General features: G+C 45.2%; 6 protein-coding genes and 1 pseudogene across 6 annotated transcripts; all 7 read right to left on the bottom strand.

Moving 5' to 3' along the window:
• Positions 1-5,733: 5,733 nt before the first annotated feature.
• LOC130022254 (olfactory receptor 7A10-like) lies at positions 5,734-6,672 on the bottom strand. The gene has a single exon (XM_056113005.1). It carries the CDS (start codon positions 6,670-6,672, stop codon positions 5,734-5,736), a length of 939 nt encoding a protein of 312 aa, XP_055968980.1.
• A 6,605-nt stretch (positions 6,673-13,277) lies between these two features.
• LOC130022253 (olfactory receptor 7A10-like) lies at positions 13,278-14,224 on the bottom strand (annotated as a pseudogene).
• A 6,405-nt stretch (positions 14,225-20,629) lies between these two features.
• Positions 20,630-21,571, bottom strand: LOC130022252 (olfactory receptor 7A10-like). Its single transcript, XM_056113004.1, has one exon. It carries the CDS (start codon positions 21,569-21,571, stop codon positions 20,630-20,632), a length of 942 nt encoding a protein of 313 aa, XP_055968979.1.
• Positions 21,572-32,292: 10,721 nt separating this feature from the next.
• LOC130022251 (olfactory receptor-like protein OLF4) lies at positions 32,293-33,246 on the bottom strand. Its single transcript, XM_056113003.1, has one exon. It carries the CDS (start codon positions 33,244-33,246, stop codon positions 32,293-32,295), a length of 954 nt encoding a protein of 317 aa, XP_055968978.1.
• Positions 33,247-41,308: 8,062 nt separating this feature from the next.
• LOC130022250 (olfactory receptor 7A10-like) lies at positions 41,309-42,268 on the bottom strand. The gene has a single exon (XM_056113001.1). It carries the CDS (start codon positions 42,260-42,262, stop codon positions 41,309-41,311), a length of 954 nt encoding a protein of 317 aa, XP_055968976.1. The 5' UTR covers positions 42,263-42,268.
• A 10,139-nt stretch (positions 42,269-52,407) lies between these two features.
• LOC130022249 (olfactory receptor-like protein OLF4) lies at positions 52,408-53,367 on the bottom strand. Its single transcript, XM_056113000.1, has one exon. The coding sequence runs from the start codon at positions 53,359-53,361 to the stop codon at positions 52,408-52,410; it is 954 nt and encodes a 317-aa protein (XP_055968975.1). The 5' UTR covers positions 53,362-53,367.
• Positions 53,368-64,963: 11,596 nt separating this feature from the next.
• LOC130022248 (olfactory receptor 7A10-like) lies at positions 64,964-65,917 on the bottom strand. Its single transcript, XM_056112999.1, has one exon. The coding sequence runs from the start codon at positions 65,915-65,917 to the stop codon at positions 64,964-64,966; it is 954 nt and encodes a 317-aa protein (XP_055968974.1).
• Between the last annotated feature and the right edge of the window lie 5,517 nt (positions 65,918-71,434).

Genomic DNA, 71,434 nt, shown 5'->3' with positions numbered 1-71,434 from the left:
CATTACTGCCAGTCTTTCATTAAGACCTAAAATAAGGAGTAAATGAACGATATCCTATATGAGGTGCCTCGGATAGAACCTGGATCCCGTGCATAAAAGGCAAATGTTCTCATCGCTGTACTATCATTCTGAACACCTGTTCAATAATTAGTGGACAATAATGGAAAATAATATAAGGCAAGAAGAATCCTATTAAGATGTATTCAGAAAGGGACTAGAGACATAGTTCCACGGGTAAGGCACTTGCATTATATACTCCTGATACGGAGTATATAATGTTCCACAGCTATTCATATGGTTCCCAGCACACCGCCAGGAGAATTTCTATGTGCAGAGCCAGGAGTAACTCCTGAGCATCTCTGAGTGTGGCCCTAAAACAGACCAAAAAACAAAAACAAAAGATGATTGTGGAAAGTAATCCATCACCCCTAGATTGCCCTGCTGTGTGTGCATATGGCTTTAGCAATGCCTCTGGAACATCAAGGTGATGTTTTGTCCAAGGATAAAGATGATAACCGGGACTGGGGTGATAGTACAGCATGTAGGGTGTTTGCCTTGCACGCGAACAACCCAGGTTCAATTCCCAGCATCCCATATGGTCCCCCAAGCACCACCAGGAGTAATTCTTGAGTGCAGAGCCAGGAGTAACCCCTGCGCCAGATGTGACCAAAAAAGAAAAAAAAAAAAGAGATGAAAACCTCAAGAGACTCATCCTTCACACCCTACCGAGGTCAGGAGTTGCCCCCCATGAGTGGCTCTCCAGCACGGCCCTGGCTCCAGAGGCAAAAGGACTTAATCCAGAGCCCGGCAGCTTGCGGCAGAAAAGTGAATGGACTATGCATTAAACTACGGCTCCATGCCTCCCCCGGAGGGAAAGGGTGTTGCTCCCTTCCGCCTTTCTCCCCCCCCCCCTCCCTCCCCAGCAGCAAGGTGGCCACCACCTCAGAGCTATAGGAAAGCCAGGTATGAGCCGGTGGTGACAGGGCAACTGCAGTCTCATAGGAAAGGGGCCAGTACCAGCTCGTCTTTCACGCCCTACCGAGGTCATGAGTTGCCCCCCACAAGTGGCTCTCCGGCACAGCCATAACACTAGACGCACAGAAAACAATCTCGTAATTATCTGACTCTTTGCAGAAATCCAAGATCATTATATGATTCTCATAACCAGCGATAGAAAACAAAGCATTTCACAATGCCTTTTTAGCAATTCTGGTTGTTGGGGGGGGGGGATTCTAAACAACAATGGTGCATCTTTTGTCAAAATAATGAATCTAATCAATGTAGAGAAGAGTTCAGTAGAAATCATCTGCCTCACAGGCATTAGGAGGGGTGGGACAGGGGTATATTGGGGTTCTTGGTGGTGAAAAATGAGTACTGATGAAGGTGTTTGATCATTGTATGACCAAGACTTAAGCCTCAAAGCTTAGTAACTTTTCCCACAATGATTCAATAAATAAATATTAGAAGAATAAAATAAATAAATAAATAAATGAAATTATGAAAAAAAAGTAAGGTAGAGTTCGTGCCCAATTCAATCAGCTAATCAGTGGCTGAATAAATAGCAGTACTCCTACATAAAAAAAAACTCAAGATAGACAATGTTGTGACTCATGCAACTTTAAGCAATAAACTAATCACAAACACTGCCAAGAAACCACCAACAACTTGAAGATATGGAAACGTGTCAGGGGGAAAACGTCTGAAGATTGATATGTGCTCCATCAGCTTCTGCCAGTCCTCTTAATTATTTTTTTTCACAGAAATACAGATCAAAATGAAGGGGCCAGAGAGAGAGAACAATGGGGAAGGTCTTTGTCTTGCATAATGCTGACCGGAGTTCAATCCCTGAAACCTCCTATGGTTCTACAGCCCACCAACAAGAGTGATCCCCCGATCATGCTAAGCGAAATGAGTAAGAATGACAGAGACAGACACAGACTGCATTCATTTGTGAATGCACTGGAGCACTGGGGCATTGTCATCCCACGGTTCATCCATTTGCTCGAGCGGGCACCAGTAATTTCTCCATTGTGAGACTTGTTACTGTTTTTGGCATATCATATATGACACGGGTAGCTTGCCAGGCTTTGCTGTGCAGGCGGGATACTCTCAGTAGCTTGCTGGGCTCTCCAAAAGGGGCAGAGGAATCGAACCTGGGTCTTTCCGGGTCGGCCACATGCAAGGCAAATGCCCTAACTGCTGTGCTATCGCTCCAGCCCTGTGGAATATCAAATAACATAATACGAGACTGACACCTAAGACCAGTAGACACAAGGGCCAGGAATATCACCCCATAGTTGGAAGCCTGTCTCATGAACTGGGGGAGAAGGCAACTGGAATAGAGAAGGGATCGCCAAGAAGTAATGGTTGGAGGAATCGTTCGGGATGGGAGATGTGTGCTGAAAGCAGATAAAGGACCAAACGTGATAACTTCTCACTATCTGTATTACAAACCAGAATGCCCAAAAATAGAGAGAGAGCATGGGGGAAATTGTCTGCCATGGAGGCAGGGGGAGGGTTAAGATTGGGGTGGGGGAGACATTAGTGGTGGAGAATGTGCACTGGTGGAGGGATGAGTGTTTTATCGTTGTATGATTGAAACTCAAACATGAAAGCTTGTAAGTGTGTCCCACAGTGATTCAATAATAAAAAAAAAAATAAATTAAAAATAAAAAATAAGTTAAAAAAAAAAAGGAAACTCAAACATGAAAGCGATTCCCCGAATATGGATGCTTAGACAGGACTAAGCACTGAGCACCACAGCATGTCCCTGACACACACACACACACACACACACACACCAGGAAAAAAAGAGGAAACAAAGAAATACAGAGTGCAAAAAAAAAAACACTGAGATCTCAAGAATGGTGGAGATAAAATGATGCTGGCCGTTAACACCCATGGTTGAGAGTATTGCTGTCAATATGGAAAGTGAATCAAGTAAGTATTATTGTCCAAAACAATTCTTCACTCACACGTCAACGTCCATCCCAGGAGTAACCCCTGAGCCTCACTAGATGTGACCCAAAAAGCAAAAAATAATAAAATAAGAACACAGCTCCAAATGCCCACCATGAAGAAAAATCACATGGCCAAAACACCTTTCTCCAATTTCTATATGAAGATGAATTACCAGGAATTTAGACATCAATGTCCAGTCCAGTTTCCTGGTCCTGATGGGAAGGCCCTTTCCCACAAGCTTCTCCTGGGGTTTTCACTCTACATCCTGGTCTGCAGAACAGCCATGGAGACCAGATGGTGCCATGTGGCAGCAGTGAAGTGGCAAAGTGGGGACTGGAGAGAGAGAACAGCGGGTGAAGTATTTGCCTTGCACCAAGCTGACCTGGGTTCAATCCCCTGCTACATATATCCCGATGGTCTCCCACAATCCCCAGCAGAAGGAATTCCTGAGAGTGAGCAGGAGGAAGGCCTGAGCACCCCCAGCTGTGACACAAAAATAAAAACAAAGGGGCTGGAGTGATAGTACAGCAGGTAGGGCATTTGCCTTCAAGCGGGGGACCAGTTCAATCCCTGGCATCCCATATGGTTCTCCAGGCACTGCCAGAAGTAATTCCTGACTACCAGGAGCACCAGGAGTAACCCCTGAGCATCACGGAGTGTCACCCAAAAGGAGCAAAAACAATAATCACTATATCACTGTCATCCCGTTGTTCTTCGATTTGTTCGAGCGGGCACCAGTAATGTCTCCATTCATCCCTGTTGCGTGCTAGTGTAGCCTGATGGCATATTGGGGGCTCTTTTAGGGTCAAGGGAATGAGAACCGCCATTGTTACTGTTTTTGGTATATCGAGTACACCACGGGTTGCTTGCCAGACTCTGCCGTGCAAATAATAATAATAATAATACTGTCAAACACTGTCCAAACACTGTCCTCCCATTGAACATCGATTTGCTTGAGCGGGCCCAGTAACGTCTCCATTTTGAGACTTGTTGTTACTGTGTTTGGTATATTGAATACGTCACGAATAGCTTGCCAGGCTTTGCCATGCAGGCAAGATGATAATAATAATAATAAAATTTTTAAAATAAATAAAAACAAAGAACAAAATGGTATCAGCCGTATTTGACCAGCCACAGAAATCACTAAAAGTCATCACACAGAAACATGAAATAAAAGCAGCTCATGAAATAAAAATAGCTAAACACAGCATCAGCCTTTAGAACCACACGTAGAGAGATGAACATATGAGGCTTCTTTAATTTCACATTAGAACATGGGAAGAACAGTTGGGTGACATACAAAGAAAGAAAGGACACAAAAATGACAATGACGTCCAATTTTCCTCTGATCTCAACATACAAATATTCTTGTACCCAAAGCCAGCATGTTTCCATATTAGTAGTGAATTCATGAGAGGTTTTAGAGTATGGGCCAAAGAGATAGCACGTTACATAGGGTGCTTACACTGGCACGACTCACTCACATTCTATCCCCGGTATCCCATGAACCCGGGGCCAGGAGGGATCCTTCAGTACAAAGCCAGGAGTAGCTCCAGAGCTAATTCTGTTCACCCCTCAATAAAAACCGATAACCTGCTCTCACATACCATTCAACTGAATTCATTCTTGCCTTTTTTTTGTCGGTCACACCCAGCGATGCACAGAGGTTACTTCTGGCTCATGCACTCAGGAATTATTCCTGGTGGTGATCGGGGGACCATATGGGATGCTGGGAATCGAACCCGGGTTGGCAGCGTACAAGGCAAACGCCCTACCTGCTATGCTACCACTCCAGCCCCTGAGTTCACTCTTAAGAAATGTTGCAGTTGATGCACAGTGAGATAGTACAGCAGGTAAGACACTTGCTTTGCAGGCAGCCAACTGGGCTTCAATTCCCAGCACCCCATATGATTCCATAAAATTCACCAGGATGACCCCTGAATTAGAAGCCAGTAGTAAGCCCTGAGCACTGCTCAAAAACAAAAATGAAAGCGTAGTCACTGAGAATGCCAAATGGAAAATGCAGAACGCGGAATTGAGAATGGCAATCTTTTCTGATCCCAGATTAAGAATACATTTATCGGGACCTGGAGCAATAGCACAGTGAGCAGGGCGTTTGCCTTTGATTCTCAGCATCTCATATGGTCCCCCGAGCACCGCCAAGAGTAATTCCTGAGTGCATGAACCAGGAGTAAATCCTGTGTATCGCTAGTGTGACTCAAAAAGCAAAAAAAAAAAAAAAAAACACATTTATCAGGCCAGAGCGATACACCAGGGAGGGCATTTGCCTTGTAAGCAGCCAAATGGGTTCAATCTCTTGCATCCCATATGGTCCCCCAAGCACCACCAGGAGTAACTCCTAAGTGCAGAGCCTGGAGTAATCCCTGAGCATCGCTGGGTGGGACTCAAAAAGCTAAAAAAAAAAAAAAACACATTTATCAAAGGTGGAAAATGATGATAGAGGAAACTATTAGGTAGGGCACAAACATGATCAGTTTAAACTCATATACAAATTGAATATGAGGGGTTGGAGAGATAGGACAGGGGCCTTAATTCAATCCTAAGCATCCCATGTTGTCCCTTGAACCCCGCCAGACCCAAGAGTAAGTCCTGAGCACGACAGCTGTGGGCCAAAAAAAAAAAAAATAGTAGAAAAATAGGATTCACAGAAACCAAAAAAATCCTTATTCTTGACCTCACCCAAACTGAACATTTTATGTTCCACTGCTTTGACTCCTCCAAAATATCATTTCTATGGTACCAGGAAATTAATTAGTCCTTATCACTGGCTCTTCCAAAGATTTTATTCAGAGCCCCCTTTAAGTCTTTGTTCCTGAGACTATAGATGAAGGGGTTCAACATGGGGATGACCACTGTGTACATCACCGAAGGGGCGGCATTAGACTGTGAGCTGTGGGTCACAGCAGAGCCCAGATACACACCTAGGGCTGTGCCATAAAACAAGGAGACCATGGAGAGATGGGACGCACAGGTGGAAAAGGCTTTAAACTTCCCCTGAGCTGAAGAGATTCTGCGGATGGAGGAGACAATCTTATAGTAGGAATAAAGGATGCCAGCGAGGGGTCCGCACCCCAATAGTACGGATGAAATATATATTACCAGGTCATTCAGACGTGTGTCCGAACAGGCCAGCTGCACCATCAACTTGAGGTCACAGAAAAAGTAGGGGATTTCCAAGTTCATGGGGAAGGACAGATACAAGAGCAATAAGCTCTGCAACAAAGAATGCAAGGTACTGATGACCCAGCACACCAGGACCAGCAGCCCACACAGCCGGAAGTTCATGATGACCGTGTAATGCAGGGGGTGGCAGATAGCCACAAAGCGGTCATAGGCCATCACCGTCAGGATGAAATTGTCCAGGCCGACAAAGGCGATGAAAAAGTATATCTGGGTGAGGCAGCCTTCATAGCTGATGGCCTTGCTGTGTGTCTGGATGTTCACCAGCATCTTGGGGACGGTGGTGGAGGTGAAGCAGATGTCCACGAAGGACAGGTTGGCCAGGAAGAAGTACATGGGCGTGTGGAGGTGGGGGTCTGAGCTGACGGCCAGGATGATGAGCAGGTTCCCCAGCACGGTGATCAGGTACATGGACAGGAAGAGCCCAAAGATGTAGATCTGCAGTTCAGGGTCCTCTGACAGTCCCAAGAGGAAAATCTTGGGGTGTCGTGTAAGGTTCCGAGGATCCATATGTGAGACCAGCTGCGAGGGGAGAGAAAATACAGCGATGGTGGTTTCCAATCCACCCTCGGCTGTTCCCAGTTATGCTTCGTCACATTCACCTTTCATTAAGACATAAACTTAGGAGCTAACAATATCCATGGGATACACCGATTCAGTATTTCTTTATTTTTTCTTTTTTTTTATTAGCGAAACACCATGAGGTACAGTTATAGGCTTACAAATTTTGTGCTTGGGTTTCAGTTATACAATGATCAAGTGCCCATCCCTCCACCAGTTCCCGTCATCCATCACCACTGGTCCCAGCATCCACCCCCACCCCCCATCCCCCGCCCCGTCCCATCCTGCCTCTGTGGCAGGGTATTCCCCCTTGTTCTCTCTCTCTTCTTTTGGGTAATGTGTTTTGCAAGAGAGGCTTTGAGTGGCAATCATGTTTGGTCTATAGACTACTTTTAGCATGCTTCTCCCACCCTGGGAGGGTCCTCACAACACCCTTCATTTGGTGCTCTCTTCTCTATCTGAGCTTCTTTTCACCTAGAACGTGTGGCTGGCCTTCCATTCATGGAGCAAAATTCCTGGTACTAATCTCAGCCATTCCTGGGTGTTAATCTCCCTTTTTGTTGCTTTATGTTCCCCAGATGAATGCAATCTTTCTGTGTCTATCCCGCTCTTTCTGACTCATTTTGCTTAACATGATACTTTCCATGTAGTACCACTTTTATGTAAATTTCATAGCTTCTGCACCTCAAAAGAAACAGTGACCAAAATACAAAGACAGCCTACAGAATGGGAAAGGATATTCACCAAGTACACATCCGACAAGGGGTTGATATCAAGGATATACAAGGTACTGGTTAAACTCCACAAGAAGAAATCACCCAACCCCATCAAAAAATGGGGTAAGGAAATGAACAGAAACTTTCGCAAAGAAGAAATTCGAATGGCAAAAAGGCACATGAGAAAATGCTCTACATCACTAATCATCAGAGAGATGCAGATCAAAACCACAATGAGATATCATTTCACACCACAGAGACTGGCCCACATCCACAAGAACAAAAGCAACCGGTGCTGGCGCGGATGTGGCGAGAAAGGGACCCTCCTTCACTGCTGGTGGGAATGCCGGCTGGTCCAACCCTTTTGGAAAACAGTATGGACGACTCTCAAAAAATTAGAATTTGATCTGCCATTTGACCCAGCTATAGCACTCCTGGGAATATATCCCAGAGAGGCAAAAAGGTATAGTCCAAGTGACATCTGCAATTGTTTGTTCATTGCAGCACTCTTTACAATAGCCAGAATCTGGAAAAAACCTGAGTGCCCAAGAACAGATGACTGGTTAAAGAAACTTTGGTACATTTACACAATGGAGCACTATGTAGCTGTTAGTATTTCTTTATTTTTTTATTTCAGGCCACACCAGGCAGTGCATAGGACTTACTCCTGGCTCTGTGCTCAGGGATCATTCCTCGCCAACTCAAGACCATGTAAGAGATACAGAACAAACCCAGACCAACTGCATGCAAAATGAGCACCTACCCTTTGACTGCCAATTCAATATAAAATGTCAAACTGTGGGAAGTAACAGAAGGCAGGAAGAGCTCTAGTAAGATGTCTTTGGGTGTTGGAATGATAGTACAGCAGGTAGGGTGTTTGCCTTGCACAAAGCTGCTGCCCCTGGTTCGATTTCCGCATCCCATAGAGTTCCCTATGACCAGGAATAATTTCTGAGTTCAGAGCCACAAGCAACCCCTGAGCTTTGCTGGGTGTGACCCAAAAAAGCAAAAAACAAAACAAAAAGATGTCTTTGGAAGGGAACTGGAGAGATAGTACTGTAGGCAGGGAAGGCTCTTCCATTGCATGCTCCTGAACTTGGTGTAATCAGCCACTATTCATATGATCCCCAAAGCACAGCCAGGAGAAATTCTGAGTGCACAGCTAGGAGTAACTCCTAAGCATCACCAGGTCTGACCCCAACACACACACACACACACACACACACACACACACGTGTGTGTGTGTGTAGGTGGAAAGTTTCACACTCTCTACAGAAACATCACAGTGATACTTTGTCCAAGGAAAAAGATGATAACTTTGGGGTTGGAGCAATAGCACAGCAGGTAGGGTATTTGCCTTGCACACGGCCAACCCGGGTTTGAGCCCCAGCATCTCATATGGTCTCCCGAGCACCGCCAGGAGTAATTCCTGAGTGCATGAGCCAGGAGTAACCCCTGTACATCGCTGGTGTGACCCAAAAATCAAAAAAGAAAAAATTGATAACCTTGAGAGAATATATTGGCTGATGCAACTTTTAAAAATAAATCTGTTCACACACACTACAAAGAAACCACCCATAGCTGTAAGACATGGGAACATGTACAGGGCCTGTCTGAAGATTACCATGTGCTCTGTCTGCTTCTCTATCATTTTACTAATTTTGTACATAAGTGCACATGAAAATTGGAGGTCAAGAGGTACATCTGCCTTGGGGAGGGCATCTAACATGCATATGATTTCAATCCCTGAATCCCAACCAACATCCTTGGTTAGGAGCTTGCCATCATTACAAAAAATGAATCAAATATGTATCATTATCCTGCACAATTCTTCACTCACAAGTAAGAATCCATCTCTCCATATCAATTGTTTTTGTATTCCCAGCAGCCCGTGGGTAAATTTTCATTTAACAGCGACGACCACGTGGACATCTGGGCACAAAGTTGGGCTGTGCGGTTTGCACTGGCCCTACATAGTACAATATTTGTGCCTGGCTAAGTCCACTGGGCAGGAGGACTCACCTTGGGGCCCCTGCAAGAAAGGACTCAGTGTCAGAATCAGCCTGTTTCCAGGAAGCCTGGTGGGGGGCTGGGTCTCTGTCCCCACATGAGATGGCAGGCTGGATGCTTCATCAGACCTGGGGCCAGAGTCAGAACTCCAGAGCGGCGAGTGTGTTCCGGCACACATAAGGTTACACTGGCCGGTGGCCCAGAATAGTATTCGGGCTTCTTATGACTGCTCATTAGCTCAGGGCTCTCCTTCCCTGCACAGGATTTTCCCAGGAGGACGGATGTTGGGCTGGACAGAAATAATGGAAAATTACCCAACAGATGCCCTCCCAGAGGAAGGACACAGAGAAAAGGAAAGTCTGTGCTTTCCAGTTGGTGCCAATCCACTCTTCAGGGTGATGCTCAAAACACTTTCTCACACCTAGCATAACATTTCTCCAACCCGAATGCCCTGCCACAGAGGCAGGGTAGGATGGGGGGAGTGGGGGGTGGGAGGGATAATGGGATCAGTGGGTGTGGTAAATGGGCACTGATGGAGGGATGCGTATTTGATCATTGTATAATTGAAACCCCAAGCACAAAAATTTATATAAGTCTACAACTGTACCTCATGGCGTCTCACTAATAAAAATTAAATTAAAAATAAAGAGATAATAAAAACTCAGGGGGCGGGGAAAGTGTACAGCAGGTAGGGCATTTGCCTTGCTGTGGCACACCTGGGTTTGTTCCCCAGCATCCCATAGGGTCCCCGGAGCACTGCCAGGAGTGATTCCTGAGTATAGAGTCAGGAGTAACCCCTGAGCATTGCCAGCTGTGACTCAAAAAGCAAAAATTAATTAATTAATTAATTAATAAAAATAAATTAAATTAAAATTTATGAGAATACAGACACCACCTCTGCCCAAATCCCCATTAATGGTGCTTCCCTGGGCTGGAGCAATAACACAGTGAGTAGGGCATTTGCCTTACACGCAGCCAACCTGTGTTTGATTCCCAGCATCCTATATGGTCTCCCAAGCACTGCCAGGAGTAATTCCTGAGTGCACACCCAGGAGTAACCCCTGTACATCGCCGGGTGTGACCTAAAAAGCAAAAATAAATAAATAAATAAATAAATAAATAAATAAATAAAATAGAGGTGCTTCCTCCTCTCCTTAATGCTGGTTCATTGGGAAATCATTATTCACGGACACCCCTGAGGGTTGTGTGATTCAGTGTTCACACAACTCCATTCTCTGAGCTACAAATATTGTGAGCTCCGTTCTCCATTGAAGATATGTTTGCCATCGTTTAGGAATCCTGCACAAGATATTGTTGAGGGGGACCGGGAGAGTGTGGGGGCTCCATTGCTGTCAGTCCACACTCCTGCAACAGCGATCCTCGCAGTTGTGATTCCATGTGCCAGATAGTTAACGATGATGGCAGAGTTGTTATCGATACCTGCAGAGGTCCACGCTCAAAGGAAGAACATGGATGAAGTATCCACTGTGAGGAAAAATTACATGCCCCTAACACTCTTCTCCAACTCCAAGATGAAGATGAATCACCAGGAATTTAGGCATCAGGGTTCATTCTGGTTTTCCCGTACCTGACAGGAACTGCCTTTCCCAGAAGCTTCTCCCCGTGTTTCCACTCTACACCCTGGTCTGCAGAGCTGCCCTGGGACCAGGTAATGACATGTCGCCAGAAGTAAAGTAGCAAAGTGGGGAATTCATAGAGAATATAGTGGGAAAAGCATTTGTCTTGCACCAAGTAGACCAGATCCAATCCCCTACAATGAACATCCAAATGGTCCCCCCAAATCCCACCAGAAATAATTCCTGAGAGACAGCAGAAGGAAGCCCTGAGCATCCCCAGGGATGACAAGAGAAATAAAGACAAAGCATATTGGCATGGGCTGTATTTGATCAATCGCAGAAATGACTGAAAGTCATCACACAGACACAGAAATAAAATACAGAAATAAAATACATCAACATAGCAACATCCCTTAGAGATACACATCTGCAGAGGAAATGAAGCCATTTTCCTTTCACGTGATGACATTGGGAAGAGCATTTTAGTGACACACAAAGAAAGGGAGGACAGTGACTGGGGTTGGAGTGATAGCACAGCGGGTAGGGCATTTGCTTTGCACGTGGCCGACCTGGGTTCAATTCCCAGCATCCCATATGGTTCCCTGAGCACCATTAGGAGTAATCCCTGAGTGTAGAACCAGGAGTAACCCATGCAATGCTGGGTGTGACCCAAAAAGAAAAAAAAAAAGAATAATCTCCAATTTTCCTCTCATCTCAACATACAAATGTTACTTGTACCCAAACACAGTGTGTGTCCCGTTTAGTAGTAAATTCAAGAGAGCTTTTAGAGAATGAGTGACCAACACATCATAGCAGTAGGCACTTACCTTCTGCGCAACTGACCCAGGTTCTGTCGCCGTACCCCATAATATTTCGGAGCCTGGATGATCCTTGAGAGCAGAGCAAGGAATGTCCCCAGAGTTGAACAAGTGTGACTCCCCAACAAAAACTAATAACCTGCTCTCACATAAGCACTGTAGCACTGTCCTCCCATTGTTCATCGATATGCTTGAGTGGGCCCAGTTATGTCTCCGTTGTGAGACTTGCTGTTACTGTGTTTGGCATATCAAATACGTCACGGGTAGCTTGCCAGGATTTGCTGTGCGGGCGAGATACTCTCGGTAGCTTGCCAGGCTCTCCGAGAGGGGTGGAGGAATTGAATTCAGGTCGGTCAAGTTGGCCGTGTGCAAGGTAAACGCCTACCACTGTGCTAGCTTTCACATGTGATTCAAGTAAATCTTTTTTTGCTTTTTTTTTCTTTTTTTGCTTTTTTGGGTCACACCAGCAATACTCAGGGGTTATTCCTGGCTCTGCTCTCAGGAATAACTCCTGTGGTGCTTGGGGATCCATATGGGATGCCAGGAACTGAATCTGGATAGTCTCATGCAAGACCAATGACCTCCCCATAATACTATTGCTGCAGCCCCTCAAGTGAATTTATTTCTTTTTTTTCTTTCTTTCTTTTGGGGGGGCTTTTTGGGTCACACCCAGCATTGCACAGGAGTTACTCCTGACTTTACACTCAGAAATTACTCCTGGCAGTGCTCAGGGGGCCATATGGAATGCTGAGGATCAAACCCCAGTCGGCTGCATGCAAGGCAAAGCCTACCTACTGTGCTATCACTCCAGCCCTGAATTCTTTCTTAAGAAACATAAGAAGAGGGCTGGAGCAATGGCACAATGAGGAGGGTGTTTGCCTTGCAAGCGCCCAACCTGGGTTCAATCCCCAGCATCCCATCTGGTCCCCCCAAGCACCGCCAGGAGTAATCCCTAAGTACCGAGCTAGGAGTAACCCTTGAGCATCGCTGGGTGTGGCCCATAAAGCAAGAAAAAAAAAGAAAAGAAAAGAAGTTGATGGCCAGTGAGAGAGTACAGTGGGAAGGTGCTTGATTTGCATGCGGCCAACTTTCATTCCATTCCCAGCACCCCATACAAGAGCGTCACCAGAAGTAACCCCTGAGCTCAGAGCCAAGAGTCAGTCTGAGCACTGCGGAGAGTGGCACAAAAACAAAAACGAAGGTGCAGTCCTGCAGAATGCCAAATGGAAAAAGCAGAATGCAGAATTAAGAATGGCAACCTTTTCTGATCCCAGATTGAGAATACATTTATCAAGTAGAAATATGATGACAGAGGAAATTGGATCACAGGTAGCTCACTAAACATGGTCAGTCTCAACTCTATATAAAATTTGAATATGAGGGCCTAGACAGTGTGACCCACAACAAAGAAAAATTTCGTAGGAGAATCAAATTCACAGAAAACCAAAACCGCCGATTCCTCTCTCTCTCATCCAATCTGAACATATAGCGGCTTTCACTGCTTTGATCCGCGTCAGAGCATCACTTCGATGGTTCCAGAAAATTCGTTTATAACTGGCCCCTCCAAAGATTTTTTTCAGAGCCCCCTTTAAGTCTTTGTTCCTGAGGCTATAGATGAAGGGGTTCAGCATGGGGGTGACCACCGTGTACATCACCGAGAGGATTGCTTTACACTGTGTGTTCTCACTCACGTAGAGCTCAGGTACACACCAATGACTGTGCCATAAAACAAGGAGTCCACGGAGAGGTGAGATGTGCAGGTGGAAAAGGCTTTAAACTTGCCCTAAGCCGAGGAGATCCTACAGATGGAGGAGACGATCTTAGAGTAGGAATAAATGATGCCAGCCACGGGACCGCCCACAAATGGCAAAGCTAAAATATATATCACCAGGTCATTCAGGAGTGTGTCCGAACAGGCCAGCTGCAACAACTGCTTGAGTTCACAGCAAAAGTGGGGTATTTCCAAGTCCACAGGGAAGGACAGACTTAAGACTATTAAACTCTGAAATAAAGAATTCAGGTGGCAGAAGACCCAGCACACCAGGACCAACAGTCCACAGACCCTGGGATTCATGATGACCGTGTAATGCAGGGGGTGGCAGATGGCCACAAAGCGGTCATAGGCCATCACCGTCAGGATGAAATTGTCCAGGCCGACAAAGGCGATGAAAAAGTATATCTGGGTGAGGCAGCCTTCATAGCTGATGGCCTTGCTGTGTGTCTGGATGTTCACCAGCATCTTGGGGACGGTGGTGGAGGTGAAGCAGATGTCCACGAAGGACAGGTTGGCCAGGAAGAAGTACATGGGCGTGTGGAGGTGGGGGTCTGAGCTGACGGCCAGGATGATGAGCAGGTTCCCCAGCACGGTGATCAGGTACATGGACAGGAAGAGCCCAAAGATGTAGATCTGCAGTTCAGGGTCTTCTGACAGTCCCAAGAGGGAAATCTTGGGGTGTCATGTAAGGTTCTGAGGATCCATGTGCAAAACAGGCTGTGAGGGGAGAGAAAACACAGCGACAGTGGTTTCCAATCCTCCCTCTGCAGCTCTCAGTCAAGCTCTGTCACTACCAGCCTTTCATTAAGATAGAAAATAGGAGTAAATGAATGATATCAGTGTAGTAAACAAATTTAATACGTTTATGAAGCTACACCCAACAGTGCTCAGGGCTTTCTCCAATCTCTGTGCTCAAGGACCATTTGGCAGGAACAGGGAACAATCCGCGATTCCTAGAATCAAACCCAAGATGACTGCTTGCAAGGCAAGTGCCATACTGCTCGAACTATTATTCAGCCCCCATAACTCTCACCGTCATTTCAATATTCGGTGGGAAACAATTAGAAGTAAACTAAGCAAGATGAATCCTATTAAGATGGGTGGGCAGGGGATAGACAGAGAGTACAGTAAGGCAGGCGCTTGCAGTACTCACTCCTGACTGGGTTTGATCCCTGGCACCCATATGCTCTTTGCTCCCCTGGTATAACTAGGAGGTGAGTGCTCTGAGCGCAGAGCCAGGAGTAACTCCTGAGCATCACTCGGTGTGGCCCCAAATGATTAAAGATGAAAACCAGGGCCAGAGTGATAGTACAGCAGGTAGAGCATGCACCTGACCCAGGGTTCAATCCCCGGCATCCCATATGGTGCCCCGAGCACTGCTAGGAGTAATTCCTGAGTGCAGAGCCAGGAGTAACCCCTGAGCATCACTGGGTGTTACCCAAAAAGTAAAAAAAAAAAAAGGATGGAAAGAAGTTCAAATGTCATTTCCTCTTATGAGAAATGTATGGCTTTAGCGATGCCTCTCGAACATCAAGCTAATGTTTTGTCTGAGGATAAAGATCAGAACCTCAAAAGAATGTTGTGGCTAATGCAAATGTTAGCAATAAATCTAATCATGAATACCATAAAAAAAAAAACAACCAATGACGCGAAAGTAAATCAGAGCAAATGAATGAGGATTGCTATGTGCTCTCTCTGCATCACTCTGGTCTCATTTATTTTTTTCACAGAACTACAGACTGACTGATAAGCATAGAAAAGTCAGGGTGGCATTTGCCTCGCATACATCTGAGCCGGGTTTGTTCCCCGGGTCCAGGATTTACTGTGAGGTTCTTTCTCACTGGCCACAGTACAATGCTTGGGGCTGACTTGGCTTGACCAATCAGAGTGTTCACTGCGCTGTACTCACTTTCGTGTCTTTGCGAGGCACAACTTCGTGTCAGAGTCAGTCAGCTCCCCGGGATGCCTAATGAAGGGCTTGGTCTCAGTCCCTACACGAGACGGCAGGTTGGAGGCAGCATCAGTCCCGGGACCAGAGTCAGGACTCCAGAAGCAGCGAGTGTGCCCTGCCCCAAATGGTGCACTGCCTGGTGGCCCAGAGGAGGACAGGTGTTCAAGCCTCACAGCTGCTCATTAGCACAGACTCATCTCCCCACCCCCCATACCTCCCCCTCCACCCGGAATAGGATTCCCCTAGGGGAAGACGCTGGGCTGGGTGTAAATAACGGAAAATTACCAAAGCTTCCCTGGAGAACAGCTCAGAAGCAATGCAACGTCTGTGCTTTCCACTTTGTCCCCATCAATTCCCTGACTTTCAGAGATCAAAATGCAAAATACGTTCCCCCAACCAAGAATATGAGATTTCTCCAAACTCGGCACCAAGAGTCCTGGCTGGATTAGGTGCCAGGTGTTCTAAAAATAGTGAACTCGGGGCTGGAGAGAGAGTACAGTGTGGAGGGTGTTTGCCTGGCTGCAGTTGACCTGGATACGGACCCTGCATCCACTGAGCACCGCCAAAAGTTATTCCTGAGTGCAGAGCCAGAAGTATCCCCTAAGTATAACCAGGTTTGACCCCCCCTCAAAAAATTACTAAAATAGTGAACTCGACCCATATCCCACCACCACTGCCATGGAAACTCATCAAACGGCTTTCTTACGGAAACTTATAAATAAATCTCAAAAGAGATCAACTTGCTGGAAAAATTTCTCAGCTACCTAGTTTGGGCTTAAACTAAGAGCCATGTCGGGGAGGAATGGGACAAGTTCCTGCCCTGCCAAAATCTGGTAGCTGCACTCACACCCCAACAGCTGCTTCCGTGCCTCCAGTCAGTTGCCCAGCTAAATACTTCGGATTTTCTGGAATGATATCTCCAAACTCTCCATGACTGGGGCTGGAGCAATAGCACAGATGGTAGGATGTTTGCCTTGCACACAGATGACCCGGGTTCGATTCCCAGCATCCCATATGGTCCCCCGAGCACTGCCAGCAGTAATTCCTGAGTGCAGATCCAGGAGTAACAGCTGAACATCGCCTGGTGTGACCCCCCCCCAAAAAAAACTCTACATGACTGATATCCCAGTAGAAGCGCACTAGATTGGACAGGAATGTAATGTGGAAACCAACTCATCTTGACTAACGAAGATGTTAACACAGATGACTAAACTTGCAACAACAGCTCAGTAAATCCTCAGATAAGGACTTCATGTCCCCATGGAGAGATATAACAATTTCACAAGTTTTCTTTCACTGAAATGTTTTTGATCATTTCATTAGCCACTGATGTTTTAAATTTATTCATTTCTTGACTCATCAATAATTATTTATGTCTATCATTTTTTTGTTGTTACTGTGTTTAGCATATCAAATACATACTGGGCCCGCTCAAGCAAATCGATGAATAATGGGAGGACAGTGCTACAGTGCTATCATTTTATTGAATCACCATGAATTACAAAGCTACTTGGTATTCAGTTACAGGTGTACAACGTTCCAACAATAATCTCTACACCAGTGTCCACTTTCCTCCACTAATGTCCCAATCTTCCTCCCATCCCCAGCTTTCCTCTGTAGCAGCCTTTAGCCACTTATTGGTCACAAGAAATATAAAATAAATTCTTCTGAACCTGCAATGCAGGCAGACATGAAGGGTGTGGTTGGGAATATGGAAACAATGGTGGAGGAAGGTGACCGTGGTGGTGGAATTGGTGTTGGAATACTGAATGCCTGTAACAAGTCATCATGGAAAATTTTGTAAACCACTGGGTATAAATAAAGTGGGAAAAAATAAAGATACTCTTTTATTCAGGTGGGAATGCAAACTCCCATTATTCCCAGTAAGGGTGCTTCGGCTCTTCGTGATGCTGACCCATTGGGAAATCATTGTTCATGGACACCCCTGAGGGATGTCTGATTGGGCGTTCACACAACTCCATTCTCTGAGCTACAAGGATTGTGAGCTCTGTTTTCTATTGAAGATATCTCTGCATCCCTTAGTGATCCTGCCCAAGTTATTGGCTGAGTAATTAGGGGACAGCGATGGTGGCTCTATTCCATTGCTCACCCTTGCAAAGGTGGTTCTCACCAGGGGGTCTTGCCCGTGTAGGATATTCAACCATGATGGCTGAGGTGTTTAGAGATACCCACAGTAGAGCACCCTACACAAAGAGAACACAGGTCCTAATGTACACAGTGGGGAGAAATTATGTTTCCCAGTCACCCTTTTCCAACTTCAACAGGAACAGGATTCACCAGGAATTTAGAAGTCAACGTCCATTCTGGTTCCCTGAATCCTGATGGGAACTGCCTTTCAAAAAAGCTTCTCCTGGTCTTCCTACTCTACATCCTGGTCTGTGGCACAGTCTTTGGGTACCAGGCAGTGCCATGTGGGTAGAAGTTGGGGAGCAAATTGGGAATGAGAAAGAGTACAGTGGTGGGGCTGGAGCCATAGCACAGCAGGTAAGGCGTTTTCCTTGCATTCAGCCAACCCAGGTTCAATTCCCAGCATCCCATATGGTCCCCCGAGCACCACCAGGCATAATTCCACAGTGCAGAGCCAGGAGTAACCCCTGTGCACTGCCGGGTGTAATCCAAAAAGAAAAAAAAAAGAGTACAGCAGGCAGGGTGTTTGACTTGCAGAAAGACAATCCAGTTTCAGTCCCCTGCTGCTCAGATCCAGGTGGTAACCCCATCCCCACCAGGAGTAATTCCTTGAGATTAGAGCCAGGAGGAAACCCAGAGCATCCCCAGGTGTCACCCAAAAAAATGAAAACCAAGAACAAAATGGGATGGACTGTGTTGGACCATCCACAGAAATCACTGAAAGTCATCCCACAGAAACGCATGAAATAAAAATAGCTAAACACAGCATTAGCACTTAATAGCAACACACACAGAGATGGTCTTTGAGATAAACATGGGGCCTTTTTAATTCTATATAATAACAAATAACATTGGGCAAAACAGTCTTGGGATATACAAAGAAAGGAAGGACAGAAAAATGACAATGATCTCACTTTCCATGGTATTCAATATACAAATACTCCCTGTACCCAAAGTCAAAATGTTTCTCTATTAGTAATAAATTCGTGCTGCTTTTAATAAATGGCGCCAGAGCATTTAGGACACTTACCTTGTGTGTCATTGACCAGGTTCTGTCCCTAGGACGCCCTAGGGTCCCCCAGGTCAGGAGTTATCCTTCAGGGCAGACTCAGAATAGCCCCAGACTAATCCACTTGTGACCACCACCACCCCCCAAAAAAGAAAAAAATAAAAAGCAGAACCTGGTCTAATTGTCTAACTATCACTCAGAGAATTTATTCTTTTTTTTTTTTTTGCTTTTTTTTGGGGGGAGGGGGTCACACCTGGCGGTGCACAGGGGTTACTCCTGGCTCTGCACTCAGGAATTACTCCGGAAGGTACTCAAGAGACCATATAGGATGCTGGAAATCGTATCCGGGTTGGCCGTGTGCAAGGCAAACGCCCTACCTGCTGTGCTATTGCTCCAGCCCCCAGAGAATTTATTCTTAAGAAATGCATGCCACTCAGCACATGCTGGGGGAAAAGGCAGCTCAGATAGAGAAGGGAACACCAAGTAAAGAATGATTGGAGGACTCGCTCGGGATGTGAGTTGCATACTGAAAGTAGACTATAGACCGAACACAATGGCCATTCAATACCTCTATTGCAAACTACAACACACTGAAGGAAAGAGTGAGCAAAAGGGAATGCCCTGCCACAGAGGAAGGGCAGGGAGGGGGAGCAGGGAGAATGGGGTGTGGGGATGGGAGGGCTACTAGGATCATTGGTGGTGGAGAATGGACACTGGTGGAGGGATGAGTACTCCGTCATTGTATAACTGAAACCCAAGCACGAAAGTTTGTAAGTCTACAACTCTACCTCATGGTGTTTCACTAATAAAAAATTTAAAAAATTAAAACAAAAAAGGGGGCTGGAGCGATAGCGCAGTGGGTAGGGCATTTGCCTTGCACGAGTTCGATTCCCAGAATCCCATATGGTCCCCTGAGCACCTCCAGGAGTAATTCCTGAGTGCAGAGCCAGGAGTTACCCCTGTGCATAGCCGCGTGTGACTCAAAAAGCAAAAAAAAATTTAAAAAAAAAAGAAATGCATGCCACCAATGGCCAGTGAGACAGTACAGCAGGTACTTGTCTTGCATGCAACCAACTCAAGTTCAATCCCGGGCATCCCAAGCAGTGCTCTGTGCCCCACTAGGAGTGACCCTTGAGTTCAGAGCCAGGAGAAAGCCCTGAGTACTGCTGGGTGTGAGCAACCCTGGGTGTGACCCAAAAAAGCAAAAAAAAAATTTTATTCATTGTGAATGCCAAACTAAAACTTTAGAATACAGAATTGAGAATTTTTTGAATCCAGAACGGGAAACATCTATTGGGGTAAAAAACTGAGTGACAGGGGGAATTTTTTTTGGGGGGGGGTTAATTTTTTAGAAGAGTTTGTTTATTTTCTTTTTTGCTTTTTGGGTCTCACCCGGTGATGCACAGGGGTTACTCCTGGCTCTGCACTCAGGAATTACTCTTGGTGGTACTCGGGGACCATAAGGGATGCTGGGAATCAAGCCCAGGTTGGCCGCGTGCAAGGCAAATGTCCTACCTGCTATGTTATTGCTCCAACCTCAACAGAGGAAATTTTGAGAGCAGGTAGAGCCCCAAACATGCTCAATTCTATATAAGATTTGAATAGGAAGGCCTGAACAGATAGGACAGTGCAGAGGGAGCTTTGCTTGACCAAGCAACCCAGGTTCAATTTCTGACACCCCAGAGGGTTCCCCCCAAACACTGGCAGGAGTGATTCCTGAGTGCAAATCCAGGAGTATGCCCAGAGCACTGTCAGGAGTGGCCCCCAAACAAAAACTTAGTAGGAAATTAGAATTCACAGGAAAATGAAAAATCTCCCATTCCTTGATATCATCCAATCTGGACATTTCCGTTCCCACCACTTTGAACCCCCACGATCACGTCAGTTCTTCAATTCCAGGAGATTAATCCTTGTCGGCGGCTCGGCCAAAGACTCTTTTCACAGCTCCCTTTAAGTCTTGGTTCCTGAGACTGTAGATGAAGGGGTTCAGCATGGGGGTGACCACTGTGTACATCACCGAGGGGATGGCATTAGAGTGTGAGCTGTGGGCACCAGCAGAGCTTACATACACACCTAGGGCTGTGATATAGAACAAGGAGACCACAGAGAGGTGAGAGGCACAAGTGGAAAAGGCTTTAAACTTCCCCTGAGCCGAGGAGATTCTGCGGATGGAGGAGATGATCTTAGAGTAGGAGTAAAGGATGCCAACCATGGGCCCACCCCACAAGAGCGTAGCAAAAATATATATCAACATGTCATTCAGAAGCGTGTCCGAACAAGCCAGTTGTATCAGTATTTTAAGGTCACAGAAAAAGTGGGGGATTTCAACGACGTCCTTGCAGAAGGACAGACGCAAGAACATTAGACTCTGTAACAAAGAATGCAGGTGACTGATGACCCAGCACACCAGGACCAGTAGTCTACACAGCCGGGGGTTCAAGATGACTGTATAATGCAGGGGGTGGCAGATGGCCACAAAGCGGTCATAGGCCATCACCGTCAGGATGAAATCATCCAGGCCTATGAACAGCATGAAAAAGTACATCTGGGTGAGGCAGCCCTCATAGCTGATAGCTTTGTTCTGCATCTGGATGTTCAGCAGCATCTTGGGGACCGTGGTGGAGGTGAAGCAGATGTCCACAAGGGACAGGTTGGACAGGAAGAAGTACATGGGCGTGTGGAGGTGGGGTTCTGAGCTGACGGCCAGGATGATGAGCAGGTTCCCCAGCACAGTGATCAGGTACATGGACAGGAAGAGCCCAAAGACGTAGATCTGCAATTCGGGATCCTCTGATAGTCCCAAGAGGAAAAACTCAGACAGTCTTGTAAGGTTCCCTGGGTCCATGTGCTGGGCTCAACTACCAGGAGAGGGAAATAGACTGTGATTATGGTTTCCTTTTTTTTTTTTAATTGGTGAAACACCATGAGATACAGTTGTAGTCTTACAACTTCCATGCTTGGGTATCAGTTATACAATGATCGAGTACCCATCCCTCCACCAGCGCCCATTCTCCACCACCAATGAACCCAGTAGCCCTCCCACCGACCCCAACCCCCCACCCCCACCCCACCTCTGTGGCAGGGCATTCCCTTTTGCTCTCTCTTTCCTTTAGGGTGTTGTGGTTGGCAATAGAGGTATTGAGTGGCCATTGTGTTCGGTCTGTAGTCTACTTTCAGCACACATCTCGCATCCCAAGCTAATCCTCCAAACACCTTTTACTTGGTGGTCCCTTCTCCATCTGAGCTGCCCTTTCCCCCAGCATGTGCTGCTGGCTTCCAAGCCGTGGAGCAGACCTCCTGGTGTTTATGTGATTATGGTTTCTGAATTTTCCTGCTGCCAAAGCTCACGCCTGGCTTCACCTGACTCCCCCCCACCTCCGCGTCCTTCCCACAAGGCATTTGTCTCACCCTAGAAACAGAAGTGGAGGAGTCAGAGAGAAAAGGCATAAAAGGAGTGTCTGTGATCTCTCACTCCCTTTCAGATTTTCACCAATATCTTAAAATGGATTTTTGTTGTTGTTGCTGTGTTGTTTTTGTTTGGGGGCCTCACCTAGGCACTATTCAGGGGTTACCCCTGGTTCTGCACTCAGGAATCCCTCCTGGCAGTGCTCAGGGGACCCTAGGGGATGTGGAGGTTCGAACCTAGGTCTGCAGCATGGAAAACAGGCACCTTAACGGCAGGACTAGTGCTCTGACCCCCAAGCGTGGATTTTAAGATGAATGTTCAAAGACTGAGACACTCAGGCCCAACACTACAGGATGAAAACAATAGGAGGGGCAAGGACATAGGTGTGATTGGAGGGGCTGGAGGGATAGTCCCGAGAGCAGGGCATTGCCTTGCTTGCTGCTGACCTGGGTTCCAATCCCCAACATCCCTTAGAGCCCCTGAGCACTGCCAAGAGTCGTCCCTGAGTGCAGAGCTAGGAGTAAGCCCTGAGCTCTGGTGGGTGTGACCCAGAAACAAAACCAAAAATAAAACAAATTTAATTGAGGCTGGAGAAAAAGTCTGGGGTGCTCACTCGTATGAGCCTACCGCACGCCATTTACTTAATGAATACTGCGAAGAGTGATCTCTGAGCACAGAGCAAGGAGTCGGCTCTGAACAACACAGGTTGTGAGCCAAAAACAAACAACAACAACAATAAATGAGTTGGAGAAGCAGTAAGACAGCAGGGAAGGCGTTTGTCTTACACAAAGATGACTCCGTTTTGATCCCTGGCATCCTATCTGGTTCCCTGAGCACCGCCAGGAGTAATTCCTGAATGCAGAGCCAGAAGTCAGCCCTGAGCATCTCTGGGTGTGGACCCAAAACAATCAAAAAGTTAAAAGATGTTATTGGTCTTATCTCACTATGAACAGGGTCCCATAAGCACCGGTGGTTAGCAGTGACGCAGAGCCTCTAAAACCAAATCCCTTTTTCTTTTGTGACTTTTAAGTCCGATGCCTCTTGATTCAGACAAGTTGATCTTAATTCCCTGCCACAGGGGAAGGTGCGTCCACCAGAAAAGTGAAGACCCTGCAGAGATAATATCAGGCTGGCATTGTCCTGAGGATAAAGCCTCAAGGCCATGTTTAGACATTCACGCTAAGGTCACACAAACACACACACACACACACACACACACAGTCGCCAAAAGGAGCAATCCCAGACTGACACAGCATCAGAAATAAAATGTCATCACTGGCATTACAGATCACTCCTTTTCTGAAGAATTCCCCTGGTTGGATCTCAACCCTAAGAGTTCTAGGCTTCACCTATAAATTGCCCCTTTCTTTCCTCATCCCAGAGAAGCTTCCCTTGCTAGCATTCCTTGCTAGCATCCCTGATTTGGTTAAAGTCTGTCTTCAACCTTTCCTTTGTGTTGGATATTGCCTTCATCAGTTAATTGAATTCCTTTCTTCCTCTCAGAGAAGCTTAATATGATCTTGCTAGCATTCCTTATTTGGTTAAAATTTATCCTTAACCTTTCCTTGTATTTTACCTCTCTTTGTCACAGTTCCCCAAGACAGTCTTGATTGCTTATAAGCCAAAACTTTCTAGTAATTCTGAACTTGTCTTTGTACTGCTTTGTATTTGAAGTGCTGAATATTTGTACCTGATTTTCTATCTCCCCTATAACCTCTTTAGAGTTTACTATAGAGCAATGTCCTTTGGTTAAACACAGAAAGACCATTAATGCTATGCTCCTAATGTTTGGCAGTTGATTGACTCTGAGATATATCAGCTCCTGGGCATAATTACTTCGTCATAATTACTTGACTCAGGCTTCAGTTGCTGTCCTTCCTAACACCCCAAAAGGGAGGTCCTGCCGTGGGACTGGGATGGACCCGGGGTGAGTGGCAAAGCGACCCGGCATCAAAATGGCACATTCTATAAAGCACACACGCGTGGTCTTCTTACAAGCTGTGCAACCTAAGAGATAGGGCCGCAGTGGGAAAGGACAAGCTGAACTGGCCTGACGACTTAGTCTGGGATTTACGGTAAAAGCCTTGCTTGCTCTCAGAGCCCAGAGAACTAAGTGTTGGGATCTTTGTCTCTTGCTGTGTTCATCCAAACAATTGCAAGAATTGATAACTTATACAACTAGAGGGAAAGATAAAAGCAATATAGATGTCCCTGGGAGACAGAGTGTCTTCTTGAGTTGATCTCCTCAAGAAAATTTCCTCTGCCAAATGTTTATCTCTGTAAATGACCAATCACACCTATGTCCTTACCTCAACCCCCCTTCAGATGTTCTAGAAGTATGCTAGCAACTCTGCATTAAACGGACCATTTTTACCATCGACTGTGGTCCCCCATCTCCCCATGTCTCTATCTCTACTATTGGGGAGCCCTGGGGGGTGGGGAGTCAGGGAGGCAGCTCTGAGCCACTGAATGCACAAACATGTCGCAGCTGCAGCCCCCGTGATTTACTTTGTGAACTCACACACTTGGGTTTGGTAAAATGTCTGGTATCCACTAACAAATCCATACATACATGTCACAAATGAAGAAAGCATCTGCAAGGCAAAAGTCTGCCACCTGACCATTTGAATTTGTTCATTTGTTTGGTGTTTTGTTTTTGGAGGGAGGTACAATCCTTGGAGGTGTCTCCTGTCTATGCTTATCATGCGGTGCTGAGGAGTGGAATCCAGACCTCCCTCTATAATGCCGGCATTCATCCCATTGAGCAATTTTTCCCATCGTATTAGTTTTTCACAGAAATACAGCAGAGAGTGTGCTCGCCTTGCATGAGGCCAGACGGTGCCAACGAGCTCCTCTAGGAGGGATTCCAGAAGTGCAGAGCCAGGAGTAACCTCTGAGCATCTCCGGGTGCGGCCCAAAACCAGAAAGAAATATAGAGCCAAAGGAAACGCTGTTGTGATTTGGTATTTGCAATCATTATCCTTGCCTAGACTTTTTGAACATCATAATAGAAATGAAGAGCAAGAGGTCTATCTGGTCCACAGGAGGAAGCTCTCCACTGAGGGGCATGGGTGAGGTCAGGGAAGGGCCCACTAGGGCAATGAGAGAGGGCAGTGAACACTATGGACAAGGACTGAGTGCTGAAAGGGAGTGCTACCCTATAAGGGACAGTATTTAAACCACAGTACAAGAGATGCAAGAGCTGAAGCTATATCACAGCGGGTAGGGCATTTGCCTTGTTCCCGGCCAACCTGGGTTCGTTCGATTCCCAGCATCCCATATGATTCCCCGAGCAACAACAGGAGTAATTGCTGAGTGCAGAGCCAGGACTTACCCCTGTGCTAACCCCTGTGCATCGCTGGGTGTGACCCAAAATGCAAAAAAAAAAAAAAGGAAAGAAAGAAAGGAAGAAAGGAAGGAAAAGAAAAGAAAAGTAAGTCAAAGGTGACTCGCTGATAAAGAACAATTTGCACATCCCTCCACATTGGTGATTTTTGGTACTCCTAAAACACTGAGAGTTTTCATTTTTCTGTGACAATCACAGGGGAATCAGGCCCATATCTGGCTGGGCAGTTCTCACTGGCCATAGAACAATGCTTGCGCCCAGCTTGGCTCGACCATCGGAGAGTGCCCACTGGGCAGGAGAACTTACCCTGAGGTCCCTGAGAGGCAGGACTCCGTGTCAGAGTCAGCCTGTCCCCGGGATGACTGATGATGGGGAGCTGGGTCTCAGTCCCCACACGAGACGGCAGGCTGGGGTACAGCATCGGTCCCGGGACCAGAATCAGGATTCCAGAAGCAGCAAATGAGTGCCGGCACACATGAGGTTGCTCTGGTCAGAAACCCAGAGCAGAGCAAGTATTCAAGCCTTGGAGCCGCTCATTAGCACGGGCTCCTCCCGCCGTGCACGAGATTCCCTTGGGGGTGGACATGAGACTGGACAGAAATAATGAAAAAATAACCCAAACTTCCCTGGAGAGCAACTTAGGAGCAATGCAAAATCTGCACTTTCCACTTTGTCCCCATCAACTCTCCTGCCTTTCAGAGTCCTAAACTCACAACACCGACTCACATCCTTGTGCATAATAGTTCTTCAAACTCAGGAGTTGTTTTTGTTTTTGTTTTTACATCACTGCATTAGCCATGTATTGGTAACAGGCAATATTTTTTTTTTTTGGCTTTTTGGGTCACACCCAGTGATGCTCAGAAATTACTCCTGGTGGTGCTCAAGGGACCATATGGGATGGCAAGGATCGAACCAGGCTCAGCCATTTGCAAGGCAAATGCCCTACCCGCTGTACTATGACTCTGGCCAAGTAACAAGCAATCTAAAATAAATTTTCGGGGGGCTGCTACAGAGGCAGGCTTGAGGGGTGCTTGGAAAATTGGAGACAATGGTGGAGGGAAGTGACAGTGGTGTGGAATTGATGTTGGCATATTCAATGCCTGTAACAAATCATCATGAATAAAAAATTAAATAAATAAAAAGAAAAAAATCATCATGAACAACTTTGTCAACCACGGTGTTCATATAAAGTGTAGGCGAGATTTACATGTTGTACACCTTATCTATTTCATGTAAACTCCAAAATATATTAGTAGAGAAATTTTTTAAATTTTATTAATGACAGGTAAAATATGATTATTACCATAATGAGAGCCAAGCACAAAATAAATTTGAATGCCATATATTTTAAATTCCAGAGCTGAAAACTAATGTAATTGAAAATCGATATTTTTTATTGTATTTTATTAAATGGTTTTAATTTCCTTGTTTCCATAAGTTAAAGTCACAGAGCAATCACAAATTGGATTCTACTGGTTTACTTTCTGATCATTCTATTTGCAAATTCTTTCGTCTCATTGGAGCAAACAGTATAAAGTAAATGTATCAGGTGCCTACGGGGAAAGGTTGGGGTTAGGGGAGAAACTGGGGACATTGGTGGAGGGAAGATCAGACTGGTGGTATTGGAACACTTGCCTGAAACTAGTGTATTATGAAAAAATATGAATCTTGTTGTTTAAACAAAAATAACTTTATTTTTTGGATGAACATGGACAGTATCCTGCTGAGTGAAATGAATCAGAAGGAATGAACAGACATACAATGACTGCATTCGTTTGGAGTATATAAATATATATATATATATATATATATATATATATATAGTCACAATCACGATCATCCTGTTATTCGCTGATTGCCTCCAGCAGGTCCCAGTAACATCTCCTTTGTCCTAGCCCTGAGACTTTAAAAAGTGCCATATTCAAGTCTCTTTCAGGGTTAGAACAATGAGACCCATCATTGTTACTGGTATTTGGCATATTGGGTACACCATGGGGAGTTTACCAGATTCTGCCGTGTGGGCAGGTTACATTCGGTAGCCTGCCACATTGTCCAAAGTAAAAATCAGATAATAAGATGTCGCACTATATATAGTAGAAGAAGAATATCCATTGCCAGGGAAAACAGGGGTTAGGAGGACTGGTCATTGGTTAAAACTATCCATGAGTGTATGTGGGGCTGAGAGCAGATAAGATAGAGAAGAGACCAGCATGAAAATAACAGCTGGGAATGATCACACTGGACAAAAGCTAAGGGTTAAAAGTAGGTAAGGGATATTCTTGGTAAACTTTAAGTATCACTATTGCAAACCGCAGTGCCCAAAAGGAAGGAGCAAGAGAGAGAGAGACAGAGACAGAGAGAGATAGAAAGAGACAGAGAGACAGAGAGAGACAGAAACACAGAGAGAGGGGGGGAGAAAGGGAGGGAGAGAGTAGCAAAGAGGCAGGCAGGGGGTGGCAGGTGGGGGGTGATGGGAGGGAACCGGGGGACACTGGTGCTGGGAAATGTACACTGGTGGAGGGATGGGTGTTGGAATATTGTTTGACTATAATCCAATCATGAGCAGCTTTATAAGGGTCTATCTCATGGTGATTCAATAATAAAGTTAAAAAAATGAAATAAAATAAAAAATGGAAATATTTAAAATAAATAAATAAAAATAAATTTATTTTTTAAAAGGATTTCCCCAAACTCTAGTGCTGAGGGTCCTGGCTACTGGATTAGGTTCCACGTGTCTGAAAAATAAAGACTCAGTGCTGGAGAGATAGTTCATCAGGTGGGTGCTTCACTTGCATGCAACTGCCCTGACTTCCATCCCTGGGTCGGCTTCAGGAGCTGAGAGTATCTGCCCATCAGGACCCGCTGGCCTATGGCGATGAAATGAAGTTCTTCTAATCTTCCCTTGGCGCTCCATGACTCTCAATCGGCTCTCAATGATCTAACAGTGAATTTTACACTGGAACAAATAAGGTTCCGAGGTCATCTGTCTATTCTGGCTAAGGCAGGGCTGCCGATTTAATTTCCTTTCATAGGGGAAGAACAAGTCATGACTATTGTCCTGGGAAAGCAAATGAAAATTTCATTTTGTACCTTTTTTTTTTTTTGGCTTTTTGGGTCACACCCGGCAATGCACAAAGGTCACTCCTGGCTCTGCACTCAGGAGTTACTCCTGGTGGTGCTCAGGGGACTATATGGGATGCTGGGGATCAAACCCTGGTCGGCCTTGTGCAAGGCAAACGCCCTACCTACTGTCCTATTGCTCCAGCCCCTGCACCTTATTTTTTTTTAATTTTTTTTATTTTTTTATTAGTGAAACATCATGAGGTACAGTTATAGACTTGCAAATTTTTGTGCTTGGGTTTCAGTTATACAATGATCAAGTACCCATCCCTCCCCTTATATTTTAAGAAGAAATAGAAGGCCGATAGAAGGCCAGAGCTATAGGAGAGCAAGGAGGGCGTTTTCCTTGCGTGCAGTCCCCCGGGGCCCACCAGGAGTGATTGCTGAGTACAGCCAAGAGTGACCCCTGAGCATCACCAGTTGTGGCCCCAAAACAAAACAAAAGCTGAATTTGGTCCCTTAAATAAATGAACTTTGTTTAATCCAGTGAGTCTGATGATACAGAGAAATTTCCCAAATTTTCCCATAGAAAATTTCCCAAATTTTCCCATAGGAAATAAAAATAGAATGGAGCTGGTGCTGGAGCATAAGGACAGCAAGGTGGGCACTTGCTTTGCATGCAGCTGACCGGGTCCTGTCTCCAAATAGCTAGAAATTATTACTCTGGACAGGAACTGAGTGTTGCAAGTAGGTTGCAAGTAGGTAAAGGGATGATAACCTTTATTATCTGTATTGCAAAGCATAATGCCCAAAAGGAGGGTGTGTGTGTGTGTGTGTGTGTGTGAGAGAGAGAGAGAGAGAGAGAGAGAGAGAGAGAGAGAGAGAGACGGAGGGACAGAGAGACAAACAGGCAGAGAAAGAGAGAGGAAAAGTGCCTGTAGTAGAGGCAGGCGGAACTGGATGGGTGAAGGAGGCGAGAGGGAAACTGGGGACATTGGTGGTGGGAAATTACACTGGTGAAGAAAGGTGCTGGACTCATTTGTGGAGCATAAAACAACGTAACAGGAGGCTGACACCTAAGGACAGTAGATACACAGGACAGTAGATTGCTCCATAGCTGGAAGCCTGCCTCATGAGCAAAGGGGAGAAGGCAGCTGGAATAGAGAAGGGATCACTAAGAAAACGATGGCTGGAAGAACCGGTCGCGATAGGAGATGTGTGCAGAAAGTAGATAAAGAACTGAACATGATGGCTTTTCAGTAGCTACATGGCAAAACAGTGCCCAAAAGTAGAGAGAGTGTGGGGAAAATTGTCTGCCAGTGCTGGAACACTGTTTGACTGAAATTCAGTCATGAACAACCCTGTAACTGTGTATCTCACTGTGATTCAATTAAAAATTTAAAAAAAAGTAACTGCCTCCAAATGTGACCTGGACAAGTCGCATCAGGGGTGAATTCTGCTGGATGGTTTTTGTTAACTCTCAACGGTAGGGGCCAGAACGAGAGGACAGCAGGGAGGGTGTTTGCCTTCATGCAGCACACCTGGGTTCGAGCCCTGGCATACCTTAGAGTACCTTGAGCACCGCCAGGAGTGATTCCTGAGTGCAGAGCCAGGAGGAACCCCTGAGTATCACCAGGGGTGACCAAGAAATAAAACAAATGAAAGATCCAACGCAAACAACAGTTTTCAAACTCTCCAATGCATTTCATGAGAACAGAATATTCTTGAGCTCTAAGCCCAAAGCCATCGTATCAACCTGCGAATGTTACCAGCTATGGGCAGTACACAGAAAAGTCAACTAGAAGCCAATATCTGTATGTGTTCAAATGTGCTCGTCGCGTGCCTTCTGTGGTCAGGCCAATTTTCCCACCCCAGATGCTGACAGAGATGGATGAAAGAGGGAGGAAACGGGAGCCAGGCGGGTTGGTGATCAATACAGGTTATTCCAATCTCGCCTTCCTCTTCTTCCTTCCAGTATCACCCACTGCCCACATCCCCTCTTTCTGCCCATTCTGACAGCCAATCATGAAGGGTTGCGAGTAGCAGTTATACATAGGTCAGATAGCACAATCAACAAATAAAAACCCTTCCTTCCGGGGAAGCTTCTTCTAAGACAAACATCTCATCCTGCTAGGAGATCAACAAGACCAAATTTCATCTAAGGGCATATTTCCCCTTTCCTTAAAACATAAACAATCATTTTAAATTTACTTCTTCATAATATTTCCAGTCATTTTGTATGGACACAATAAAAGATAATTAAGATTATAGGGTGACTCTCCTGGGGACATCACACTTATGAATCCCAGACTGCAGTCCTCAGGCCAGGTTAGTCCTTCCTAACCCCAGCAGGGTCCTTGTCCAATCACTTCTCTTTGGTTCGTGACAAAATTTGTCCACAAGAGTTAACAAAACACATCCATTCTCTTAATTTATAAGTTTTATGGTACTTGGCCAGTCCTGTTAAAATGCCAGAGTAACTTACAACTTGATCTGGTTACATCCAGTCCCTCTGTCAGGACCCTGCTCTGGGGGTGCTGGGAATTAAGGGCAACTGAGGCTTAAATCGAGTTAATATGAAATATGGCCAGGAGTAACTATTATTCAGAGTCAATTAACTCCCAACTTGCAAAAGCATAGCATGCACTGTCTTCCTGTGTCTATACAAAAAGTACATTGCTCTAACGTAAACTATGTAAAGGACATAAGCAAAACAGAAAAGCAATATTTCACTTACAAATACAAAATCCAGAGACCTCTGAAGAATCCAACCTTATAGTTCACAGGTTCTGAAAGGGGAAATGAGTGGTCAACAGAGAGAGGAAGCAGAGCACAAAGGAGAAGTGACAGATGAATAGAAGTGCCTCAAAACACTGTGATGGGTGGTAGTACAACTATGCTTAAGAAATGTATGTGTTTGACGATGGCCACTCAATAACTGTATTGCGAACCACAACACCCAAAAGGAGAGAGAGAGCAAAAGGGAATTCACTGCCACAGAGGCGGAATGGAGGGGTGGGGAGGATAGTGGGAGGCATATTGAGATCATTGGTGGTAGACGGATGGTTACCAGATCACGGTATAACATAAACGCAAGCATGAAAGTTTGTAAGTCTACAAGTGTACCTCATGGTATATCACTATTAAAAAAAAAAAGAAGCACTGCAGCACTGTCCTACTGTTGTTCATCGAGCTGCTTGAATGGGTAACAGTAACATCTCACAGCAAACAGAAAAAGAAAAAGAAAAAAATGTATGTGTTTGGGGGGTTAGAGAGATTAGTACAGCAGATTAGGAGCTTCCCTTGCGTACAACTAAGCTAAGGTCAATAATCCAAGAAACACCAGGACTGATTCCTCAGAACAGAGCCAGGACTAAGTCCTAAGCAGTATTGGGGGGTGTAGACCAAGTACAAATAAAAAATGAAGTCACAAAAGAATTGAGAATGCCAGGTGGATGACAAATAGATGAAGGGGGAAAATGGTTACAGAAGGAACGGTGACATCAGAGAGACCACAAAACATGGTCCACTTCAACTCTAGCTGATGCAGGTTCAGTGCCCAACTTTTCATGATACTCAGAGCCCTCAAGGATTGTTCCCTGAGCACAGAGACAGGAATCAGCCCTGACCACAACCTGGGGTGGACCCAAACCACAACAACTGAAGAAATATCCAGAAGAAGCACTGGGGATCCCACAATCTGGTCATCATTCCAGAACACGAATCTCTGAAGTTGCAATCAATGATAAATTCCTCAGTCCCGAGCTACTAGACCCTTTGTAGCAGTTCCTTGGAAAAGTCTTCTCAGAGCCCCCATGAGGTCTTTGTTCCTGAGGCTGTAGATGAAGGGGTTCAGCATGGGGGTGACCACCGTGTACATCACCGAGGGGATTGAAATAGAGTGAGAGCCATGGGCGCCAGCAGAGCTCAGGTACACACCTAGGGCTGTGCCATAGAACAAGGAGACCACAGAGAGGTGAGACGCGCAGGTGGAAAAGGCTTTAAACTTCCCCTGGGCTGAGGAGATTTTCCAGATGGAGGAGACGATCTTACAGTAGGAGTAAAGGATGCCAGAGAGAGGACCACCCGCCAATAGCACAGATAAGCTGTAAAGCACCATGTTGTTCACAAGCGTGTCTGAACAAGCCAGCTGCACCATCTGTTTGAGTTCACAGAAAAAGTGGGGGATTTGCAAGTGCGGGCAGAAGGACAGATGTAAGATCATTAAACTCTGTAACAGAGAATGCAGGTGACTGATGACCCAGGACACCAGGACCAGCAACCTACACAACCGGGGATTCATGATGACTGTATAATGCAGGGGGTGGCAGATGGCCACGAAGCGGTCATAGGCCATCACGGCCAGGATGATATCATCCAGGCTTCCGAAGGCGACAAAAAAATATATCTGGGCAATGCAGCCTTCATAGGTGATGGCCTTGCTGTGTGTCTGGATGTTCACCAGCATCTTGGGGACAGTGGTTGAGGTGAAGCAGATGTCCACCAAGGACAGGTTGGACAGGAAGAAGTACATGGGCGTGTGGAGGTGGGGGTCTGAGCTGACGGCCAGGATGATGAGCAGGTTCCCCAGCACGATGATCAGGTACATGGACAGGAAGAGCCCAAAGATGTAGATCTGCAATTCAGGGTCCTCTGATAGTCCCAAGAGGAAAAACTGGGGGAGTCGTGTAAAGTTCTGTGGATCCATGTGTGAGACCAGCGATGGTGGTTTCCAATTCTCTCTCTGCAGCTCTCAGCCATGCTCCGACACTGCCGGCCTTTCATTAAGACATAAAGTAAGGAGTAAATGAAAGGTATCCTGGGGTCTAAAGATTCAATCGTTTTTGTTTTTTATTTTGGGTCATACCAGACAGTAGTCAGGACATACTACTGGTTCTGTGCTCAAGGATATTCCTGTTGGCTCAGGACCACTAAGGCACCTCGGATCAAACCCAGGTCAGCTGCAGAGAAGAAAAGCACCGTATCCGCTGGACTCTGGTCCCCCAGTTCAATATTAAATGGAAAATTGTGGGAAATAAAATAATGCAAGATGAGCTCCATTAAAATGTGTGTGGAAGGGGACTGGAGAGGTAATAGAGCAGGTAAGGTTTTTTTCCCACACGCTCCTAAACTTGGTTTGATCTGTGACTACTCATATACCCTGAGCACAACCTGGAACATTTCTGAGTGCAGAGCCAGGAGTAACACCAAAGCACTGACAGTTCTGGACCTAGAACAGAGGGGGAAAAGATGCGTGGGTCAAATACTCCACAGCCTCTCGATTACCCTCCTATGAGAGTGTATGGCTTTAGCGATACTTCTGGAATCTCATGGTGATGTTTAGTCCAAGGATAAAGATGAAAACCTTCAGAGAATACGTGGATAACATGACATTTAGCAATAAACTAATCACAAACACTGCAAAGAAACCACTAATGACTCTAAGACATGAAACATGGAGGGGAAATTTATAGCGATTGACATGTGCCCTGTCACTTCCTCTCCAGTCCTATTCATTAATTTTTTCACAGAAATACACATAGAAATGGGAACCCAGACATATGGTAAAAATGGGCATGATATGTGCCATGCATTGGACTGAGATGAGTTCAATCCTTGGAACCCCGTATGGTAGTAGAGCCACACACTGAAAGGGATTCCAGAGTGCAGAGCCAGGAGTAAGCCCTGAGGACCACATGCCTCCCCAAAAAGAGAAAAGAGAAATGCAGAGTGAAAGAAAAGACACTGAGATCTTATGAATAAAGGTAAAGGTAAAGGTAAAGGCCCTCCCGTTGATCGTCGATTTGCTCGAGTGGGCCCAGTAACGTCTCCATTGGAGACTTTGTTGTTACTGTGTCTGGCATATCGAATACTCTCAGTAGCTTGCCGAGATCTTATGAATGGAGGTGACAAAATGATATTGGCATCCGGTCATTCATTCTATTTGGAATTTCTAAACATTTTCTTGGAATCTCAAATATTTCAAAAATAAAAAAGAATAAAAATTTAAAAAATCAAAATTTTGTTGGAGTCAGTAATATAAAGTCAATGTGTTATGTGCCTAAAGAGGCAGGTTGGAACTCCTGGGAATACATCCGAGAGCCAAAAATGTATAGTCAAAGTGACATCTGCACCTGTTTGTTCATTGCAGCACTCTTTACAATAGCCAGAATCTGGAAAAAACCTGAGTGCCCAAGAACAGATGACTGGTTAAAGAAACTTTGGTACATCTACACAATGGAGTACTATGTAGCTGTTAGAAAAGATGAAGTCGTGAGTTTTACATACAACTGGTAACACATGAAAAGTATCATGCTAAGCGAAATGAGTCAAAAAGAGAGGGATAGACATAAAAAGATTGCATTCATGTGGGGGACATAAAGTAACAAAATAGGAGATTAATACCCAAGAACAGCCGAGATCAGTACCAGGAGGATTACTCCATGGCTTAGAGGTCAGCCGGGCACTCGAGGGGAAAGGGCAGCTCAGATAGAGAAGGAAGCCCCAAATAAAGGGTGTTTGGAGGATTCTCCCAGAGGGGAGATGCTTGTTGAAAGTAGACCATGGACTGAACATGATTGCCACTCAATGCCTCTTTTGGAAACCACAACACCCAAATGGAGAGCGAGAACAGAGGGGAATGCCCTGCCACAGAGGCAGGGTGGGATGGGGGAGATGGGTGTGGGAAGGATACTGGGATCCGTGGTGGTGGAAAATGGGCACTGGTGGAGGGATGGGTACGTGATCATTGTATAATCAAAACCTAAGCACAAAAATTTGCAAATCTACAACTGTACCTCATGAAAAAAATTAAAAATAAAGAGGCAGGTTGGGATGGAGGAAAAACAGGGGCATTGGTGAGGGATGGACACACTGACAGTGTTGGAACTCCAAATGCCTGAAAAAAAAACTCTATAATGAAAAGCTCTGTGATTCCTGGTGTTTTAATACAAATAAATTATTTTTAAATTTCTATTGGCAATCAGCCTGGCTGGAGTGATAGCACAGTCGTAGGGCGTTTGCCTTGCACACTGCTGGCCAGGTCGACCCGGGTTCGATTCCTCCGCCCCTCTCAGAGAGCCCAGCAAGCTCCGGAGAGTATCTCGCCCACATGGCAAAGCCTGGCAAGCTACCCGTGACGTATTTGATATGCCAAACACAGTAAAAACAAGTCTCACTGTAGAGACGTTACTGGGCCCGCTCGAGCAAATTGGCAATCAACACGCCTGTTTGGGAGCTTTGCCATCAATATACAGCTAAGTACATCTCATTGTCTAAAACAATTTTTCACTCTCATGTCAGCATCCATCCCTCTACTGATTGTTTTCTATACTGCCCACATTCTGTTGGAAACTTTTCATTTTTCTATGACAACCACACAGGCTTCTGGGCACAAAATTTGGCTGTATGGTTCTCACTGGCAATAGCTCTCTGCTTGCGGGCTCCTTGCTTGACGATCAGAGAGTGTCCACTGAGAGGGAAGACTCACCTTGGAGTCCCTGCGAGGCAGAACTTTGTGTCAGAGTGAGCCTGTCACCAGAATTCTGAATTGGGGCTGGGTCTCGGTCCCCACACGAGCCAGCAGGCTGGGGTACAGCATCCTTCCCGGAACCAGAGTCAGGATTCCAGAAGCAGCGAATGTGTCCCGGCGCACATGAGGTGGCTCTGGCCAATGGTCCAGAGCAGGGCAGGTATTCTAGCCCCGGAGTAACTCATTAGCAAGGGCTCCCCCGCCCTGCACAGGATTTCCCTGGGGGAGGATGCTGGCTGGACAGAAATAATGGAAAAATTGCCCAAGCTTCCCTGGAGAGCATCTTGGGAGCGATGCAAAATCTGTGCTTTCCACTTTGTCCCCATCAACTCTCAACTCTCAACTCTCCTGCCTTTCAGAGACCTAAGTTCACAACACTGTCTCACATCCTTGTACATAAGAGTTCTTCAGACTCAGGAGTTGTTCTGTTGTTGTTTTTTTAATCACTCCATTAGCAATGTATTGGTAACAAGTTGTTACCAATATTGGTAATAAAGTGTAGGGGAGATTTACATATTGTAGACTTTATCTATTTCATGTCAGGAACGAGGCTCTTTCTCATAAACATTGTCTTCGTAAGATTCAGCTGTAGTCCTACCTTTCCACACTCACGGTCGAAGTCGGCCAGCATTTGTGCCACTTGGCTAATGTTTGGTGTTATTAAAACAATGTCATCAGCAAAGCGGAGGTGGTGTAGTTGCCGACCATCTATCTTCACTCCCATTCCTTCCCATTCCAGTCGTCACATGATGTTCTCGAGGGTGAAACAGAATAGTTTTGGTGAAATGGTATCACTCTGCAGAACCCCTCTCTTGACATTCCTGATGCCCCATTCGCTCTCAACAGAACGACCATCTCTGAATGCAGCAGCTATGTGTACCTAGGTCCAGAAGTCAACATGACAAATGACCTGGTATCTGAGCTGCGCAGGAGGAAGTGATCGGCTTGGAACGCCTTCAACGGCCTCGAAGAAATAGCTAAGAGGACGAACAACCTCCAGCTCCGGGCACATCTCTTTGATTCCACTGTTATTCCTGCATTAACATAGGCCTCAGAAACCTGGGCCCTACGCAAACAGGATAAGAACGCTATTCGGGTCTCCCAAAGAGGAATTGAAAGAGCTATGCTTGGAATATCATGTTTCACTCAAATGAGAGAAAGAATCCGGAGCTCCGACCTCCGTCGACAATCAAGAATCAGGGACGCTGTCTCGTGTGCCAAGGTGTCAAAAATCAGATGGGCTGGTCACGTAATGAGATTTGAAGACGACCGCTGGACTAGAGCTGTTACCAACTGGATTCCACGGGATGTCAAAAGACCGCGTGGCCGCCCACCTACCAGATGGTCAGACTTCTTCATCAAGATCATGAATGATTGGTTTGAGGCTCTTCATGTTTCCAGAGCGAACAGATGCCATTGGGCTACACTAGTATACGACAGGTACAAGTGAAGACATTACTGGCGCCTGCTCGAGCAAATCAATGATTAACGGGAAGTCAAGTGATCAAGTGATCTATTTCATGTAAACTCCAAAATATATTAGTACAGAAATTTTTTTAAGTTTTATTAATGACAGATAAAGCATGATTATTACCAAAATGAGAGCCAAGCACAAAACAAAATTGAATGCAATATATTTTAAATTCCAGAGCCGAAAACTAAAGTAATTGAAAATCGATATATTTTATTATATTTTATTAAATGGTTTTAATTTCCTTGTTTCCATAAGTTAAAATCATAGAGCAATCACAAATTGGATTTTACTGGTTTATTTTCTGATCATTCTATTTGCAATTTCTTTCATCTTGTTGGAGCAAACAGTATAAAGTAAATGTGTCAGGTGCCTAAGGGGAAAGGTTGGGGTTGGGGGAGAAACTGGGGACATTGGTGGAGGGAAGGTCACACTGGTGGTATTGGAACACTTAATGCCTGAAACTAGAGTATTATGGAAAACTATAAAGCTTGTCGTTTAAACAAAAGTAACTTTATTTTTTTGGATGAACATGGAGAGTATCATGCTGAGGGAAATGAATCAGAAGGAATGGACAGACATAGAATGACTGCATTAATTTGTGGTATATAAACATATATATATATATATATATATATATATATAAAGAAGAATATCCACTGCCAGGGAAAACAGGGGTTAGGAGGACTGGTCAATGCTTAGAACTAACCACGAGTGTGTGGGGGTCTGAGGGCAGGTAAGATAGAGATGAGACCAGCATGACAATAATAGCTGGGAATGATCACACTGGACAAGAGCTGAGGATTAAAAGTAGGTAAGGGATATTCTTGATAACCTTTCAGTATCAATGTTGCAAACCACAGTGCCCAAAAAGAGAGAGAGAGAGAGAGAGAGAGCAAAGGGGAGAGAGAGAGAGAGAGAGAGAGAGAGAGAGAGAGAGAGAGAGAGAAGCATGAGAGAGAAGAAAAGTGCCTGTCATAGAGGCAGGCGGAACTGGATGGGTGAAGGAGGCGAGAGGGAAACTGGGGACACCGGTGGTGGGAAATTACACTGGTGAGGAAAGGTGCTGGACTCATTTGTGGAGCATAAAACAACCTAACAGGAGGCTGACACCTCAGGACAGTAGATACACAGGACAGTAGATTGCTCCATAGCGGGAAGCCTGTCTCATGAGCAAAGGGGAGAAGGCAGCTGGAATAGAGAAGGGATCACTAAGAAAACGATGCCTGGAAGAACCGGTCGAGATGGGAGATGTGTGCAGAAAGTAGATAAAGGGCCGAACATGACGGCTTCTCAGTAGCTACATGGCAAAACAGTGCCAAAAGTAGAGAGAGTATGGGGAAAACTGTCTGCCAGTGCTGGAACACTGTTTGACTGAAATTCAGTCATGAACAATCTTGTAACTGTGTATCTCACTGTGATTCAATTAAAAAATAAAAAAAGTAACTGTCTCCAAATGTGACCTGGACAAGTCGCATCAGGGGTGAATTCTGCTGGATGGTTTTTGTTAACTCTCAACGGTAGGGGCCAGAATGAGAGGATAGAAGGGAGGGTGTTTGCCTTCATGCAGCGCACCTGGGTTCGAGCCCCGGCATCCCTTAGAGTATCTTGAGGACCACCAGGAGTGATTCCTGAGTGCTGAGCCAGGAGGAACCCCTGAGTATCACCAGGGGTGACCAAGAAATAAAACAAATGAAAGATCCAACGCAAACAACAGTTTTCAAACTCTTCAATGTAGTTAATGAGGACAGAATATTCTTGAGCTCTAAGCCCAAAGCCATCGTACCATTGTACTAATGTTACTAGCTATGGCCAGTACACAAAAAAGTAAACTAGGGGTCAATATCTGTGTGTGTTCAAATGTGCTCGTCGCATGCGTTCTGTGGTCAGGCCACTTTCCCACCCCAGATGCTGACAGAGATGGATGAAAGAAGGAGGAAACGAGAGCCAGGCAGGTTGCTGATCAATGAAGTTTATTCCAATCTCACCTTCCTCTTCTTCCTTTCCAGTCTCATCCACTTCTCATATCCCCTCTTTTTGTCCAGTCTGACAGCCAATCATGAAGGGTTGCGAGTAGCAGTTATACATAGGTCAGATAGCACAATCAACATATAAAAACCCTTCCTTCTGGGGAAGTTTCTTCTAAGACAAAGATCTCACCCTGCTAGGAGATCAACAAGACCAAATTTCATCTAAGGGCATATATCTCCTTTCCTTAGTCAATAAAAAATCATTTTAAATTTACTTCTTAATAATTTTTTCAGTCATTTTGTATGGACACAATAAGAGATAATTAAGACTATAGGGTGACTCTCCTGGGGACATCTCGCGTATAAATCCCAGACTACAGTCCTCAGGCCAGGTTAGTCCTTCCTAACCCCAGCAGGGTCCTTTTCCAGTCACTTTTCTCTGGGTCATGACAGAATTTGTCCACAGCTGTTCTATGAATTTATAAGTTTTATGGTACTTGGCCAGTCCCATATCAATGCCAGAGTAGCTTACAGCTTGACCTGGGTGCATCCAGTCCCTCCTTCAGGATCCTGCTTTGACGGTGCTAGGAACCAAGGACAACTGAGGCTTAAGTTGAGTTAATATGAGATATTCTCAGGAGTAACAATTATTCAGAGTCAATTAACTCCCAACTTACAAAAGCATAGCATGAACTGTCTTCCTGTGTCCTGAGCAAATGTCCTAACCCAGAAGGACATTGCTCTAAAGTAAACTATGCAAAGGACATGAGCAAAACAGAAAAGCAATATTTCAGTTACAAAGACAAAACCCAGAGACCTCTGAAGAATCCAACTTTATAGGTCAGAGGTTCTGAAAGGGGAAATGAGTGGTCAACAGATAGGGGAAGCAGAGCACAAAGGAGAAGTGACAGATGAAAAGGAGTGTCTTGGGAGCACTGTGATGGGTGTTAGTAAACATATGCTTATGAAATGTCTGTGTTTGACGATGGCTATTCAATGGCTATTGCGAGCCATAACACCCAAAAGGAGAGAGAGAGCAAAAGGGAATGCCCTGCCACAGAGGCTGGGTGGAGGAAAGGAGAGGGTGGTGGGAGGGATATTGGGATCACTAGTGGTGGAGGGATGGTTACCCGATCATTGTATAACGGAAATGCAAGCACAAAAGTCTGTAAGTCTACAAGTGTACCTATGGTGTATCACTAATAAAAATAAAGCACTGTAGCACTGTCCTCCCATTGTTCTTCAATCTGCTTGAGTAGCACCAAAATATCTCCAACAAAAAGAAAAAGAAAAATACATTTTTCTGTTTAGAGAGATTAGTACAGCAGGTAAGGAGCTTCCCTTGCCCACAACTACGCTAGGTTCAATCACCCAAGAACCTCCAGGACTGATTCCTCCGAGCAAATCCAGGACTAAGCCCTAAGGGTATTTGGGGGTGTGGACCAAGTACAGAGCAAAAAAATGAAGTCACAAAAAAATTGAGAATGCCAGGTGGAGAACAAAGAGATGAAGGAAAGAAAATGGTTGCGGAAGAAATGTTGACATCAGAGAAACCACAAAACGTAGTCCATTTTAACTCTAGCTGATGCAGGTTGAGTGCCCAGCTTTCCATATGATACTCAGAGCCCTCAAGGAGTGCTCCCAGAGAATAGAGCCAGAAATCAAACCTAAACCACAACCTTGGGAAGACCAAAACCACAACAACTAAAGAACTATCCAGAAAAAACACCAGGAATCCCACAATCTGGTCATCATTCCAGAAACTGAAACTCTGAAGTTGTAATCAAGGACAAATTCCTCAGTCCCGAGCTACTAGACCCTTTGTAGCAGTTCCTTGGAAAAGTCTTCTCAGAGCCCCCATGAGGTCTTTGTTCCTGAGACTGTAGATGAAGGGGTTCAGCATGGGGGTGACCACCGTGTACATTACCGAGGGGATTGAAATAGAGTGAGAGCCATGGGCGCCAGCAGAGCTCAGGTACACACCTAGGGCTGTGCCATAGAACAAGGAGACCACAGAGAGGTGAGACGCACAGGTGGAAAAGGCTTTAAACTTCCCCTGGGCTGAGGAGATTTTCCAGATGGAGGAGACGATCTTACAGTAGGAGTAAAGGATGCCAGAGAGAGGACCACCCGCCAATAGCACTGATAAGCTGTATAGCACTATGTTGTTCACAAGCGTGTCTGAACAAGCCAGCTGCACCATCTGTTTGAGTTCACAGAAAAAGTGGGGAATTTCCAAGGGCGTGCCGAAGGACAGACGTGAGACCATTAAACTCTGTAACAAAGAATGCAGGTGACTGATGACCCAGGACACCAGGACCAGCAGCCCACACAGCCGGGGGTTCATGATGACCGTGTAATGCAGGGGGTGGCATATGGCCACAAAGCGGTCATAGGCCATCACGGCCAGGATGAAATCATCCAGACCCGTGAAGAGGATAAAAAAGTACATCTGGGTGAGGCAGCCTGCGTAGGTGATGGCCTTGCTGTGTGTCTGGATGTTCTGCAGCATCTTGGGGACAGTGGTGGAGGTGAAGCAGATGTCCACGAAGGACAGGTTGGCCAGGAAGAAGTACATGGGCGTGTGGAGGTGGGGGTCTGAGCTGACGGCCAGGATGATGAGCAGGTTCCCCAGCACGGTGATCAGGTACATGGACAGGAAGAGCCCAAAGATGTAGATCTGCAGTTCAGGGTCCTCTGACAGTCCCAAGAGGAAAAACTCGGGGAGCCGTGTAAGGTTCTGTGGATCCATGTGTGAGACCAGCGATGGTGGTTTCCAATTCTCTCTCTGCAGCTCTCAGCCATGCTCCGACACTGCCAACCTTTCATTAAGACATAAAGTAAGGAGTAAATGAATGATATCCTGGGGTCTACAGATTCAATAGTTTTAGTTTTTTATTTTGGGTCATACCAGAAAATAGTCAGGACATACTCCTGTTTCTGTGCTCAAGGATATTCCTGCTGGCTCAGGACCACTAAGGCACCTCGGATCAAACCCAGGTCAGCGGCATAGAAGAAAAGCACCGTATCCGCTGGACTCTGGTCCCCCAGTTCCATATTAAATGGAAAATTGTGGGAAATAAAATAAGGCAAGACGAGCTCCTTTAAAATGTTCGTGGAAGGGGACTGGAGAGTTAATAGAGCAGGTAAGGTATTAACCCCGCTCATTCCTAAACTTGGTTTGATCATATACCCTGAGCCCAACCTGGAGCCTTCTGAGTGCAGAGCCAGGAGTAACACCAAAGCACTGACAGTTCTGGACCTAGAACAGAGGGGAAAAACTTGTGGGTAAAGTAATCCACAGCCTCCAATTGTCCATCTATGAGTGTATATGGCTTCAGTGATGCCTTTGGAAGCTCATGGTGATATTTAGTCCAAGGATAAAGATGAAAAGCTTCAGAGAATGTGTGGATACTGTGACTTCTAGCAATAAACTAATCACAAACTCTGCAAAGAAACCACTAATGATTCTAAGACATGAAACGTGGAGGGGAAATTTATAAGGATTGCCATGTACTCTGTCTCTTCCTCTCCAGTCCTATTCATTTACTTTTTTCACAGGAATACACACAGCAATTGGAGCCCAGAGAGGTACTAACAATGGGCAGGATATGTGTCATGCATTGGGTTGAGGTTAGTTCAGTCCCTGGAACCCCGTATGGTCATAGAGCCCAGCACCAAAAGGGATTTCAGAGAGCAGAGCCAGGAGTGAGCTCTGAAGACCACGTGCCCCCCAAGAAAGAGAAAAGAGAAATGCAGAGTGAAAGAAATACACTGAGATTTTATAAACGGAGGTGACAAAATGCAATTGACATCCGATCATTGTGTTTGCCATTTCTAAAAGTTTTGTTGGAGCCAGAAATATAAAATCCATTTGTCTTATACCTGAAGAGGCACGTTGGGGATGAAGGAAAAACAGGGGCATTGGTGAGGGAAGGACATACTGACAGTGTTGGAACTCCAAATGCCTGAAAAAAACTCTATAATGAACATCTCTGTGAATCATGCTATTTTAATAAAAATTAATTCTTTTTAAATTGCTATTGGCAATCAACACCCAGTTCAGGAGCTTTGCTAAGTACATCTCGCTGTCTAAAACAATTTTTCACTCTCATGTCAGCAACTATCCCTCTACTGATTATTTTCCATATTGCCCGCATTCTGTAGGGAAGTTTTCATTTTTCTGTAACTATCACACAGGCTTCTGGGAACAAAATTTGGCTGTATGGTTCTCATTGGCAATAGCTCAAAGCGTGTGGCCTCCTCGCTTGACTATCAAAGAGTGTCCACTGAGAGGGAAGACTCACCTTGGGGGACCTGCGAAGCAGAACTTTGTGTCAGAGTCAGCCTGTCCCCTGGACTCTGATTAGGGGCTGGGTCTCGGTCCCCACACAAGACGGCAGGCTTGGGTACAGCATCGAGCCTGGGACCAGAGTCAGAATTGCAGAAGCAGCAAGTGTGTCCCGGAACACATGAGGTTGCTCTGGCCAGTGGCCCACAGCAGAGCAGGTATTCTAGCCTCGGAGCTGCTCATTAGCATGGCTCCTCCACTCTGCAAAGGATTCCCCTGGGGAAGGATGCTGGGCTGGACAGAAATAATGGAACAATTACCCAAACTTCCCTGGAGAACATCTTAGGAGTGATGCAAAATCTGCGCTTTCCACTTTGTCCCCATCAACTCTCCTGCCCTTCAGAGGCCTAAACTCACAACACCTCACATCCTTGTACATAAGAGTTCTTCAAACTCAGGAGTTTTTTTTTTTTGTTTTGTTTTGTTTTGTTTTTTTTATCACTCCATTAGCAATGTATTGGTAACAAGCAATCTTTTTTTTTTTGTCTTTTTGAGTCATACCCAGTGATGCTTAGGAATTGCTCCTGGCTTTGCACTCAGGAATGACTCCTGATCGTGCTCAGGGGACCATATGGGATGGCAGGGATTGAACCCGGGTCAGCCGTGTGCAAGGCAAACGCCTTACGCGCTGTACTATCACTCCAGCCAAGTAACAAGCAATCTAAAATAAATTCTCGGGGGGCTGCTTGGGGGCAGGCTTGACGGGTGCTTGGAAAATTGGAGACAATGGTGGAGGGAAGTGACAGTGGTGTGGAATTGATGTTGGCATATTCAATGCCTGTAACAAATCATCATGAATAAAAAATTAAAGAAATAAAAAGAAAAAAATCATTATGAACAACTTTGTCAACCACGGTGTTCATATAACGTGTAGGCGAGATTTACATACTGTAGATCTTATCTATTTCATGTGAACTCCAAAATATATTAGTACTGGGGGTATGATGCCCGCAGCAAGTCAATTTGTACCTGTGAGGAGAGTTCATCAGCAGCCTGATGGCACCGACAGGCTTTCAGATACCCTAAAATTGCAGCTGTGCCTTTGGTCAGACCCCAAAAAGTTTGGGCAAAGGGCCTTTACCAAGAAAGTAAATGGCCAAAAGTTAGGTATGTGGGAGACACACCCACAAAGCACCTCTGGCTCAGCTATATAATTGGAGGCATAGCTTAACGGCCATGATCCCAGAGACTCAGAAACGAATCTTGGAACCCAAAGGTTTTTGGCAGAAATGCATCCTATTCCTGCAGTAGGTTACTGGCTTTGGGCCAATCCAGGTGGAAATAGGTTTCGTGCCTTGGCCTGTTCCCCTTGGCAGCCCACTGACCACCATCCTCCAGAGGCTACTGGACAGTCAGTTTTGGGCCTGCAGACAAGACACGCGGCGTCTCAATAGATGGGGGTGGAACCAGCCCTTTCCTCCACATCCCAGCGTGACCCCTAGTCGCCGCCTACAAACGGCCTCTCTGGCTCCTGATCAAGCTAATTAACGGCCATGATCCCAGAGACTCAGAAACAAATCTCGAAACCCAGAGAATTTGGGCAGAAATGCATCTGGACCACATATAAGGTGGCTGCTGTCTCAGAGATTCTTGGAAAGCCAGGTATGAGCTGCCGTGGATGCAGCAACTGCAGTCACATGGGAAGGGAGCTGGTACTGGCATGTCCTTCACGTCCTACCGAAGTCATGAGTTTCCCCCCACGAGCGACTCTCAGGCATAGCCATGGCTCCAGAGACAAAAGGGCTTAATCCAGAGCCCGGTAGCTTGCGGCAGAAAAGTGAATGGACCATGCATTAAACTATGGCTCCATGCCTCCCTGGGAGGGAAAGGGTGTTACTCCCTCCTGCCTTTTCCCTGCCCAGCATCAAGGAGGCCACCACCTCAGAGCTTATTGAAAAGCCAGGTATGAGACAGTGGTGGTGATGGGGCAACTGCAGTCTCATGGGAGGGGGCGGGCGGTACCAGCTCATCCTTCATGCCCTACCGAGGTCACGAGTTGCCCCCCACGAGGGGCTCTCTGGCACAGCCATAACACCAGACGCACAGAAACCAATCACGTAATTATCTGGCTCTTTGCCAGAAATCCAAAATCGCAAGGCTGTTATTGCGGCCATGCAAGATTATATGATTCTCATTACCAGCTATAGAAAACAAAGTATTTCACAATGCCTCTTCAGCAATTCTGATTGTTGGGGGGGAATTCTAAACAATAATGGTGCATCTTTTGTCGAAATGTGAATGTAATCAATGTAGAGAAGAGTTAGGTGGAAATCATCTGCCTCACAGGCATTGGGAGGGGTGGGAGGGGGGTATATTGGGGTTCTTGGTGGTAAAAAATGAGTACTGGTGAAGGGGAAGGTGTTTGATCATTGCAAGACAGAGACTTAAACCTGAAAGCTTAGTAACTTTTCCCACAGTGATTCAATAAATAAATATAAGAAGAAAAATAAATGAATAAATAAATAAAATTATGAACAAAAAACTAAGGCGGAGTTCATGCCCAATTCAATCAGTAATCGGTGGCTGAATATATAGCAGTACTCCTACATAAAATTTTTTTAAATTTTAAAAATTAAAAAATAGTATTCTTAGATTTGCATTAATGAAAATTCAATCAAAATAAAAAATCAGTTTTTAAAAAATCAGTTTCTTACATACTGTACAAATATTTCAAGAGGTTGATCACTGCAAGTGGTTTGAGGTTACCATATATATTGGATCACCAGAACATAAAGAGTTTCATCACAGAGGAAAGTTCAGTTGGAAAACACTGACTAACTAAGCACAACATATTCTTGGCCTTTGTGTTCATTGTGCTGGAAATAGCTAAACATGGGGGACATACCAGCTGGTTCATTTAAGAATAGTCATGTGGTTGAATTGATACTTCAGATTAACACAAAAAGTGATATTCTGCAACATATACATTTAGTTTTCTTTATTCATTTCATGTGTAATCAAGCTAAACTTAAGAGGGTTTCTGCATTCTTCTGTAATCAACTAAATTTAAATGACTAAAAAAAATTTTGCGAGACTTTCTTTTCACCCCCCTGGAATATTTAACACAGAACAATGTGAATCAATTATAGACTGTAGGAAAATAGTGATGACCAATAATTTTGGTATAAATATTGATAATTTGATGGCATTGGAGTGTTTTCTATTGTACTGCTGTGCTAGAATATTGTCATTTTATGACCAATCAAAATAAAATATTGAAAAAAAATATTAGTACAGAAATTTTTTTAAGTTTTATTAATGACAGGTAAATCATGATTATTCCCATAATGAGAGCCAAGCACAAAATAAAATTGAATGCAATATATTTTAAATTCCAGAGCTTAAAGCTTACTTATGTTAATGAGAATAGATACATTTATTTTATTTTCTTAAATATTTTTAATTTGCTTGTTTTCATAAGTTAAAACCATAGAGCAATCATAAATTGGATTTTACTGATTTACTTTCTGATCATTCTATTTGCAATTTCTTTCATCTCGTTGACCAAATAATATAAAGTAAATGTTTCAGGTGCCTAAGAGGGAAGGTTGGGGTTGGGGGAGAAACTGGGGACATTGCTGGAGAGAAGTCACACTGGTGGTATTGGAACAAAATCGAGTCTGAAACAAATGCATTATAAAAAAAACTATAAATCTTGTCGTTTAAACAAAAATAACTTTATTTTTTTGATGAACATGGAGAGTATCATGCTGAGGGAAATGAATCAGAAGGAATGGACAGACAAACAATGATTGCATTCGTTCGTGATATATACATATATATATATATATATATATATATAGTAGAAGAAGAAGAATATCCATCACCAGGGAAAACAAGGGTTAGGAGTACTGGCCAATAATTAAAACTAACTACGAGTGTGTATGGGTCTGAGGGCAGGTAAGAGAGAAGAGACCAGTATGACAATAATAGCTGGGAATGATCACACTGGACAAGAGCTGAGGGTTAAAAGTAGGTAAGGGATATTCTTGATAACCTTTCAGTATCAATATTGAAAACTGCAGTGCCCAAAAGGACCAAGCAAGAGAGAGCGATAGAGACAGAGAGACAGAGACAGAGAGAGACAGAGACACAGAGAGAGAGGAAGAGAGAGAGAGAGAGAGAGAGAGAGAGAGAGAGAGAGAGAGAGAGAGAGAAGGAGAGATGGGGGGAGGAAGGGGGAGAGGGAGGGAGGGAGAAGAAAAGAGTCAGGCAGGAGATGGGAGGTGGGGGGTGATGGGAGGGAACTGATGCTGGGAAATGTACACTGTGGAGGGATGGATTTCGGAATACTGCATGACTGAAATCCAATCATGAATAGCTTTATAAGGATCTATCTCATGGTGATTCAATAATAAAGTTAAAAAATAAAAAAAATTAAAATGGAAACATTTAAAATAAATAAATAAAAATAAATTTATTTTTTAAAAGTATTTCTCCAAACTCTAGTGTTGAAGGTCCTGGCTACTGGATTAGGTTCCACGTGTCCAAAAAATAAAGAGTCAGTGCTGGAGAGGTAGTACATAGGTGGGCTCTTCACTTCCATTCAACTGCCCTGACTTCCATCCCTGGGTCAAATTCAGGAGCTGAGAGTTTCTGCCCATCAGGACCCGCTGGCCTATGGCGATAAAATAAAGTTCTTCTAATCTTCCCTTGGCCCTCCATGACTCTCAATCGGCTCTCCATGATCTAACACTGAATTTTACACTGGAACAAATACGGTTCCAAGGTCATCTGTCTATACTGGCCGAGGCAGGGCTGCCGACTTCATTTCCTTTCATAAGGGAAGAACAACTCATGACTATTGTCCTGGAAAAGCAAATGAAAATTTCATTTTGTACCTTTTTTTTTTGGCTTTTTGGGTCACACCCAGCAATGCACAAAGGTCACTCCTGGCTCTGCACTCAGGAGTTACTCCTGGTGGTGCTCAGGGGACTATATGGGATGCTGGGGATCGAACCCTGGTCGGCCGTGTGCAAGGCAAACGCCCTACCTGCTGTCCTATTGCTCCAGCCCCTGTACCTTATATTTTAAGACGAAATAGAAGGTCGTAGCGTTTGGAGAGCAAGGAGGGTGTTATCCTTGCATGCAGCTGACCCGGAGTTGGATCCCTGGCACCCTCATAGGGTCCTCCAGAGACCCACCTGGAATGATTCCTGAGAACAGCCAAGAGTGACCCCTGAGCATCACCGTTTGTGGCCCCAAAACAAAACAAAAGCTGAATTTGGTCTCAAAAAATATAACTGAACTTTGTTTGATCCAGTGAGTCTGATAATAAAGAGATATTTCCCAAATTTTCCCATCCAAAATCAAAATAGAATGGAGCTGGTGCTGGAGCATAAGGACAGCAAGGTGGGCACTTGCTTTGCATGCGGCTGACCTGGGTCCTATCTCCAAATAGCTAGAAATTATTACTCTGGACAGGAACTGAGGGTTGCAAGTACGTTGCAAGTAGGTAAGGGGATGATAACCTTTATTGTCTGTATTGCAAACCGTAATGCCCAAAAGGAGGGAGGCTGTGTGTATGTGTGTGTGTGTGAGAGGGGGGGGGGGGGTGAAGAGAGAGAGGAAAAGTGCCTGTCACAGAGGCAAGCAGGACTGGATGGGTGAAGGAGGCGAGAGGAAAACTGGGGACATTGGTGGTGGGAAATTACACTGGTGAGGAAAGGTGCTGGACTCATTTGTGGAGCATAAAACAACATAACAGGAGGCTGACACCTAAGGACAGTAGATACACGGGACAGGTAGATTGCTCCATAGCTGGAAGCCTGCCTCATGAGCAAAGGGGATAAGGCAGCTGGAATAGAGAAGGGACCACTAAGAAAACGATGGCTAGGGGAATCAGTTGGGATGGGAGATGTGTGCAGAAAGTAGATAAAGGACCAAACACGATGGCTTCTAAGTAGCTATATATCAAAACAGTGCCCAAAAGTAGACAGAGAATATGGGGAAATCTGTTTGCCATGGAGGCAGGGGGAGGGTGGGAAAAGGACGGGGGGAATACCAGGGATATTGGTGCTGGGGAATGTGCACTGGTTGAGGGTTTGGTGTTTGATCATTGTGTGATTGTAACCCAAACATGAAAGCTTGTAATGATCTCACGGTGATTCAATAAAATTGAAAGACAGATAAATAAATAAAAGAAAGGTGCTGGAACACTGCATGACTGAAACTCAGTCATGAAAACCTTGTAGCTGTGTTTCTCACTGTGACTCAATTTAAAAAAAAAAAGTGACTGTCTCCAAAGGTGACCTGGACAGGTCGCATCAGGGGTGAATTCTGCTGGATGTGTTTTGTTAACTCTCAGTGGTAGGGGCCAGAACGAGAGGACAGCAGGGAGGGCGTTTGCCTTCATACAACCCATGTGGGTTCAAGCCCTGGCATCCCTTAGAGTATCTACAGCACTGCCAGGAGTGATTCCTGAGTGCAGAGCCAGGAGGAACCCCTGAGTATCACCAGGGATGACCAAGAAATAAAACAAATGAAAGATCCAACGCAAACAACAGTTTTCAAACTCTCCAATGCAGTTAATGAGAACAGAATATTCTTGAGCTCTAAGCCCAAAGCCATCGTACCATTGTACTAATGTTACTAACTATGGCCAGTACACAAAAAAGCCAACTAGGGGTCAATATCTGTGTGTGTTCAAATGTGCTCGTCGCATGCGTTCTGTGGTCAGGCCACTTTCCCACCCCAGATGCTGACAGAGATGAATGAAAGAAGGAGGAAACGAGAGCCAGGCAGGTTGCTGATCAATGAAGTTTATTCCAATCTCACCTTCCTCTTCTTCCTTTCCAGTCTCATCCACTTCTCATATCCCCTCTTTTTGTCCAGTCTGACAGCCAATCATGAAGGATTGTGAGTAGCAGTTATACATAGGTCAGATGTCACAATCAACATAAAAAAACCCTTCCTTCAGGGAAGTTTCTTCTAAGACAAAGATCTCACCCTGCTAGGAGGTCAAAAAGACCAAATTTCATCTAAGGGCATATATCTCCTTTCCTTAGTCCATAAACAATCATTTTAAATTTACTTCTTAATAATCTTTCCAGTCATTTTGTATGGACACAATAAGAGATAATTAAGACTATAGGGTGACTCTCCTGGGGACATCTCGCTTATAAATCCCAGACTACAGTCCGCAGGCCAGGTTAGTCCTTCCTAACCCCAGCAGGGTCCTTGTCCAGTCACTTCTCTTTGGGTCATGACAGAATTTGTCCACAGCCATTCTCTGAATTTATAAGTTTTATGGTACTTGGCCAGTCCCGTACAAATGCCAGAGTAGCTTACAGCTTGACCTGGGTGCATCCAGTCCCTCTGTCACGACCCTGCTTTGAAGGTGCTGGAACCAAGGACAACTGAGGCTTAAGTCGAGTTAATATGAGATATGGCCAGGAGTAACTATTATTCGGAGTCAATTAACTCCCAACTTACAAAAACATAGCATGAACTGTCTTCCTGTGTCCTGAGCAAATGCCCTGACCCAGAAGGACATTGCTCTAAAGTAGACTATGCAAAGGACATAAGCAAAACATAAAAGCAATATTTCACTTACAAAGACAAAATCCAGAGACCTCTGAAAAATCCGACTTTATAGGTCACAGATTCTGTAAGGGGAAATGAGTGGTCAACAGATAGGGGAAGCAGAGCAAAAAAGAGAAGTGACAGATGAAAAGGAGTGTCTTGGGAGCACTGGGATGGGTGTTAGTAAACATATGCTTATGAAATGTCTGTGTTTGACGATAGCTATTCAATACCTCTATTGCGAGCCACAACACCCAAAAGGAGAGAGAGCAAAAGGGAATGCCCTGCCACAGAGGCTGGGTGGGGGGATGGGGAGGGCGGTGGGAAAATATTGGGATCACTAGTGGTGGAGGGATGGTTACCCGATCATTGTATAACTGAAATGCAAGCACGAAAGTTTGTAAGTCTACAAGTGTACCTCATGGTGTATCACTAATAAAAATAAAGCACTGTAGCACTGTCCTCCCGTTGTTCTTCAATCTGCTTGAGTAGCACCAAAACATCTCCAACAAAAAGAAAAAGAAAAAGAAATTTTTCTGTTTAGAGAGATTAGTACAGCAGGTAAGGAGCTTCTCTTGCACACAACTACGCTAGGTTCAATCACCCAAGAACCTCCAGGACTGATTCCTCCGAGCAAATCCAGGACTAAGCCCTAAACGTTCAGGACCAAGTACAGAGCAAAAAAATGAAGTCACAAAAAAATTGAGAATGCTAGGTGGAGAACAAAGAGATGAAGGAAAGAAAATGGTTGCGGAAGAAATGTTGACATCAGAGAAACCACAAAACGTAGTCCATTTTAACTCTAGCTGATGCAGGTTGAGTGCCCAGCCTTCCATATGATACTCAGAGCCCTCAAGGAGTGCTCCCAGAGAATAGAGCCAGAAATCAAACCTAAACCACAACCTTGGGAAGACCAATATCACAACAACTAAAGAACTATCCAGAAAAAACACTGGAAATCCCACAATCTGGTCATCATTCCAGAACCTGAAACTCTGAAGCTGTAATCAAGGACAAATTCCTCAGTCCCGAGCTACTAGACCCTTTGTAGCAGTTCCTTGGAAAAGTCTTCTCAGAGCCCCCATGAGGTCTTTGTTCCTGAGGCTGTAGATGAAGGGGTTCAGCATGGGGGTGACCACCGTGTACATCACCGAGGGGATTGAATTGGAGTGTGAGCCATGGGCGCCAGCAGAGCTCAGGTACACACCTAGGGATGTGACATAGAACAAGGAGACCACAGAGAGGTGAGACGCGCAGGTGGAAAAGGCTTTAAACTTCCCCTGGGCTGAGGAGATTTTCCAGATGGAGGAGACGATCTTACAGTAGGAGTAAAGGATGCCAAAGAGAGGACCACCCGCCAATAGCACAGATAAGCTGTAAAGCACTATGTTGTTCACAAGCGTGTCTGAACAAGCCAACTGCACCATCTGTTTGAGATCACAGAAAAAGTGGGGGATTTCCAAGTGTGGGCAGAAGGACAGACGTAAGACCATTAAACTCTGTAACAAAGAATGCAGGTGACTGACTACCCAGGACACCAGGACCAGCAGCCCACATAGCCGGAAGTTCATGATGACCGTGTAATGCAGGGGGTGGCAGATAGCCACAAAGCGGTCATAGGCCATCACCGACAGGATGAAATCGTCCAGACTTATGAAGGCAACGAAAAAGTATATCTGGGCAATGCAGCCTTCATAGGTGATGGCCTTGCTGTGTGTCTGGATGTTCACCAGCATCTTGGGGACGGTGGTGGAGCTGAAGCAGATGTCCACAAAGGACAGGTTGGACAGGAAGAAGTACATGGGCGTGTGGAGGTGGGGGTCTGAGCTGACGGCCAGGATGATGAGCAGGTTCCCCAGCACGGTGATCAGGTACATGGACAGGAAGAGCCCAAAGATGTAGATCTGCAGTTCAGGATCCTCTGACAGTCCCAAGAGGAAAAACTCGGGGAGCCGTGTAAGGTTCTGTGGATCCATGTGTGAGACCAGCGATGGTGGTTTCCAATTCTCTCTCTGCAGCTCTCAGCCATGCTCCGACACTGCCGGCCTTTCATTAAGACATAAAGTAAGGAGTAAATGAATGATATCCTGGGATCTACAGATTCAATAGTTTTTGTTCTTTATTTTGGGTCCTACCAGACAATGGTCAGGACATACTCCTGTTTCTGTGCTCAAGGATATTGCTGCTGGTTCAGGACCACTATGGCACCTCGGATCAAACTCATGTCAGCGGCATAGAAGAAAAGCACCCTATCCGCTGGACTCTGGTCCCCCAGTTCAATATTAAATGGAAAATTCTGGGAAATAAAATAAGGCAAGATGAGCTCCATTAAAATGTGTGTGGAAGGGAACTGGAGAGTTAATAGAGCAGGTAAGGTATTAACCCCGCTCATTCCTAAACTTGGTTTGATCATATACCCTGAGCACAACCTGGAGTCTTCTGAGTGCAGAGCCAGGAGTAACACCAAAGCACTGACAGTTCTAGACCTAGAACAGAGGGGGAAAAATGTGGGTAAAGTAATCCACAGCCTCCAAATGTCCTCTTCTATGAGAGTGTATGGCTTCAGCGATGCCTCTGGAACCTCATGGTGATGTTTAGTACAAGGATAACAATGAAAAGCTTCAGAGAATGTGGGGATAATGCGACTTTTAGCAATGAACTAATGACAAATACTGCAAAGAAACCACTAATGACCCTAAGACATGAAACGTGAAGGGGAAATTTATAAGGATTGACATGTGCTCTGTCTCTTCCTCTCCAGTCCTATTCATTTATTTTTTTTCACAGAATTACACATAGAACAGGAGCCCAGGGAGATTGTAACAAAGGGCAAGATATGTGCCATGCATTGGGCTGAGATGAGTTCAGTCCTTGGAACCCCGTATGGTCGTAGAACCCCGCACCAAAAGGGATTCCAGAGTGCAGAGCCAGGAGTTAAACCTGAGAATCACATGCCCCTCCCCCACAAAGAGAAAAGAGAAATGCAGAGTGAAAGAAAAGACACTGAGATCTTATAAATGGAGGTGACAAAATGATATTGGCCTCCGGTCATTCTGTTTGCCATTTCTAAAAGTTTTGTTGGAGCCAGTAATATAAAATCAATTTTTTGTGTACCTAAAGGGGCAGGTTGGGGATGGAGGAAAAACAGGGGCATTGGTGAGAGAAGGACACACTGACAGTGTTGGAATCCAAATGCCTGAAAAAACTCTATAATGGAAAGCTCTGTGATTCATGGTGTTTTAATACAAATGAATTTTTTAAAATTGCTATTGGCAATCAACCTGGCTGGAGTGATAGCACAGTGATAGGGCGTTTGCCTTGTACACTGCTTGCCAGGTCGACCCGGGTTCCATTCCTCCACCCCCCTCGGAGAGCCCAGCAAGCTCCGGAGAGTATCTCGCCCGCATGGCAAAGCCTGGCATGCTACCCGTGACGTATTTGATATGCCAAACACAGTAACAACAAGTCTCACAGTGGAGATGTTACTGGGCCCGCTCGGGCAAATTGGCAATCAACACGCCTGTTGGGGAGCTTTGCAATCAACATAGAGCTAAGTACATCTCATTGTCTAAAACAATTTTTCACTCTCATGTCAGCATCCATCCCTCTACTGATTGTTTTCTATACTGCCCACATTCTGTTGAAAACTTTTCATTTTTCTATGACAACCACACAGGCTTCTGGGCACAAAATTTGGCTGTATGGTTCTCACCGGCAATAGCTCAATGCTTGCAGGCTCCTTGCTTGACAATCAGAGAGTGTCCACTGAGAGGGAAGACTCACCTTGGAGTCCCTGCGAGGCAGAACTTTGTGTCAGAGTGAGCCTGTCCCCAGAATTCTGAATTGGGGCTGGGTCTCGGTCCCCACACGAGCCAGCAGGCTGGGGTAAAGCATCCTTCCCAGAACCAGAGTCAGGATTCCAGAAGCAGCGAATGTCTCCCGGCACACATGAGGCTGCTCTGGCCAATGGTCCAGATCAGGGCAGGTATTCTAGCCTCGGAGCCACTCATTAGCACGGGCTCCCCCGCCCTGCACTGGATTCCCCTGGGGGAGGATGCTGGCTGGACAGAAATAATGGAAAAATTGCCCAAGCTTCCCTGGAGAGCATCTTGGGAGTGATGCAAAATCTGCGCTTTCCACTTTGTCCCCATCAACTCTCAACTCTCAACTCTCCTGCCTCTCACAACACTGTCTCACGTCCTTGTGCGTAAGAGTTCTCAAACTCAGGAGTTTATTTTTTAATCACTCCATTAGCAATGTATTGGTAAAAAGCTGTCTCTTTTTTCTTTTTTTTTGCTTTTTTGATCACACCCCGTGATTCTCAGGAATCACTCCTGGCTCTGCACTCAGGAATTACTCCTGGTGGTGCTCACCATATGGGATGGCAGGGATCGAACCCGAATCAGCAGTGTGCAAGTCAAACGCCCTACCCGCTGTATTACCACTCCAGCCAAGTAATAAGCAATCTAAAATAAATTCTCATGGGCCTGCTATGGAAGCAGGCTTGAGGGGTGCTTGGAAAATTGGAGACAATGGTGGAGGGAAGTGACAGTGGTGTGGAATTGATGTTGGGATATTGAATGCCTGTAACAAATCATCATGAATAAAAAATTAAAGAAATAAATAAAAAGTGAAAAAAATCATCATGAACAACTTTGTCAACCTCGGTGTTCATATAAAGTGTAGGGGAGATTTACATATTGTAGACCTTATCTATTTCATGTAAACTCCAAAATATATTAGTACGGAAATTTTTTAAGTTTTATTAATGACAGGTAAAGCATGATTACTCCCATAATGAGAACCAAGCACAAAATAAAATTGAATGCAATATACTTTAAATTCCAGAGCTGAAAGCTTACTTATCTAAATGAGAATGGATATATTTTATTATATTTTATTTCATGGTTTGAATTTCTTTGTATTCATAGGTTAAAATCATAGAGCTATCACAAATTGGATTTTACTGATTTATTTTCAATTTACTTTCAATTTGCAATTTCTTTCATCTCGTAGGAGCAAACAGTATAAAGTAGATGTGTCAGGTGCCTAAGGGATCAGGTTGGCGTTGGGGGAGAAACTGGGGACATTGGTGGATAGAAGGTCACACTGGTCGTATTGGAACACTTAATGCCTGAGACAAATGTATTATGAAAAACTATAAATCATGGTGTTTAAATAAAAATAAATGTATTTTTGGATGAACATGGAGGAGTATCAGGCTGAGTGAAATGAGTCCTCAGGAAAGAGACAGATAGAGAATGACTACATTCATTTGCAGTCTATAAATATATATACATACATATATATCGTAGAAGAAGAAGAATATCCATGACAAAGGAAAACAAGGGTTACTAGGATTGGTCAATGGTTGGAACTAACCAGAAGTGTGTATGGGGCTGAGCATAGGTAAGATAGAGAAGAGACCAGCATGACAATAACAGCTGGAAATGATCACACTGGACAAGAGCTGAGGGTCAAAAGTAGGAAAGGGGGGACTGGAGTAATAGCACAGCGGGTAGGGCGTTTGCCTTGCATGCGGCCGACCTGAGTTCGATTCCCAGCATCCCATATGGTCCCCTGAGCGCCGCCAGGAGTAATTCCTGAGTGCAGAGCCAGGAATGGCCCCTGTGCATTGCAGGGTGTAACCCAAAAAAAAGTAAAAATAGATAAAAATAAATAAATAAATAAAGTAGGAAAGTCGTATTCTTGATAAACTTTCAGTATCAATATTGCAAAACACAGTGCCCAAAAGGGGAGAGAGAGAGAAAGAGAGAGAGAGAGAGAGAGAGAGAGAGAGAGAGAGAGGGGAAAAGTGCCTGTCATAGAGGCAGGCGGAACCGGATGGGTGAAGGAGGTGAGAGGGAAACAGGGGACATTGGTGGTGGGAAATTACTACACAGGTGAAGACAGAGGTGCTGGAACATTGTATGACTGAAATTCAGTCATGAACAACCTTGTAATTGTGTATCTCACTGTGATTCAATTTAAAAAATTGTCTCCAAATGTGACCTGGAGAGGTCGCATCAGGGGTGAGTTCTGCTGGATGTCTTTTGTTAACTCTCAGTGGTGGGGACCAGAACGAGAGGACATTTGTATCGATGCAACCCACCTGGGTTCGAGCCCTGGTATCCCTTAGGTTCTCCTGAGCACCGCCAGGCATGGTTCCTATTTGCAGAGCCAGGATGAACCTCTGAGCATAGCCAGGGGTGGCCAAGAAAATAAAATAAATAAAAGATCAAATGCTAACAACGATCACGATCATTACCATCCTGTTGTTCATCGATTGTCTCCAGCAAGCCCCAGTAACGTCTCCTTCATCCTAGCCCTGAGATTTTTTTAAAAAGTGCCATATTCAAGGCTCTTTCAGGGTTAGGAGAATGAGACCCATCATTGTTACTGATATTTGGCATATTAGGTACGCCACGGGGAGTTTGCCAGACTCTGCCGTGTGGGCAGGTTACATTCAGTAGCCTGCCAGTTTGTCAAAAGTAAGGATGAGATAATAAGATGTCTCGGGGCCGCAAATGCAGCCACGCACGTTCGGGAGCTGGGTATTATAGTCTCTTGGTCTTGGCCATTGATGGGATTACACGGCGCCAGGGGGTCAGTTGGTGGGTGTGACCCCTGCCTACTGGAATGTGGAGGATCTGGGTAGGGGATGCTCAGCCCCGATCCGAGCAGGCTTGGAGATCTCAGCCCCGGGACTTGCGTGCCTTTGTTCTTCTGCTGGTACCTTCCTGCGTGTAGAGAGTGGTCTCAGCATGGTGGTGGCTGGTTCAGGAGGTCTTCGGCTGCCGGAGCCCTGGTCGGGGCAGGGAGGGAACCCGCTCCCCTCCAAGGGGTCCCGACGAGGACAGCCAGGCACGGAGGCAGGAGACTCTGCTAACAACAGTTCTCATATATAGCAATGTAGTTGATAAGGATGGAACATTCTCCTTTTTTTTTTTTAGCATTTTGGGTCACACCCAGCGATGCTCAAGGGTTACTCCTGGCTCTGCACTCAGGGAATTACTCCTGATGGTACATGGAGGACCTTTTGGGATGCCAGGAATTGAACCTGGGTCGGCAAGCACCCTACCCACTGTACTATCGCTCTGGCCCCAAGGACGGAATATTCTTGAGCTCAAAACACAAAGCCATCATATCATTCTCCTAATGTTACCAGATGAGCATTACACAGAAAAATCAACTAGGGGCCAATATCTGTGTGTGTTCAAAAGAGTGACAAAGTGTGAACAAAGGCATGCGGGTCCTGGGGCTGAGATTTCCAAGGCTACTCGGATCGGGGCTGAGCATCCTCCACCCAGATCCTCCAAATTCCAGTAGGCAGGGGTCACACCTACCAACTGGCCCCCTGGCGCCGTGTAATCCCATCAACGGCCAAGACCAAGAGACTATAAAACCCAGCTCCCGGAACTGCATGGCCGCATTCACGGCCACCCGACATCTTATTATCTCATTCCTACTTTGGACAAACTGGCAGGCTACCGAATGTAACCTCTCCACACGGCAGAGTCTGGAAAACTCCCCGGGGCGTACCCAATATGCCAAATATCAGTAACAATGATGGGTCTCATTCTCCTAACCCTGAAAGAGCCTGGAATATGGCACTTTTTAAAAAATCTCAGGGCTAGGACGAAGGAGACGTTACTGGGGCCTGCTCAAGGCAATCGACGAACAACAGGATGGTCGAGATCGTCGTTCAAAAGTGTGTGAGTCCTTAGGGGAAAAGGCAGCTGTGTGTGTTCAAAAGTGAGTGAGTCGTTAGGGGAAAAAGGAGCACCAAATAAAGGGTGCTGGGAGGATCCTCCCAGGATGGGAGATGCATGCTGAAGGTAGACTACAGACCGAATATGATTGCCACTCAATGCCTCTTTTGCAAACCACAGCACCCAAAAGGAGAGAGAGAACAAAAAGGAATGCCAATGCCTACCACAGAGGCAGAGTATGGGGGTGGGAGGGATAATGGGATCAGTGGTGGTGGAAAATGCACACTGGTGGAGAGATGGGTACTCGATCATTGTATAACTGAAACCCAAGCACAAAAATTTGTAAGTCTACAACTGTACCTCATGGTGTTTCACTAATAAAAATTTTTTAAAAATTCAAAAAAGTGCTCAGTAAAGAGTCATTTATTCCAATCTAGCCTTCCTCTTCTTCCATGCAGTCTCACCCACTGCCCATATCCCCACTTTTTGGCCACTCACAGCCTTAGCTACATAGCCAATCAGGAAAGGTTGGGGTAGCAATTATACATTGGTCAGTTAGCACAATCAACATATAAAAACCCTTCCTTCCGAGGAAGCTTCTTCTAAGACAAAGATCTCATCCTGCTAGGAGAACTTCTCAAGGGCAGAATTTCATCTCAGGGTATACTTCTCCTTTCTTAGTCCATCAACAATCATCTGAACAGAATGGGAGACTAACACCCAAGGATAAGAGAGATAAGGGCCAGGAGGAGGATCTCTCCATAGCTTAGACGTGGGCCTCACATGCTGGGGGAAAAGGCAGCTGGGATAGAGAAGGGGCCACTAAGTGTATGATGCTTGGAGGGCAAGCTTGGGATGGGAGATGCGTGCTGAAAGTAGACTGTAGACCAAACATGATGGCCACTTACCACCTGCATTGCAAACCATAAAACCCAAAAGAAGAGAGAGAGTAAAAGGGAATGTGCCTGCCACAGAGGCAGGGGGAGGAGAGGCATGGGGTGAGAGTGGCTGGAGGGATATACTGGAAACAATGGTGGAGGAAAATATACACAGGTGGAGGGATGGGTACGCGATCATTTTATTACTGAAACAGAATCATGAAAGTTTGTTGTGTAAACTCAAAGAAACAGCTGCAGTCTATCTCTCCCGCTGCCCACGTTCGGTAGTCTCACGCCGCTTCCCTCACCCAGGGGAAGGTGGATGGCGATGGGCAGGCAAAGGAAGGAAACAAGGGCCAGGCTGGTTGTTCTTAGTTGCAGTTTATTCCATTCCCAATTATATTCTCCTTTGATTCTCCTCCTGCTTCTTCCTCCCCCATGCTACTTCATTCTCCTTCTCAATCCCCCTTCATTCTCCTTCTGGCTCTGGAATCTGGATCTGGATCTCCTTTCTCCTTCTCCTTCTGCAGTCTGGATCCCACAGCCTACTCTTACAGTCTAGTTAAATCACAAAACATGAGGGGTTGGGGCTTACACATAGGTGTGGTCACAATCAATAGGGGTAAAGTTCTTTCCTTCAGGGGGTACTTCTTCGAGGACAGATACTCTCTCAGCAGGACAACCCCCCCCCCCCCCAGAACGGATTCCCCTGGGTGTGTTTCTCCTCTCCTTGTCCAACAAACATATAAGCATTCATAATATTAATCAATTTGTATGGACACAGTAAGAGATACATTAAGCTTATAGAACTGCTCTCCTAGGGCCATCTCGATCTCAGACTACAGTGCTCAGGCCAGATAGTCTTTCCTATCTCTAGCAGGGTCCTAGTCTTGTTATTACTTTTGAATCATGACAGCGTCTGTCCATGATCAAGCTCTTAGCTTAGAGTTAAGAATCGTGGCACTTTGGCCTGGCCCATTTCGATGCCAGATAGCTCACATTTTGCCCTGGGTCCATTCGGTCCCTCGTCGGGACCCGACTTTTGGGGTGCTAGGAACTAAGGGCAACTGAGGCTAAGTCGAGAAAGCAGATGCCCAGGAGTGAATAATATTCAAAGACAATTAAATCCTAAGTTACAAAAGCATAATATTAATTGTCTTCCTGTATCTATACAAAAAGGACATTGCTTTAACGTAAACTCTTCATAAGACATAAGGAGAGGAGAAAGACAATATTTCACTCACGCATATAAAATCATAGATTTCTGAGGAATCTGACCTTACAGGTTAACATAGTCTAATTAGGGGGGAAAGCTGAGTAACTGATTGGGGAGGAGAGCATAGGAAAGAGTTTACAGAAAAACACAATGGAATGGAAGTGCCTCAGGAGCACTTTAACAAACCTGAGTTCCTTGTGGCAAGGGAGGAAGGACACACCAATGTCATCCTACAGTTTGTAAGTCTGTAACTGCACATCAGAGTGATTCATTAAAATTTTTTTTAATTTTTAAGATCTACTTCTTAATAATCTTTCTAATCATTTTGTATGGACACAGTAAGAGATAATTAAGCTGTTACGGAGGGTCTCCTGGGAACATCTCACTATAGAACCCAGACTACAGTCTTCAGGCCAGATTAGTCCTTCCTAACCCCAGCAGGGTCCTTGCTCATCACTTCTCTTTGGGTCATGACAAAATTTGTCCACAGCCGTGCTCTTAATTTATAAGTTTTATGGCACTTGGCCAGTCCCAGTTCCAATGCCAAAGTAGCTTACAGCTTGCCCTGGGTCCATCCAGTCCCTCCATCGGGACCCTGCTTTTGAGATGCTCCGAACTAACGGCATCTGAGGCTTAAGTAGAGTAAATACGACAGATACCGAGGAGCAAATGTTATTCAGAGTCAATTAACTCCCAAATTACAAAAGCATAGCATGAACTGTCTTCCTGTGTCTATACAAAAAGGACATTGCTCTAAAGTAAACTATCTGAGGGGCATAAGAAAAACGGAAAAGAAATATTTCACTTACAAATGCAAAATCCAGAGATCTCTGAAGAATCCGATTTTATAGGTCACAGGTTCTGATGAGAGGAAATGAGTGGTTAACAGATAGGGGAAGCAGAGCACAAACGAGAAATTAAAGATGAATGGCAGTGCCTCGGGAGCACTGTGATGAGTGTTACTCAGTAAACCTAAGCTCCTTCCTGTGGAGGAGAAAGGACTGGCCAATGTTATCCAACAAATCTCCATCATCTCAATCTTCATCTCCTGAATGAATATTGTTAGGACACAGTTCTTGATCTCCACAAACGGTGCAAAGAAACTATTCCGAGAATGCAATGGACAAACGAGGTTTATTGTTCTAGGTTCAAGCTCCACCTAGGTCACGCAGGACCAGGATTCCGAGCAAGACCCCGAGTGGTTGATTTTCCACCCTTTTATAGGTCTTTCACTGGTGCTCTCTGCGCCTTGCCCAATCAGTTTAAACACAGCATACATATCTAATCAATGGATTTAAACGATTTCAAAGCCATGCAGTCTCTCAACCCATAGATTCAAAGGTCAGCATTTGCATTTAAGCGGGCAAACAAGTTAAGGCAGTGAAGCATAGGCAATCTCCCCTGACCACCCGTGTCCCATGTCATCAATCATTTGGGACACTTGCATCCGGGGTGCTGGGCCTCAAGGAGAAGAACAAGTCGTTCTAAGAGCATGGGGTTCCGGTAAAAAGGATCTGAGAAAAACGAGTCAAGATCTAAGAAAGAAAAACTAGTTCTTAATCTAGGAAAGGCAAGTTAGTTCCCGTAAGTTGGTCAGCGTTCATCTGGTTCAGGGCCTCATTCCTCACAAATATAGATGTGAAACAAAATTTGTCGACAAAATAAGTCTGTCCTATGTAAATCCATACATCACATAGAGCGTGTTGATAGAATCAGAGAATAAGTTTGTGGCATCATCCCCAATCAACTCAGAAATCACCTTCACATGAGTTCACTTCTTCTTGTGGCCAAAACTCTTAGCAAATTGAAAATGAAAGAAACACACATGAATATAGAATGGGTCGTATTTGGGGCCAGACAGAAGATACAGCACGTAGGGCACTTATCCTACATGCAGTGTACCCAAGGTCTATCCCTGGCACTCCACAGTTTTCCCTAATCCCTGTCAGGAGTAATATCTGATGCAAAGTCAGGAGGAATCCTTCAGCATCTCTGGCATGACCCAACGAAAACAAAAACCAATATCCTTCTCCAACTTTAAAATGGAGATGAGTCACCAGAAAATTACACATCAATATTCATTGTGGTACCCCAGTTTCTGATGAGAACTGCCTTTCCGTAAAGTTTCTCCTAGTGTTTCCATGGTACATCCTGGTCTGCAGAGCAGCCCTGGGTACCAGGTAGCTCCATGTGGCCGGCAGTAAAGTAGCAAAATGGAGAGAGACCACAGCAGGTAGAGCATTTGCCATGCATGAAGCTGACTGGGTTCCTTTCTAGTACTGCCTATCCTGATGGTCCCCCAACCCCCATCAAGAGAAATATCTGACTTCAGGCCAGGAGGAAATATTCGAGCACCTCCAAGTGTGACCCAAAAGTAAAAACAAAGAATAAAATGGGTGGGCTGTGTTTGACCAACCACAGAAACAGGAAGCTCATGAAATAAAAGTAGCTAAATACAGCATCAGCACATATAGGCATGAGCACACACACACACACACGCACATGCACACACACACACACACGCACATACACACACACACACACACACACAGCCCTCCAGATGAACATGAAGCCATATACTTCCACATAATAACATTGAGAAGAACAGTTGTGTGATATATGAAGCAAGGAAGGACATAAAAGTGACAATAATCTCAAATCTTCCTCTGTTCTCAACATACAAATATTTCTTGCTCCCAAAAGCAACGTGCTTCCTGTTAGTAGTAAACTCATGACTGCTAGTGGAAAATGAAACTAGAGAGACAAGACAGCAGGGAGGGTGCTTACCTTGTGCATGACTGACGAACCCCCATCCCCAGCCCCACATAGGGTCCCACAGACCTAAAGTTATTCTTGAGTTCAAAGTCAGAAGTAGCCCCAGAGCTAATCCAGTTGTGCGCGCCCCTCCCCCCCAAAAATAACTAATAGCATGGTCTCACATATCATTCAAGATAAATCATTTTCCTCCTCCTCCTCCTCCTCCTCCTCTTCCTTTTCCTCCTCCTCCTCCTCCTCCTCCTCTTCCTATTCCTTCTCCTCCTCCTCCTCCTCCTTCTTCTTCTTTGATTTATTTTATTTTGTTTTGTTTCTGGGCCACACTCAGTGATTCTCAGGACTTATTCCTAGCTTACACAAAAGAATTATTCCCGGCAAGACTCAGGGGTGCATATGCTGTATCATGGGTCAAACCCAGGTTGGCTGCATGCTAGGCAAGCACCCTACCCTCTGTATCACTCCAGTGCTTTAAGAGAAATTGTTCTTAAGAAATGCTTGCGGTTGGAGGGTTAGTGTGATTAGTACAGCAGGTAAGAAGCTTACCTTGCATACAGCTAAGCTAGGTTCAATCACAGGCATCCCATATCACCCAGGAACCACCAGGAGTGATTCCTCACAGCAGAGCCAGACTAAGCCCTAAGCATTATTAGGGGATGTGACCCAAACACAAAAACAAAAAATGAAGTCACATAAGAATTGAGAATGCCAGGAGAGCAAATTGATGAAAGAAGGAAAATGATTACAGAAGGAACATGGACATCAGAGAGATCACAAAACACGGTCCAGTTCAACTCTAGCTGATACAGGTTCATATGGTCCCCAGAGCCCTCAAGGAGTGCTCTCTGAGCACAGAGCCAGGAGTCAGCCCTAGCACAACCTGGGGTAGGCCAAAACCACAACAACTAAAGAGCTACCCAGAAGAAGGGCGTGGGGATACCACAATCTGGTCATCATTCCAGAACCCGAAACTCTGAAGTTACAATCAAAGACAAATTCTTCAGTCCTGAACCACTAGACCCTTTGTAGCAGTTCTGTGAAAAAGTCTTTTCAGAGCCCCCATGAGGTCTTTGTTCCGGAGACTGTAGATGAACGGGTTCAGCATGGGGGTGACCACCGTGTACATCACCGAGGGGATGGCACTGGACTGAGAGCTCTGGGTCACAGCAGAGCTCAGGTACACGCCGAGGAGCGTAAAATAAAACAAGGAAACCATGGAGAGGTGAGACGCACAGGTGGAAAAGGCTTTAAACTTGCCCTGAGCCGAGGAGATTCTGCGGACGGAGGAGACGATCTTAGAGTAGGAGTAAAGGATGCCACCCAGGGGTCCACCCACCAGCATCACAGCCACAGAGTACATCACCAGGTTATTCAGAAAAGTGTCTGAACGGGCCAACTGCACTATTTGTTTGAGTTCACAGAAAAAGTGGGGGATTTCTAAGTGCATGTAGAAAGACAGACGCAAGACCATTAAGATTTCTAACAAAGAATGCAGGTGACTGATGACCCAAGACACCAGGACCAGCAGCCCACACAGCCGGGGGTTCATGATGACCGGGTAGTGCAGGGGATGGCAGATGGCCACAAAGCGGTCATAGGCCATCACGGCCAGGATGAAATCATCCAGACCCGTGAAGAGGATAAAAAAGTACATCTGGGTGAGGCAGCCTGCGTAGCTGATGGCCTTGCTGTGTGTCTGGATGTTCTGCAGCATCTTGGGGACGGTGGTGGAGGTGAAGCAGATGTCCACCAAGGACAGGTTGGACAGGAAGAAGTACATGGGCGTGTGGAGGTGGGTGTCTGAGCTGACGGCCAGGATGATGAGCAGGTTCCCCAGCACGGTGATCAGGTACATGGACAGGAAGAGCCCGAATATGTAGATCTGCAATTCAGGGTCCTCTGACAGTCCCAGAAGGAAAAACTCAGGGTGTCGTGTAAGGTTCTGTGGATCCATGCTGTGAGATGGGCTGTGAGGAGAGAGAAAATACAGCGATGGTGGTTTCCAATCCTCTCTCTGCAGCTCTCAGTCAAGCTCCGTCACTGCCAGCATTTCATTGAGATATAAAATAGGAGGAAATGAATGATCTCCTGGGGTACTCCGATTCAATATATTTTGTTTGTTTTTTTATTTTGAACCACACCGGGCACTGCTCAGGAAATATTCCTGGCTCTGTGCTCACGGATAATTCCTAGCTATCTCAGGACCACTGGAGCACCTCAGATCAAACCAGAGTCAACTACATACAAGGAAAGTACCCTACCCACTGGACTCCAATCCCCCGGTTCAATATTAAATGGAAAACTGTGGGAAGTAAAATAAGACTAGATGAGTCCCTTAAAATGTGTGTGGACGGGACAGATAGATTGCTCCATAGCTGGAAGCCTGCCTCATGAGCAAAGGGGACAAGGCAGCTGGAATAGAGAAAGAATCACGAAGAAAAAGATGGCTGGAAGAATCAGGGATGGAAGATGTGTGCCGAAAGTAGATAATGGACCAAACATGATGACCTCTCAGGGTCTGTATTGCAAACCATAATGCCCAAAAGTAGAGAGTGATTATGGGGAATCATGGGTGCCATGGAGGCAAGGGGAGGGTGGGAAAGGGGGGGTTTCCGGGGATATTGGTGGTGAGGAATGTGCACTGGTGAAGGGATGGGTGTTTGATCGTTGTGTGATTGTAACCCAAACATGAAAGCTTGTAACTATCTCACGTGATTCAATAAAATTTAAAAATAATTAAAAAATAAAAAATACATAAAATGTGTGTGGAAGGGGAATTGAGAGAGAGTACAGCAGGTAAGGCATTTGCACTGCATGCTCCTAAACTTGGTTTGATCCATGGCTACTCATATGGTACCCTGAGCACAGCCCAGAGCATTTCTGAGTGGCGAGCCAGGAGTAACACAGACATATTGCCAGATCTGGCCCTAGAACAAAGGAAAAAAGATTGTGGGTCAAGTAATCCACAGCCTCTGATTGCCCTTGTATGAAAGTGTAGGGCTTTAGCGAAGTCTTTGAACCTCAAGGTGATGTTTAGTCCAAGGATATCGGTGAAAACCTTAAGAGAATGGGTGGCTAATGCAACTTTTCGCAATAAACTAATCACAAACACTGCAAAGAAACCCCCAATGACTCTAAGACATGGAAATGTGGAGGGGAAATAGATAAGGATTCACATATGCTCTGTCTTTTTCGCTCCAGTCCTATTCTTTTTTTTTTTTTTTTCACAGAAATACACATCAAAATGGGAGCCCAGAGAGATGGTAACAATGGGCATGCCATGTGTCATGCATTGGTCTGAACTGAGTTCAATCCCTGGAAACCCGTATGGTCACAGAGCCCACCACAAAAAGAGATTGCAGAGTGCAGAGCCAGGAGTAAGCCCCGAGGACCATATGCACCCCCCCAAAAAAAGAAGAAATGCAGAGTGAAAGAAAAGACACTGAGATCTTATGAATGGAGGTGACAAAATGATATTGGATTCCAATCATTCTATTTGCCATTTCTAAAAGTTTAGTTGGAGCCAGTAATATAAAATCAATTTTTTGTGTGCCTAAAGAGGCAGGTTGGGGATGGAGGAAAAACGGGGGCATTGGTGAGGGAAGGACCCACTGACGGTGTTGGAACACCGAATGCCTGAAACCATTGTGTAATGAACAGCCTTGTGAATCATGGTGTTTTAATAAAAATAAATTTTTAAAAAATTTTATTGGTGGGGCTGCAGCAATAGCACAGTGGGTAGGGCCGACCCGGGTTTGATTCCCAGCATCCCATATGGTACCCTGAGCACCGCCAGGAGTAATTCCTGTGTGCATGAGCCAGGTATAACTCCTGTACAATACCGGGCGTGACCCAAAAAAAATGACATTGGCAATCAAAACCCATGGTTAGGAGCTTTTCCGTCTATATAGAAAGTGAAGTAAGTATGCTTCATTGTCGAAAACAATTTTTCACTCTCATGTCAGAATTCATCCCTCTGTGGATTGTTTTCTCTACACCCCACATTCTGCGAGGAAGCTGTAATTTTTCTGTGACAACCACACAGGGTTCTGGGCACAAAATTCGGCTGTATGATTCTCACTGGCAATAGCTCGATGCTTGTGGCATCCTGGCTTGACCATCAGAGAGTGTCCACTGGGCAGGAGGACTCACCTGGGGTCCGTGCGTGCAGGATCCATGTCAGAGTCAGGCTGTCCCCTGGATGCTGATGGGGGGGCTGCGTCTTAGTCCCCACACAAGATTGCGGGCTGTATGCAGCATCAGTCCTGGGACCAGAGTCAAGATTCCAGAAGCAACAAGTGTTTCCTGGCACGCGTGAGGTTGAACTGACCTGTGACCTAGAGCAGGGCAGCTATTCAAGTTTCCCATTGCTGCTCATTACCACGGGGCTCTCCATTCCCTGTACAGAATTTCCCTGTGGGGACAGATGGACAGAAATAATGGGACATTACCCAACAGATGCCCCTTCCAGCGGGAATGGCTTAGAAAGAAGCTCTGTGAATTGTGTGATTTCCGCTTACGTCCAATCAACTCTCCTGCCATTCAGAGGTCTAATTTTACCACTTCCTCAGATCCTTGAACATAAAATTTCTCCAAACTCTAGCTCTGAGGGTCCTGGCTGGATTAGGTTCCATAAGTCCTAAAAATACTGAACTCAGTGCTGGAGAGATAGTAGAGTGGGGACGGCACTTTTCTTGCTCTCAGCTGACCCAAGTTCAATCCCTGGCATCCCATACTGTATCCCGAGCACCACCAGGAGTAATTAGTAGATTACTTAGGGCTTACGGTTGCACTCAAGAATTTTCTTAGAGTAGTGCACCATATTTGATGAAGTTTAAAGTATAAGGCAACCAATCTTAGAGAGAAATATATTTTAACACATATATATAGGGATGTATATATATACACACATATATATGTATATAGAGAGAGTAAATATATATATTTCCACTAAGGAAACTTTTTTGAATCATTAGCACAGCGGGTAGGGCGTTCGCCTTACAAGCGGCCAACATGGCCGACCCGAGTTCGATTCCTCCGCCCCTCTCGGAGAGCCCGGCAAGCTACCGAGAGTATTCGATATGCCAAACACATTAACAACAAAGTCTCCAATGGAGACGTTACTGGGCCCGCTCGAGCAAATCGACGATCAACGAGAGGGCCTTTACCTTTACCTTTACCTTTACCTTTATTCATAACAAACAATATAAAATAAATATTTTCGGTCTTGCTTTGGAGAAGGGGCTGGGGTTCAGGATGGAAATATCCAAAATATGGTGGTGGGAAGGTGTAGTGATGGTGGAATTGGTGTTCAAATATTAAATGTAATAATATATTGTGAAAAGAAGGAAAGAAAGAAAGAAAGAAAGAAAGAAAGAAAGAAAGAAAGAACTTTCTTAGAGTAACTCCTAAGTATAATCGGGTGTGACCTACACACAATCCTAAAAATAGTAAACTCATGGCAATACAAAGTCCCCGAAACCCCCAGAAGAAGTGTTTTACCCTCTTCGTGATGCTGCTTCATTGGAAAATCATTCTTCACAGACACCCAGGAGGGTTGTCTGATTGTTCACATAACTCCATTCTCTGAGCTACAAGTATTGTGAGCTCTGTTCTCTATTGAAGATTTGTCTGAATTTCTGTAGAGTTCTTGCCCAAGGTATCAGCTGAGAGGAGGGGACAGTGTGGTGTCTCCGTTCCATTAGTCCCGTCAGTCTTCATGCCCTGCAACGTAGTTCTCACCTGGGGTTATTGCCCGAGCTAACTACTTGACCATGTTGGATGAGGTGTTTATGATACCTGCAGGAGAGCACCCTCAAAATAAGAACTCAGCCCCAAAGCGCTACTGTGAGGAAAAATCACATTCCTCAAACACCCTTCTCCCATTTCAATATGGAGATGAATCACCAGGAATTTAGAAGTCAATGGCCATCTGGTTCCCTGGTTCCTGATGAGAAGTGTCTTTTCCAGAAGCTTCTCCTAGTGTTCCCATCCTACATCCTGGGATGCAGCACAGCGTTTGAGTACCAAGCAGTTCCACGTGACTCGCAGTAAAGTAGCCAAGAGGGGACTGGAAATAGAGTATAGTGAGTAGAGGGTGTTTGATTTGAACAAAGCTGACCCCGTTTCAATCCCCTGCACCGTATATCCAGACAGTCCCCCAATACCCACCGGGTGTAGTTCCTGAGAGCAGAGCCGGGAGGAAGGCCTGAGATACTCAGGTGGGAATCAAAACAAAGAACAAAACGAGATGCCCTGTATTGACCGACCACAGCAATCACTGTATTAGACCAACCCCAGAAACAGGAGGTTCATGAAATAAAAAAAAAAGTAGAAGACAACATCAGCACTTATATGCACACGTGCACACATACACACACACACACACAGTTTTAGAGATGAACATGAAGCCTTTTTCCTTCCATGTAACAACATTGGGAAGAACAGTTGGTTGATACACAAAGCAAGGACACAAAAATGATAACCTCACTTTTCAACTTTATTCAACATACTTATATTCCTTGTAACCAAAGACAGTATGTTTTTCTGTTGTTAGTAAATTTAACAGGGCTTTATTTTTTCATTTTTAATTTGAGATGGCCGACTGGAGTTCGACTCCTCCGCCCCTCTCGGAGAGCCCGGCAAGCTACCGAGAGTATCTCGCCTGCACGGCAGAGCCTGGCAAGCTACCCGTGATGTATTCGATATGCCAAACACAGTAACAACAAAGTCTCCAATGGAGATGTTACTGGGCCCGCTCGAGCAAATCGATGAACAACGGGAGGACAGTGACAGGACTGTGACATAATTTGAGATAGTACAGCATGTAGACTGCTTACCTGGATTTCAGCTGATGGGTTCCATCAGCAAAAGTAGTGTAAGAGCTAATCTGTTTGTGACATACCCCTATCACCACTCAAAAAATATTATAACCCGGTCTCATATATAATTCAAGAGAATACATTCTTAAGAAATGCATGAAGGGGCTGAAGCAATAGCACAGCAGGTAGGGTATTTGCCTTGCACACGGCCAACCCGGGTTCATTTCCCAGCATCCCATATGGTCCCCCGAGCACTGCCAGGAATGATTCCTGAGTGCATGAGCCAGGAGTAACCCCTGTGCATCATAGGGTATGACCCAAAAAGGAAAAAAAAAAAAGAAATGCATGAAGCTGATGGTCAGAGAGCACATCAGGTAAAATGCTCAACTTGCACAAAGCAAGGATCACTCGGCAGCACCACAGAGGGTACCCTGAGCCCCAACAGGAGGAATCCCTGTTGAAAACAGAGCCAGGAGTCAGCCCAGAGCAGTGCTGTGTGTCACCCAAAAAACAAAACAAAACTGCAGTCGATGAGAATCAAAATTGAGAATTCAGGAAGCAGAATTGAGAATGACAACATTTTCTGATTTCAGATTGAGAATATATTGATGAACAAAAGAAAATAATAAGAGGCAACTGTGATGTCAGAG

The sequence above is a fragment of the Sorex fumeus genome, unplaced genomic scaffold (genome assembly GCF_029834395.1).
Source record: "Sorex fumeus unplaced genomic scaffold, SorFum_2.1 ptg000019l, whole genome shotgun sequence".
In the NCBI taxonomy this organism is placed as follows: Eukaryota; Metazoa; Chordata; class Mammalia; order Eulipotyphla; family Soricidae; genus Sorex; species Sorex fumeus.
Note: the sequence above shows the minus strand (reverse complement) of the source record. Positions and strands in the feature narration are given on the sequence as shown.

Excerpts from the sequence above, each read along its gene's own strand:
- LOC130022252 (XM_056113004.1), bottom strand. The coding sequence starts at position 21,571 with ATGGACCCAGGGAACCTTACAAGACTGTCTGAGTTTTTCCTCTTGGGA.
- LOC130022248 (XM_056112999.1), bottom strand. The coding sequence starts at position 65,917 with ATGGATCCACAGAACCTTACACGACACCCTGAGTTTTTCCTTCTGGGA.
- LOC130022250 (XM_056113001.1), bottom strand. The coding sequence starts at position 42,262 with ATGGATCCACAGAACCTTACACGGCTCCCCGAGTTTTTCCTCTTGGGA.
- LOC130022249 (XM_056113000.1), bottom strand. The coding sequence starts at position 53,361 with ATGGATCCACAGAACCTTACACGGCTCCCCGAGTTTTTCCTCTTGGGA.
- LOC130022254 (XM_056113005.1), bottom strand. The coding sequence starts at position 6,672 with ATGGATCCTCGGAACCTTACACGACACCCCAAGATTTTCCTCTTGGGA.
- LOC130022251 (XM_056113003.1), bottom strand. The coding sequence starts at position 33,246 with ATGGATCCACAGAACTTTACACGACTCCCCCAGTTTTTCCTCTTGGGA.